General features: G+C 35.8%; 4 protein-coding genes and 1 pseudogene across 4 annotated transcripts; 3 read left to right on the forward strand and 2 right to left on the reverse strand.

Annotated features, from left to right (window-relative positions):
• Positions 1-23,764: 23,764 nt before the first annotated feature.
• Positions 23,765-26,947, reverse strand: LOC145051016 (very-long-chain 3-oxoacyl-CoA reductase 1 pseudogene; annotated as a pseudogene).
• An 87-nt stretch (positions 26,948-27,034) lies between these two features.
• Positions 27,035-28,723, forward strand: RPL4 (ribosomal protein L4). Its single transcript, XM_079003587.1, has 2 exons — positions 27,035-27,977; positions 28,463-28,723. Exons 1-2 carry the CDS (start codon positions 27,149-27,151, stop codon positions 28,504-28,506), a joined length of 873 nt encoding a protein of 290 aa, XP_078859713.1. The 5' UTR covers positions 27,035-27,148; the 3' UTR covers positions 28,507-28,723.
• Positions 28,724-31,281: 2,558 nt separating this feature from the next.
• On the forward strand, positions 31,282-33,632 carry LOC145052004 (uncharacterized). The gene is made up of 4 exons (XM_078999815.1): positions 31,282-32,251; positions 32,442-32,528; positions 32,605-33,236; positions 33,455-33,632. The coding sequence occupies exons 1-4, from the start codon at positions 31,384-31,386 to the stop codon at positions 33,479-33,481; spliced, it is 1,614 nt and encodes a 537-aa protein (XP_078855941.1). The 5' UTR covers positions 31,282-31,383; the 3' UTR covers positions 33,482-33,632.
• Positions 33,633-34,330: 698 nt separating this feature from the next.
• Positions 34,331-35,584, forward strand: JOSL (JOSEPHIN-like protein). The gene is made up of 2 exons (XM_079003588.1): positions 34,331-34,516; positions 34,914-35,584. The coding sequence occupies exons 1-2, from the start codon at positions 34,352-34,354 to the stop codon at positions 35,373-35,375; spliced, it is 627 nt and encodes a 208-aa protein (XP_078859714.1). The 5' UTR covers positions 34,331-34,351; the 3' UTR covers positions 35,376-35,584.
• Positions 35,585-37,199: 1,615 nt separating this feature from the next.
• PHT4;1 (phosphate transporter 4;1) lies at positions 37,200-40,347 on the reverse strand. Its single transcript, XM_079003589.1, has 10 exons — positions 39,856-40,347; positions 39,359-39,466; positions 39,077-39,232; positions 38,759-38,974; positions 38,469-38,678; positions 38,257-38,394; positions 38,080-38,181; positions 37,924-37,989; positions 37,744-37,828; positions 37,200-37,654 (listed from the first exon to the last, which is right to left on the reverse strand). The coding sequence occupies exons 1-10, from the start codon at positions 40,285-40,287 to the stop codon at positions 37,557-37,559; spliced, it is 1,611 nt and encodes a 536-aa protein (XP_078859715.1). The 5' UTR covers positions 40,288-40,347; the 3' UTR covers positions 37,200-37,556.
• Between the last annotated feature and the right edge of the window lie 20,546 nt (positions 40,348-60,893).

Genomic DNA, 60,893 nt, shown 5'->3' on the forward strand with positions numbered 1-60,893 from the left:
GGATCCCTTTCGATGTCGCCACTGCACCTTCACCAAAGGTATTTCCTTGCTATGCAGAAGTTTTATCTTCCTTTCCAAAATAGCCACCGGCTGCTCCACGTAGTTCAGGTGCTCGTCAACTTGGACATCATCCAATGACACTATCGCATCCTCATCCAATATGCACTTCTGTAACTGGGAAACGTGAAAAGTGTTGTGTATTTGGCTGAGCTCCTCTGGAGATCCAGTCTATAAGCAACTTTGCCAACCCTAGAAATAACTCGAAATGGTCCAATAAATCGGGGAGCCAATTTTCCCCTCTTCCTAAAGCGGATCACACCCTTCCAGGGTGAAACCTTCAGGAGCACCATATCACTGACCTGAAACTCAAACTCAGATCGGCGTCGGTCAGCATTACTTTTCTGTCGGCTCTAAGCGGTCTGTAGTCGTTGTCTGATCTGCTGAATCCTCTCAGTAGTTTACATAACTACCTCGGTCCGACCCATCACTCTGTGACCCACCTCGCACTAACAGACTGGGGTGCGACATCTCCTCCCATACAACAGCTCATAAGGCGGTGCGCCAATGCTGGAATCAAAGCTGTTATTGTATGAGAATTCAATGAGGGGTAGGTAGGAGTCCCAGCTCCCATCGAAGTCAATAACACATGCTCTCAACATGTCCTCAAGATTTTGTATGGTCCGCTCACTTTGGTCGTCTGTCTGCGGATGATAGGTTGTACTGAAATGCAGCTGTGTACCTAGTTCCTCGTGGAACTTCTGCCAGAATTGGGAGGTGAACCAAACATCACGGTCTGAGACGATAGAGACTGGAACCCCATGTCGCACGGCAATCTCGTAAACGTATAGCTCGGCCAATTTCTCGGCCGATGAGCTCTCCCGAATGGCCAGAAAGTGGGCACTCTTGGTCAGTCGATCCACGATGACCTATATGGCGTCGAAACCCCTTGTCGTCTTTGGCAGCTTGGTGATAAAATCCATCGTGATCTGCTCCCATTTCCACATGGGTACCTTAAGAGGCTGCAACTTGCCACGCGGCCTCTGGTGCTCAGCCTTGACCATCTTGCAGGTCAGGCACCTCTCTACATACCAAACGATGTCTCGCTTCATGCACGGCCACCAGTAACTCAAACACAAATCCCGACACATCTTGGTGGCCCCCAGATGAATACAAAATCAAGACTTATGGGCCTCCTCCAAAACAATCTGTTTGACCCCTCCATACATTGGAACCCAAACCCGACCATAACAGGTCAACAATCCCCTGCTATCCAGCACAAACCGGGTGTTTTCACTTTTAATCCTCTCCATTTTTCAATTCACCCGGCGCATACCCTCTGCCTGAGCTTCCCAGAATAAGCCCACGAGTAGGGTATCCACTGATATCCTCATGCATGCCACTGAAATAGAAGGTTCGGCTGCCATGCGCCTCAGAGCATCCGCGACCACGTTCGCTTTACCAGGGTTGTAAAAGATCTCACATTCGTAGTCCTTGACTACATCCAGCCACCTGCGCTGCCTCATATTCAGGTTCGGCTGATCCATAATATATCTCAAGCTCTTGTGGTCCGTGAAAATGGTGCAGCGGACCCCATAGAGGTAACGCGTCCAAATCTTGAGAGTGAATACCACTGTTCCCAACTCCAGATCATGCGTGGGGTATCTCATCTCATGCAGCTTCAGCTGCCGCGAAGCGTAGGCTATCACCCTTCCTCTCTGCATGAGGACCGCTCCTAGAACTGTGATGGATGCATCACAGTATACCACAAATTCATCCACCCCTCGGGGTGGGTCAAGACTGGGGCCTCGCATAAACGCTGTTTGAGGGTCTCAAATGCCCTCTTCTACTCAGGGCCCCACTAAAAATCCACCCCTTCCTCGTCAGACGAGTGAGGGGTACCACAATCTTGAAGAAATCCTGAATGAACCTCCGGTAGTACCCTGTCAAACCCAAAAAGCTCCTGATATCCGAGGGATTTTTTGAAATCTCCCACCGCATAACTGCCTCGATTTTGGCCGGATAGACCAAAATTTCATCCTGGTTAACGAGATGCCCCAGGAACTGGACCTCGCGTAACCAAAACTCGCACTTAGAGAACTTGGCATCAAGTCGTTCTCGCCTCAAAACCCCTAATAACTCCCGCAGATGCTCCTTGTACTGCTCCCGAGTCTTGGAATACACCAAGATATCGTCAATGAACACCATGACCGAGTGATCGAGCATCGGTCTGCAGACTCGATTCATCAGGTCCATAAATATCGTCGGCGCATTGGTGAGCCTAAATGGCATCACCACAAACTCGTAATGTCCATACCGAGTCCTGAACGCGGTCTTCTCCACATCCTCCTCCCTCACCCTGACCTGATGGTGCCCGGGCCTCAAATCAATCTTGGAGAACCACGATGCGCCTTGCAACTGATCAAATAGGTCGTCTATCCTTGGGAGTGGGTAACGGTTCTTCACCGTCAACTTGTTCAACTCCTTGTAGTCTATGCATATCCGGTGCGATCCATCCTTCTTCTTCACGAAGAGTATCGGTGCTCCCCACGGAGAACTGCTTGGACGAATGAACTGCTTGCCCAACAGTTCCTGTAGCTGTGACGACAGCTCCTGCATCTCCGGTGGTACCAACCGATACGACGCCTTGGCAACAGGGGCCGCACCAGGCACTAGGTCAATCCTAAACTCGACCTGTCTCTCTGGAGGAACTCCGGGTAACTCCTACAGAAAAACGTCAGCAAACTCCCTGACCACTAGGACCTCAGCAACTGAAAGCTGATTGCTGACCCGCGTATCCACCACATATGCTAGATAACCCGCACATCCGTATTGAATGTATTGTCGAGCCCTGGCAGCTGAACAGAACCTGGAACTCGATCTGGTGCCCTCATCATAAATCACCAGCTCTCCCCTACTTGGGGTTCGAACTACAACCCGCTGACCCTTGCAGTCGATGATGACACCGAACCGACTCAGCCAATCCATACCTACTATCACGCCGACATCCCCCATGGGGATACAAATTAGGTCAATCGGATAGGGTACCCCAAATATCTCTAATGTGCAACCTCGATAAGAAGAAGCATAAACCCCGAGTTCGTTGGTGATAGAAACTAGCAACTGGCACTCAAGCTCCCCGACCGACAAACCAAACTCTCAACTGAAAGTCTGAGAGACGAACGACCGACTCGCACCTGAGTCGAATAATACCAAAGCAGGTAAGGAGTTCTCTAAAAACGTACCTAATATAGGTATACACCTATTTAAGCATAAAACAAATATAATCAACGAGAAAATAAGGATAGAAACATACCAGCCACCACATCTGGTGTTGCTCTGGCCTCCTCGACTGTGAGCTGGAAAGCGCATCCCCAAGCCTTCGGGGGCTCTGTTCCGCCTTGCCTCCCAAACAGTGATCCTCAAAGTAGTTGGCACTGGAGCCTGCACCGGCCTGGCAGCTAACTGCGGACAGTTGGTCTTCACATGACCAACCTGATGATAGTGAAAACAAATCCTCATATCCGGGGTAGGGATGGGATGGCGACACTCTCGCACGTAGTGCCCCTCCTTGCCATATTTGTTGCATCCAGTACTCAATCGACATGCTCCAGTATGAACCTTCCCACACTTCCCATAAGTGCGGGCACGCTGCCCTCCCGACCTGGAGTCAACAGCCCTGAACCGCTTCGGCGCCGGCTGCGCCTACTCTGGGCCTGTCTCAACTCCCGTAACTGTAACTCAATCTCCAACTCACGTCGCCTCGCGGCCTCTTGAAGCTCCAACAAGGTATCATATCTCTTTGTTGCAACAAACTGTCTGATATCAGTCTTGAGCATACTCAGATAACGATTCATCCGAGCCTGCTCAGATGCAAACTCCGGGCAAAACATCACCCTCTCAGTAAACAACCTGGTGATCTCCGTCACCGACTCCAAGCCCTGATACAAATCAAAGAACTCCTGTGCTAGTCTCTCCCTCTCCACCTGTGGAACATAACGGGTACTGAACATGTATTTGAACGAATCCTAAGAAATCGCAACTCGCTACTCCTCAGTGTACGACCCGGTAACCAATATCCACCAATCCTTTGCCCCGGACCGTAACAGGTTCAGAGCACACCTCACCCTCTGATCAGCTGGGCATGAACACGTGAAGAAACATCCATCCACATCAGACAACCATCTCATAGTGACGATCGGATCCTACACCCCATCGAAAGTAGGGGGCTTCGTGTTGCCGGAGTATCGGTACTGAAATGCCCGGACACCTCCTCCCCCTGCCGCCGTTACAGCCGATGTTGCTGCAGCGGTAGCCGTCTCAGCTAGGGCTGCATAGCGCTCGTCAAAGTACTCAACCATGGCAGTCTTAATAGACCCAAACATCTCCGACAATTACGCCCGGAACAGAGTAGCAACCTCGTCATGTAGAATCTCACGAATCCTGGCATCCAACTTATTCGTCCCCATCTGACCGACGACCTCGGGCGGTACCGACCCATCCTGACCACCAGCTCCTGACCCCGATCCTGATCCCGATCCAGCCTCAAAGCGTCTAGTAACTACCATACTGGAAATATACCAAGAAAGATATCAGATAATTCGCATCATAACTGGGAACCAACCCCCAATTAACCCTAGGGATTATGACTTCCTTGAAACGCGTATGGGTCCTGTGCTTTTAGTAGTATGGGCTCATACTACCTTCCACACCTACCCATATTTGTCTCAAGTGTCATCATAATGCCCTAGTATACACATGCATGGTGTCCACTCAACCTTCACTCCTTGGGAAGGGTTAAATGTTTCATAACTGGCTTATCGGCCTCATACAACTTACCCATGAAACTTCCACCAACCCTACAACACTAGTGCATGCTAGCCATACATAACGCTGGACCCTATAGACTTTTGAATATCCGATCCAACCCCAAGCCCCCAATCAAACAAGAACAGAACATAAGGCCAAATCAAACATTCTCAGGCTATAAGATCTTAATTATGTATAACCGTGATGCATACACTAATCAACTACAGTAATGATGTCAATCTCATATAAAGGAAACCCTAGGCTAACAGGTGTCACATAATCAGGAAATCATATCATGCAATTTTCTAAAGACCTCTAGCCAAGTACTAGCATGTTGTTCTAACATATCACGTAATCAAATAACTGTATAGTATTTTGGGGTCTACTTACTGGCTCCGACTGACGTATACATCACATCCCCTTTCTTTAATTTGAAAATCATTTGAAAATCATTTTGAGAATCCTTTACTTGATTTGAGACTGGATTCACATGAATGTTCCTCCAATTCACTCAAACCAAGGCTCTGATACTAACTTGTAACAACCCAAAATTTTACTAAAAATTTAAACTTTTCAAAACCAATCCGAGTAATCAAAAATTATTCAAACATCAACATAGTTCACAAATTGTTTCAAAATGATTTCATATTAGAGTTCCCAGAAATCCAAAATCATAAGAATGTGAGGATGTGTGCGTCATGTCTTCGCCTTGCCATGGTCACCTGAAGTACCTAAAACAAAAATCAATAAATGTAAGCTCGAAGGCTTAGTGAGTTACCCCCAAAATACCAACATATACCAAACAACAAAATAATAACAAACAACATGTATAATGAGCCTTCAGCATGATTGGACTGCCTCCTTAGTGCCTACAACCTATCTGGACCGCTCCCAAGCCTTCGGCATGACTGGACCGCCTTCTCAGGGCCTATAGTCTATCCGGACCGCTCATCGGGCCTTCGGCATGACTGGACAACCTCCTCAGGGCTTACATCCTATCCGGACCGGTCCAAGTATGTTGGCCTACAGTATGAAGCAGGACTGCCTCAACCCAACCTCCAAACAAACAATTATGTGCACATACAAATAATAGCATGCATATACCAGTCAAACCGAGCTAACAGATCACAAGCATAGCAATAATCCTATAACCAGGACACCGACCTTATAGGTCACTAACATAGAGTCCTAACTAACAGGATGTAAATAATCCGCATACAATCCATAAAGGGCCGACCTTGGTGCCTTAGACCCTGTCGATATAGCGAGGATAACTCACCTCGTAAATACTGATGAAATATTGCAAGTCTCTGACTACGATCTCACCAGGAATCCCGAACTGTCACATAATAATAAATACTAGGTTAATACCCAACATTACCCCCTTCACCAAGTGTCTTTAAAATTCATTAAAACCATTCCTTTTATTGGGCCAAAGTCCCACACCAATTCCTTATCTTGAAGGTCCAAATACATAAGTCCACTATTGGCCCAATTTACTAAATTGGGCCCAATCTCCTTATTGGGCATAAACCCATGATCCACTACCACTAATTTCCCCACAACATCTTATTTAATAAGCCCAACAAAGGTCCAAACCCCTTTAGTCCATAAACAACCCAAAACCCGAAGCCTAAATGTCAATGGCCCAACAAAGGACGTACGCGGGGCATACTCCTCTATTATGCGGGGCGTACTCGACCAGATGTTGATCACCGTCGGGGTGGTTGACCCAGTACGCTGGGCATATTGGATTTACGCTGGGCGTATTCCATCTCTTGACAAAACCTTATTAAGTACTTAATGGCTTAAGCACTTATGTCCAAATCTCAGATCTAGAGGCCTAACATGCCCAGGGTCCATAAAGCCACAAACATTATGACTTTGGCCGTCAATAAAGTTCTAAACGCTTGGTCTTAATCCATTAAGTCCTTATTTCTCTTTCATGGGACACTTACAACTAATGGGGCCTTATTTTTATCACTTAAAGTCCCTTCAAGAGCCTGGAAGGATAGCTCTTTACGTCCATAACACAAAATACACCACTTTATGGCTATTGGGACAAGAGATGCTTCTAATAAAGTAAATTGATTAGATCTAAGCAGATATTCATTAAGTTTAGAACTTTATACCTTTAGGAGCTTCTAGAGCACAAACTAACTTCAGATCTATGAACTTGATCTTCTTCTCCAACACTTGGATGCAATGCTCTCCTATTGAAACACTCCAAAACATAACTTACACCCACAACGAAGAGCTAGGGTTTGGGGAGGACGAATGTAGGTTATGGAGGTTAGGATAGTCAGAGGAAATGATCCATAAGGGTGTTTATCTAGTCCCCAAACCCTAAATATTAGGGTTTGTTGTATACATTAGACACCCAACGTACATGAATGTACGCCCAGCATACTAGGGCACGCCTAGTATGCTCAGCGTACCCTTATGTACGCTCAACATACTCTTTCCTAACTTAAAGTAGCAACTTTAGTCCTTATACTTCTCATGGCCCAACTAAACCACTCCAAGGACTACAATTGGAAACTTACAAAAGATGAGGGATTCGAAATATACCTACAAAGTTCGGGATGTTACAGAAGCCTTCTGAAAGGATTGGATGGATGGCTTAATGGATTAAGAGCTAAATCCATTAAACTGAGAAAACCCGTCTTCACGACGTGATAGCTTCCTTGTCATGACATAATGTCATGATCATCTTGACGTGGTGGGAGCTTGGATCGAGATTGAATTGGCTGAGTTGAATCGTGACCGAGTTTTGGATTGGGCCGAGTGTGTTTCTGACGACGTGACCATGGGTTGGTCACGACTTGATGGTCAGTTGATGATGATGTTGACTGTTGACTTTGACCCTGACTATTGGCTTATTGACAAGGGTTGACTTTTGGTCAAAATTTCTAGATCGAGAGTATAGACTAAGGTTGAACCTAGTTTAATTCGTTAAGTGTGTTGTAGCACCATTACTGGGCATTGATTTATGGTTTATCTGGTTTCATGAGACACATAAGTCTTCTCATTATACTATGTAGGATGCTAGTTGTCTTTGTGACTCTAGCATTGGTATGTTGGGCTTGATGGGTTTTGCATGTAATAATGTGGAAAATTACTTAAACTCTTAAGAGTAAATGCAGCCTAATTTGATCTATGTCATAACTCTATTGAAGCAACAAACTATTAAACAACAAAACCTAACCCTCTTAAAATCGAAATTCACAAGGATGATTTACATAACTCTGATTTGTTATTGTAAACAAACCCTTAAATCAATCCAATAATCTCTTGAAAAACTTGCTTAATTGTGTGCAAGCCTCTAATGGTTCACACCAACAACACAAGAACCCTAAAAGATTTAGGAGAGAAGGGAGATGTATCAAATTTTCTACTGTGGCTTGTATGAAATACTCTAGCATAAAATTCCAAGTCTAAGGCCCCTTTTATAGCTGATTAGGAAACACCTAGAAACCTTGATTTGGACATACAATAATATTATTTTAAATAAGGTAATTATATGGTCCATAATTTATCATTATGAAGACTTTCATAAGGCTCCAAGAGAGCCTCCAAAACCATCCCAAGCAGGAGGGTTCTAGAACCTGTCCCATGCTCAACCTTTGAACAGTTAGAGTTATAGTCCTTCAAGTTATAGTTAATTCTAATTAACCCAAATTTAATACTACATTAATTCCGATTAATTCTATATTATTTATAACTATTTCTAATTAATATATTTACCATATAATATATTAATAAATCATTTATCTCTCTCTTAAATCAATCTGAACAATTTCTTGGTTATGAGGGCAAGCCAAAAAATACTTTACTCTTATTTATCAATAAAATACCAATTTAGTTAGGACCTTTACACATTAATCCAACATAGTTATGCCCGTTTGTATGATGGTCGAGGCTTGTTATGATTGGGGGGACCCGATAATATGTATAGAATGTGGTATTTTTGGGGAACTCATTAAGCTTTATGCTTACGATTTTGCAGTTTAACCATTTTTAGGTACTTCCAGTTCCAAAGGGAAGGGCCCAACTTGCCTGCATAACACCCCCTAATGATGTTCCGCATTAATGATTGTTATTTTACTATGGTGATTGTAATACATTTTACTATGATGGATTTTGGAACAAATATTGTATGAATTTGGTGGTTCAAAATGAAAAAAATTTATCAGTATTTTTGGGATGTTACAGTCTTTGTAAAAACTACAAAAAAACTATACATTTGGTTCAAATGTTACCCAATGACAATGTAACAGCCCATTTTTTTCAAACTATAAAATGCTATGGTTTTAAAATCTTTTGGAGTATTAATCCATTTAACAAAAACCAATCCCACAAAAAACATTTACAACCATTGGGTGTTACCATTAAGCATCATACAAACCATAACAAGTAAATAAGAATTACATCAACACAATAAATAAAGAACTTAAGAAGTTCCACACCATTCTCTATCTCTTGACTTCTAACTTTTATCTATCATCCTCTCTCCTTAACTGCAACCTGAGATACATGACATTAAAAGAGACACATAAGACAATAATGTCTCGTGAGTGACGTTGGTTTGTGACCCAAAACATTTATCACATTTTCATCAAAAACATTTCCTCTTTGCAAAACATAGTTTTAGACCATAAAACATTTTCACGCATTCTCAAGGAAAACTCTTTTCATACACAACATAAATATCATTTCATATCTTATCATTTCAATTCAAAATACATCTTTCTACATTTCTTTCTGTTTTATCAAGGGCTAATTTCGGTATTAAATCGTTGCTAATTTTTATAATTAGGGTACCCCCAAGTCTAGACGAAGGTGGAAATACAAATCAATCCACCAAGGCATCGTTAACTAGGGCATCTACTTTGCGAAGAGGTTTCACCCTAGTAGATTTCTCTAGACCTCTTACGAGGCATCATGGCCCTGGCAGCTTTCATTCTTTCTTTACTTTCAAATTCTTGTCATTACTTTCCATGTTTTACACATTTTATACTTTAGCATCATAATACTCATTTCAAAAGTAAAACATTTATATTCAAACACGTTATCAACACATTCTTTCTTTCAAAAATGTTCTTTGCTCTTAAAACATTCTTTCTTTAAAAAATGTTCTTTGCTCTTAAAACATTCTTGCTTTCAAGGTACTTTTCAAAACACTCTTTCCAAAAATATTTAACGCTTTATTTTCAAAACATTTCATATATAAAACATTGCATTTCATTATCATAAAATGATTTTTGCCATGTACTCACCTTAATCACACATAGGCTAACTAGTATTCTTCTAGTTCCTTTCCTTGGAGCTACACTCTCAAACAACACTTATATAACATGGACATTAGTCGTTAAAATGACCAAAATACCCCTCATATGTTTAATTACTAAATTTTATTGTTTTATCTTATTTCTTATGCAAAAATATAAACCGCATGTAAAACTGAGTCTGTATGCAAAATTTACAAAAAAATTACATGACATTGATCAGGGTACTCCACGGCCGTGGAATGATTTGCCTTGCCATTGCACGGTCGTGGAATGAGGCCTGAACACACACTGTTCTCGAATTTTCTCAAAATAACACCCTACTTTGCATAGTTCTTGAAGTCCCTTTTCCCATTCACTTTGTACCATTTTTTTAGGTTCTGACACATGATTAGGAGATGTTTTATCATTCTAAACACCCACTTAATTCATTAAGTGCTCATTGAAACCATTTAAGAACATATAAATCCTCAAGTTCCATAAGAAGGGTTTACTAGTCTATTGTTTACTTAAACATTCCAAAGATCACAATGTTAGTTCCCAAGTTATTGAACACTCATATAAATGTGGTTAAGCACATAAAACTATAATAAATCCTATTGTAAGTTTCTAATTACAATGGAATCCTCAATTCCATTATGACACTCTAAACGCTTATAATCACCTAATTGAAAGGGTTAAGAATTCATGTTACTCAATAACACTCTTCAATCCATAAGACTTATTCCCAAATCATCTATTACATCATTAGGCGTTGTCAAGTACTTAACATTACAGAAATATGATGTTAATTCCTTAATGTAGTTATGGAATGTCCAATTTCATTCTAATTTTCCCAATTTGCCCTTATAGCCAATAACTCCATATATCAATATAGGAATCAAACAAAATCTTAAATTTTGAATTCAAATCATTCCAAGAGTATCCATTCAAGATTATGAACTTTTTTTACTCATTAATTGACTAAAAACAAAGGATTCCATTGGTTTCATCATATTGCCCCCAAATTCATTTCAATCCAAGCTTAAACATGATTCTACCATCATGGATGAGTTTGATAATTTCAATTGGACTTATTGTTGTCAAACATCATCTAGGTCATAGAATACAAACTCATTTCATCATCAATTACAATATCCCAAATTTGGGGTTTTCTAGGGTTCATGGAGATTTTACCTAATTTATCAAATCTATCAATAGGATGATTTGATTGAGATTAGAACCATGTAAACCACTCAAGGGAGGTTAGAAAACCAAACCTTAATTAAGGAACCATACTAATTTTGACATTGAGGTTTTTCTGAAACATTGAATTAGAAATTTAAAGGTAGAAAAGAAGAGGTTATACCTAGAAAGCTTTCGATTCCTCTTTCCTTTGCATGGATGCTCAAAACTTAATGTTTATTAAACCCTAGGAGCCAAGGAGGTGAAAAATCATCATTATAGAGGGTTTTGGAGCTCAAAGTCGTTCTTCCTCCATAAGGAAAGTGTGGGCGCATTTTATTTTGCACTTTTTCACATAGAAAAAGCTTACACACACAAACACACACACACACACACACACACACACACATATATATATATATATATATATATATATATATATATATATATATAAAACGTAGTTCGTTCATATTGTTTTGTACAAAGACTTACTTAAATGTAGTTTTTTAAACATACCAAAATTAAATAATATTTTTTAAAAGGATTTTGATAGAGTTATAATAAATATTTTCCCTTTGCTGGATACAAAGCCCATAATATATCGGTTAAACAAAATTTTCCATTTTCTAATGTTGTGTAAGATTCTTCATTAAAATCATGATGATTTTCACAAATGGTTCATTTTCACTACAAAATGGTTCACTTTTCATTACAAAACCAAGGCCAGACGCTTGAACTCTTCATATTTCTTCTTCCTCCTTTGACCTCTCACATTTACCTTTGTTTTTTTCTTGAAATTATGAGGATGTTAATCGTTTTCCTCTGGTGTTCTTTCTTGTTATACATATGCTTTTCTATAGAGGGTTTTAAATACATTATATGTTGATGTTCTTTCAATAGGTTCTTGGGTTCTTCTTGGAACACTTTTTTTTTATACTAGTTGTTTTCTTCTATTCCAAGAAACAGTGCCACTTCCAAAACTATCTAATCTATAGAAGGTGGCGACAGTGGAAGAAGACGATTATGTCGGAGAACAAGCATTCTTCACTAGTTTCCTTCTTAAGCTCTCTATTTTTTCTTCAAATATTGTTATCCTTTCTCTAAAACCAGATAGACACGTGTTATTTAAGGTCTAATGTTACTAAAACACATTATCTGTCGATGTTATTTCAATTGTGATAGTTCCTTTAGGGTCTAATTGGTTAGACAATCGTTTGAAGATAAAGTTAACCCAGTTTTTTCATAGTGAATTTGTAACATCCCATTTTAAGGAGAGTAATTAAATGATAAACCCGGAACCCCGAGAAGCAATTTATATTAGTATATTAGTATATTATTATATGTTTTATAGTCCGAAATCAAATAATAATTAGTGGGGTGTAGGTTTCGGGAAGCCAAATGACGAGATTTGAATCTTCGGGGGTTAAAGTGTAAGTTTTGGACTTAATTTAAAAAAAATTTAGAACTCATGGTGTGTTTGGTAATTAATGGAATTGTTTAAACATCTGCATTAAGACTATCCCTATCACACATCAAATTTGTGATTTACATATCTAAGTATTCGATTTTTATTTTCTTCGAGTCTAACTCCTTATGGGTTTCTAAGAGTTGAGTGTTTGACATCTTAGCCTCATTACTAGCAGAAATAATTAAATCATTAACGTAAGTAGCAGCTGCATCAAAATCTGATAAAATCAAATCATATGCATTTGAAGGAATATTAAAATATTGTAAAAGAGAACGTACCTGAGAAGTCATTAGAGATTTATGGGAAGTTGTTGTCACAAAACACTTCCCAGTTATCTTTTCTTTCTCTCCTTCCTCATGCACAACAAACATTGCCCCGTGAGTAGGGTTTCGCATCTCTTCATCGTCCGAGCCTGACGACCAAATTTGGTAAGTGCCATCTTCTTCATCTGCTCCCTTGGCCACCAAAGACAAACCCTTAGCTTTTGCACGAACTTCTTCCAGCATCTCCACGTAATAAGCTTCATCTTTCACTTTGTTCTTCTTTTCATCACACTTATGACGCATGCAGTCGGATGTAATATGATTCGCCCCATTGCAATAATGGCAGTCGAATCCAGCATCATCTTTAAGCTTTTTCTCCTTCTTATCCTCTTTATCATGAACCTCCTTCTTTTCTTCCTTCTTCTCATCACCTCTAGTTTTCCCAACATCACTTCCTTTCACTTCACTATTTTTCGACCTTGCATTGAACGGCTTCTTAAAGAATTTCTTTACTTAGTTGTTATAGTAAAATGCAATAGCCTCATCATCAGAATTTACAATCAGACCCTCATCATCTGAACCTTCTTTCTCAATAGCTTCTCTCTTTGCTTCCCTTCCAATTGTTTTCGAAACTAAAGCTAGTGGACCTCCCAAACTAATCTTCGCTTCTTCAGCAATATCTTTAACTTCGGATTCATGAGTTTTTAACAGATTGTACAAGTCATTCAACGAAAAGTTATCAAAACTTTGTTAAGTCTTCACCATTAAACTCACATTTCACCATTCCTTACGAAGTCCCATAACAAAAGTGAGATTAAACTTCATTGTTGACCTGGTGATTCCATATCGACTGCACTTGTAAATTAGCTCATTCACACGATCGTAGTACAATTCAATAGATTTTCCATCTATTTGTTTGAATTCTCTTAATTCAACCACATAATTTTTCACGAAATTGATTTTTGTCTTTTCATTCCCTTGAAACTTTTCCTTCAAAGTGTTCCAAATGTCTTTTGCAGCTTTACAACTACGAACGTAATTGTAAACAATAGGAAGTAGAGCACCTATGAGTTCTCTCATGCATTTCTTCTCATTCTTCGCCAATTTTTTTAGCAATTTCTTGAACATTTTGATTATTGGAAGAGTTTCAATATTCTGAACAGCAGGTGGTGGATGAACATCATAGGTAATACACTTCCATAACTCTTCATCAATTCCATTCAAGTAATCCTCCATTCGATCAGCCCACTGATCATAATACTCAGGGATCAGCATCGGAATTTTAGTCGATGAACCAAGGAGATGAGAATAAGACATCATCGTGTTCATGTTAAAGTTCGCCATTAACGTATAGACAAAATTTTGAGAAAACTCTGAATTTAAACAAATAAAACAGAAAAAACTTTTGATAATCACCAATCGAACACTCGAATTAGCAACTAGACCGCAAAATCGACTCACAACAGTAGATCTAGAATGAACTTCTGATGCAAAAGAGCGGAAATTTGAAATCTAGAACGAGACTCAAAACTTTTGCAAAATTTCAGATAAACAGATCAAATCTATATGAATCCTACTCTGATACCAAATGTAATTGCAACGAAATCGAGATTGAATAACAAGATCAAAATAAAGTATGATTGATGAACACAAGATGTAAATATAATCTGTTTGGCTCAAATTAGCTTTCAATCAGTACAGAGAGTTTAGAAAAGGTTACACGAAATAGCAAAAGCGAAGTTCTTATCTACTCTAGTAAACTTCCCTATTTATAGGAAAGATGAAAGTAAACAAAAAATACAAGGGACTAAAACACTAGACTTTGTACTTTAAGATGCCCTTGTAACAAGTTTACAAACTAACGAAGCTATCAAAAGGATTTGACACCTCACAACTAAATTCGACCTCTACAACATCCACATCAGGAATTTGTGGGATAATCTTGTTTACCACAAAAATGTTGTTAAAGGTTATCCTTGGGTTCTTTTAGGTGATTTTAGTGTTGCTCTTAAACCTTCTAATCATCTTATGGGCTCTTCAAAACCTTTCCATGGTTTTGCTAATTTTTAAGAGTGTATTAACTTTATTTAGGTAAAGGATATCAATAGTTTGCGTCTGCAATTTACTTGGACTAAATCCCCTCATGTTACAAAAGGTTTCTTTAAGAAGCTTGATCGTGTGATGGCTAACCTAAAGTTTTTTTTTCTGAGTTTCCTTGTGCTCATGTTGTTTTTAAACCTTACAGAATTTCAAATCATAGTCTTGTGGTGCTATCTATCTTGTGTACCACTTAGTTTTCTCCAACCAAGTCGGGCTAATTTCACTATCTTGGATGTATTCACGAATAAGGAAAGCAAGAGATTAATACTTTAAGGCTTACAAAGAGAGCGTGTATTATAAGAACTCAAGAACTTTATAAGGCAATTTTTCAATGGTTTGGAGCAAATGAGCTACGCACATATTTGTAGGCAACTCACCTTCTCTTAGGAAAATTCTAGACTTCCATAATATACATGACTATTCTAGAGTGTTCTCACATTCTCTATATCTATATACAACGTTCCATAATATTCTAGACTATTCTTTGGTGTTTTAGAGAGATCTAGGACATTCTTGGATCTTCCAACTTGTTCTGAATGTTCCATATTCTTCCAAGGTCTTCCATGAGGTTCTAGAACCTTCCAGTATCTTCTAGGATATTCTAGATCCTTCCAATATCTTCTAGAGTGTTCTAGAATATTTTATTATCTTTCGGGACATTCTTTAATCTTCTGAAGTCTTCTAGTGTGTCCTAGATTTTTCCAGTCTTCCGGAGCATTCTTGATTGTTAGCATTCAATTTTGTGAACTTCATATCCCTCACAGATGAGTTTATTCCCACTTTTGAGAATGTTTGGAGGATCCAGATTCCTGGTTTTGTCATATTCCAAGTCACTACAAAAATTAAAACTCTTAAAGAAGCCATTAAGGAAATATGATTTGAAGAAAGGAAATATGAGCTACATAATAGTCTTGATTGTATCCAAAATAGACATTGATTTGGATCCTTTTAATGATGAGACGAGGGTTAGTCATAGTGAGTATCTTAATAAATTCAATATGGTGTGCAATGATGAGGAGTGGTTTCTTATCCATAAATCCAAAGTAAATTGGCTGAAAGAGGGGGATAAAAATACTATTTTTTTTTCACAAAAGTCTCAAATGTCGTCTAAATAGACATCATGTAGAAACCATTCTTGATGAGGATGGTCTGAGGGGAAAAGTGGTGCCAAACATCATTTCAAAAGTTTTTTTTGGGGGTTTTGACTTGAATTTGCAATATATTGACCCGAAATATTGATGATAATAGGGCTCTTGATAGATACTCTTCTCATTTTTTCAAGGCCTCATGGAATATTGTGGGTTAGGATATATGTAAGGCTATGAGAGAGTTCTCTGGAATGGAAAACTGTTGAATGAAATAAATTCCACTAGGATTGTTTTAGCTCCGAAAGTTGATACCCCTAGGAAGGTGAATGATTATAGACCTATTGCATGTTGTCTCAAGAATTACTTATTGGTTATAGAAACAAAAATAGTTTCTCCTAGATGTGGTATGGAGATTGACATCCAAAAAGCTTACTGTTGATTGGATTGGATTTCTCTAAAGGATGCTTTACGTGGCTTTAGATTTCATCTTTTAATGGTTAATTAGATTATGACTTGTGTGAGTACTCCTTGGTTTACAACTAATATTAACGGTGAAGATCAGGGGTCCTTTGTTGGAAAGAGGGGGTTGAGGCAAGGGGATCCTCTTTCGCCCTACCTCTTCACCATTGTGTTGGAAGTCTTCAACTTAATGCTCAAAAGGAAAATTGATGATAATTTTGATGAATTTAAGCTCACTCCTGGTTTGAGTATAAGATTGCCTAAGAGTAAAACAAAAAAAAAGAAACTTCAACATGCTTTCCCCTAGTATGAGGAGTATCATCAAGGATATTCTTCCTTTCTCGTGTGGTAACCTTCCTGTTAGGTATCCATCCTTGATTAAATCTCCTTAAGAAACACTTAAAACCTCATGTAACTCAAGTTTCCAGTTTTACCCTTGTGAACCAACCAAATGGGGTCCGCTTATGATCTTGAAGATGGTTTGAGCAAGTCAAGGTATATTCAAGCCTACAGAAATCACAATTCTGAGTTGCATCCCACATATATGCTTGAATCTAGTAATTACATGCATACTCTTGCGGAACCACCACCTCATGTGTTGTCCATAACTGACTATGGAGAAGATGGCTTAAGTTCTGAAGAGAAATTCGATACAAAAGCTTATAAACATGAGATTAAACTTTCAAAAATTCAATGAAACTTTTGATTGGTCTCTAATGGCAAAAATGATGGGGAAGAATTAAAAAAACTATTGAGGTTGCCCGGGTGCTAGTTGAAAAGCCTAGAATTACTGATTCTATGATTAATGAAGACGTTACTGGTTATGTATGAAGCTATACTACTAAAAATCATGTTTCCTACAAGTAGCATCCTGCCAGGTACAAATCGTTTAGTAAAACATATACTTGCTAATTTAGGCAAAAAAAAGATCATGTTTATCGTTTATGGAATCGATACAAGAAAAGGTGGAGAAAAGTGAATAATAAGAGGTATCGCCATATCTTAAACTCGTTAGGGAGGTTGGATGACATTGACAGAACATAATACTTTGTTATGGAATTAACATCAAGCGAGGAGACGACTAAAAGGTCTTTATTGATCAGCAAGGGGTGAACTTGAAAGTCTGGAGTAATGTGAATTTATTTTAGGGATGGATTGGCTCAAAACGTTGGGCGAGGTAGTTTACAACTGGAATAAATAAAGGATATGTGATGTGTATCAAGTAATTTCATTCGTATTCAAGGGTCGGATACAAAAGTGAGCTTATCTTCAAGTCAACTATAAGAACTACAAATTCCATATATGGTAGAATTGATTACCAAATTTTTTGTTTGGAACATGATTCATCATCTAGTGGATCTACTATATTGGTGGTCTAATTGGATTGGGTGGGCTACTACTGGGACGGATTCTACTTATGTTCGACCTACAACAAAATTGACATTTGAGATTGGGTATGGTCAAAACATCACTGGTAGCTCAACATGCATTGGACAGGGTATGGGTGCATTGATGGAAGGAAGAATGGAAAAACCATGATGAAGTATTAAGGTACCCCAAGGTAGATCACGGTTCTAAAACAGAAGGTACCTTAGGCTAGATTCTATAATAAGATTAAAGCTGAGTAAACAAACTTAACACATTCAAACCATGACTAGATCTAAGATTTTAACCAGAGTTATTTTAGTGGAAGAGAAACAAGAAACACAATAAACATTAGGCTAGATTTTATAGAAAGCAATTGATCACATACACAAAAATAGATTTCACTTAAACATTGTCAGATGATTGGCAAAACCCCCCAATGAAACACATTAGAAACAAATGGAAATTTAAAATCAAAATATTAAAAGTAGAATGCTTCTATGTAAAGAAATATTATTGTTAATGACTTAATGGTATTCAATCTGCCCATCTCTTATTATGATAAACACCATATATATATATATATATATATATATATATATATATATATATATATATACACAAGACCTGGCCCTCACTATTTATGGATATACATTGAATAAATAATATTTTATATGACAAACAAACATTCCTTTATCTAAGGGATTAATATCTCTAGATTAATATCTTCTCTGATATATCCCCGCAGTCGAATCGGGAGGGTGGCGGACGTTGAGACTGTTCTTGAAGTCGTCAAAAAGTACGAGAGGTAACCCTTTAGTGAAGATATCAGCTACTTGGTAACATGAGGGAATATGAAATACACGAACTTGACCACGAGCAACTTTCTCTCGAACAAAATGAATATCAATTTCAATATGTTTGGTTCTATGATGTTGAACCGGGTTGCACGTCAAGTAGACGACGCTTACATTGTCACAGTATACTAACGTAGCTTTGGCCAGTGGAAGATGGAGTTCCAATAAAAGATTTCGGATCCAACAAGTTTCTGAAACTACATTGGCGACTCCGCGATATTCTGCTTCTGCGCTTGAACGAGATATAGTCAGTTGTCGTTTGGATGACCATTAAATGAGATTGTCTCCCAAGTAGATTCAATATCTAGAAGTTGACTGTCGTGTATCCGGACACCCTCCCTAATCGACATCCGTATAAGCTAGAAGTGATGTGCGGGGCGACTTGGAGAGATGCAAGCCATGATGTATGGTTCCTTGGATATAACGCAAAATTCATTTCAATGATGCATTGAAGTGTGTCATGCGTGGAGTATGCATATACATACATACTTGGTGAACCGCATAACTAATATCCAGACGATTAAACGTTAAGTATTGGAGAGCACCTGCAAGTTGACGGTACTATGTACCCCCATCAGGTAGTAAAGTGCCATCGGTGGAGCTTAATTTGGACTTGGTGTCGACCGGCGTGGAAGATGGGTGGCACGAGCTCATCCCAACCTTTTCTAAAATTTCGGATGCATACCGCTGTTGTTGTTGTGATAGGATAAATGAATCCTTGTACCGCATCACTGAAATCCCAAAAAAATAGCTAAGGGGACCAAGATCTTTCATAGCAAATTCTTGAGCCAGCAACTTCATAAAGTCGTGGCATAGATGATCCGACGAGGTAACGAGCAAAATTTCGTCCACATAAAGTAGTATAAAAGCCGTTTGAGTACCTTGTTTGTACACAAAAAGAGAGTGGTCACATTTGCTATGCTTAAAACCCAATGTAGACACATAGTCAGCAAAGCGTTGATACCAACCCCGTGGCGCTTGTTTGAGGCCATATAATGATTTCTTCAACAAGCAAACATGGTTAGGATAGCGACTATCACGAAACCCGGGTGGTTGATGCATGTATATTGTTTCATTGAGATGTCCATGTAAAGAGGCATTCTTAACGTCGAGCTGATGAATTTGCCATGCATGCGATAAAGCTATGGAAAGAACCGTACATATTGTTGCCAGTTTCACCACTGGACTGAAAGTTTCACCACAATTGATGTCTACTTTTTAGGACCTGCCATCACATACCAAACGAGCTTTGTATCACTCTAAAGAACCGTCATATTTAGTTTTATGTCGATAAATCCACATAGTACGCACAACATTCATGTTATTGTTTCGCAGGACTAACTCCCACGTGTTATTGTCAATAAGGGCCCGAAACTCGTCTGACATGGCCTTATTCCAATCCGGGTTTTGAAGAGCATTGTGAAGGGTACGGGGTAAACGAGAGATGGATATTGTGCTGTGAAGGTTGAAATGTTGTTTGGGCTTAGAAATACTCGACATGCTTCGTGTGTGAACTGTACGAACAGGAGGTGGATGAGCAGACCAGGAAGGAGTGGAGGTAGGAATTATGATTGGTTCTAAATGGTCCTGGGTTGATAAAGATGGTTGGAACGGGGTGGGGGTTGCGGGCCTAGTCCTACGTGAGTAAGTTTAGAGAGGAGGGGGATGTGAGTTGGTGACAGTAGGATTGGAGTTGTTTTGGGACGGGTTGGGATCAGACCGTATGATGGGATGGGGATCCGAAGAGTTGTGGTTTGTTACGATCATAGGAGGTGTAGCTAGGGAGATTTTTGAGAAAGGGAAAATAGTTTCATCAAATACAACGTGACGGGAAAGGATGATGGTTCGGGTTTGTGGGTTGAAGCATTTGTACCCCCGATGGTTTGTTGGGTGCCCCAAAAAAATACAAGGCGTGGATCGTTTATTTAACTTATGGATGGTGGTAGAGGGAGTTAGGGGATAACATAAGCATCCAAAGGTCCTAAGATGGGAATATGTCGATTGGAGGTTGTAGAGAAGATGAGTGGGAGTGAGGTTATTAAGAAGTTTACTAGGAAGAATATTTAGAAGGTAGGTGGCATGTTGTAAAGTGTGATGCCAAAAATTCAATGGCACGGAGGAATGAGTTAGTAAGGTTCGAATAATGTTATTGATGGAACGTATTTTCCGTTCGGCTTTGTCGTTTTGGGGAGAGGTGTGTGGACATGAAAAACGGAATTAAATACCGTTTTCGGAGAAAAAATTATGAAAATGTTGATTATCGTATTCGCGGCCATTATCGCATTGTACAGTTTTAATGGTGTAATGAAATTGAGTTTTGATTAAAGAAAAGAATTGTTTGAAGGTTGGAAATACTTGAGACTTTTTGGCAAGAGGATATGTCCACAAAGGTTGAAGGAGGCGTAACTTGGGAATATGACTTGAATGTGAATGTGTAAAGATTGTTGGTACTATTGCAACGGATGATGGGAGTCCGCGTCCGTAAGTCCTTCACATCAAAACTGAACGGGTCAAATTCAACGGAAATATTATTGTCAACAGTAAACCGACGAATAGATAAAAGGTTTTTAATTACGTTAGGTGTGTGAAGAACATTTTTAAGAAGTAAAGGGGGGGGGGGATGGATATGGGAGGGTTTGATGGTCTGTACCTTGGATTGGAATAGTTGAACCATTACCTATAATTACATTCCGATAAAGACCATTATTAACATAAGACATGAAGTTACCTGAGTTATGAGTCATATGAGATGTCGCGCCAGTGTCAGCATACCAAGTTTGATCAGGTGGGTGGAGGGTCATTGTGTGGAAGCTTGCTCAAGATCCATAAGTGTGTAGCTTGCCTCTGAGGAGGTGTAGGCCTATTGACGTTGAGGTCGACTGCCAAGGATACCGGGGCCATTAGGAGGAGGCTTCTAAGCCATAAGGATGAGTCGGGTACGGGCATGGTGGGTAAGCCCACGGGGAGTAGTTAGGAAAAGCCCATGGAGGCGGTGTGGACCAAGGTTGATAGGGACTAGAACCTGACCCGTATGACGACTGATGAGAGTTGCTGTTTGATCCACGTCCTCTTCCGTTCGAGGATCGTCCACGGCCACGAACACCTCGCCCTCGACCACGCCCTCTAGAGTTGAAGTATTCTGATTGTTGTTGGTTGTAGCGACTGTTGTCACTGGTTTTTGGCTGTGTGTTTGGTGTTGATGCTGATAGGGCGGTGGCAGAGGCACCCGAAGTGGGAGATGCTGCAGTGGCAGCTGCTCGATGTGCTTTCCGGGCTTCTTCCATGATTAATTTTGAACGAACATCATAGAAATCAGGTAGGGGTGTAGTTTGTTGGATGAGCATGGCCACACCTTCATAGCCTTCATTGAGACCAGGGCTGCTTAATGTTTAAGCTATCCATTAGGGTTTTAACTGAAATCCTAGCTGCTCACAGTATAAATAAGACCCTTGGGTTTTAGAAATCGGCCACTACTTCTCCTAGAACCCTAGAGCCGATTTTGTGTGCCTCCTCCCTCTCTCATATACTACCTTCTTGCTAGTTGGTGTTTGTAAGCCATTAGAGGAGTTACATTTGTGACTCTAAGCTCAAGGAAGAAGAAAAATCATGAGTTATTCAAGAGGTAATCATCTAGATCTCATTAGTTACATTGATTTTGTAATATGTATGCTAGATCTAGGGTTTCAAATCTTGGATGAATTGCATGTACAATAGAGAAACATAGATCCAAGTATTTAGGGTTGGCATGTACACATATGAATGTTCTTGTGGCTCAAACCCATCAACAAGTTGGTATCAGAGCAATGGTTTGAGAGAATTAAACATACTTCCTAATGTTTTAGACTCAAACCACTACGGATTTTCATAACATAATTGTTTTTATACATAAACATATTTATATATTTAAAAATATGTGTATATTTCTTAAAACATATTTTTCATGTTTTAACTTTTAAACCGTATAAATACATAAAAAAACATATATAAAGAGATGACATCTATAAAACGTAAATACATTGTTTAATAAAATTTTCATATATAAATATTTTTTTTTCTATTAACACGTATAATATAGAAAAATATTTAGGGTAAAAATATAAAATAATTGTAAATTTTAGAATTTCTTATAAAAATTGTTTTATGATAACTGAAAACCTATAATAAAAAATAAAAATAATAAATAAAAATAGAAAATATATTAAAAAATTCCGAATGTAATCCACCTAAAACTAATCTTAAGGTAAAATGTTTTAATAGGGGGTAAATGACACAAAAGTCCCTAATGTTTTACTTTTTTTAGATTTTGATTTTTGACACCATGTTTTTTCTATTACAATTAAGTAACTATATTTTCAATTTTCTGCAATTTTGACCCCTTAACCGGTTTGCTTCATGTCATTTGATTGCCGTCAACACTATGTTTTCATTTTTCATTTTTTTTTTGTGATTTTAACACTAAGTTTTCGATCTTCTCCAAAATTGATACTAAGTTTTCGATGTTCTCCAATTTGCAGCATAAATGAAATAAACATATCTAATTTACACCCCCACCAGTGAAAATCTTCGTTTGTATATAGTTTTTTTATCCTATATTTGTAAATAAGATTTAAGCTATAGAACCTTAATTTGCCTCATTACATACCATTTATGTTTCACTTATTCTTTGATGCAATACTTTTACTGGCTTTTTGTCCCTCATCCCTCGTTTCTCTGACCTTTGCCTCATGTATGTAAATAACTTGTTTTTATAACTCAAAACCATGTCTGCCCTTTAGTCGTAAAAACATCCATAATGCATGTTTCCTGACTCAAAATTAAACCACATATGCATTTAATTTGATCTTAAAAGAAAATGAGAGAACCATGTATCGAATTAAAAGAAAGAGAGAGACAATTAGCGACCAACTTACGCTTTGCTGACATCATAGATTACATAGAGAGGATGTGAAGGTACAACAATGGCAGCACCCGAACAAATATTAATAATGACACCTATTTCCTTCTCAACCATTCCTTCAACCACAAGTCTTATTACCAAACTCGTACCTATCACATTCATCTAAACTTCTTCTTCAACCTCATGAAAAAACCTAGCCGCAGGATAAGTCACCCCAACATTATTCACCAAAATACCCACATCCAATTGTTCACCATAAAACCACCTTTTGCATCTCCCTAACTTCGACCACCATATTCTTTCCGGAAAAATCACAGTGAAAATCTTGATCTTGGTGGTTGGGTGCACCGATACAATCTTATCAAAACCTTCTTTAAGCATGGATAGATTTCTCCTAACCAAGATTAAGTGATGGCTCTTTTAAGCAAATTTGTAACCCCGTGTTTCCCACTAGACATTAATAAAGATGATGAAGTGGTTAGGGTTATTTGATTATTATGTGGTATTTGTATGGATATATATATATATATATATATATATATATATACACACACACATTGTGTGTTTATAGCTACGTAATAAATTAGAGATATAACTCACGTCAAAATAGATTAAAGATTAGGATGAATAATCTATGAGTGAGACGAAGTAGTCGTAATAAGGATTCTGAGGGTATAAGGAGCGCTCAAATGGACTTATAACGGATGAGTTATGACCCGTTGAAGCTTCTCGTTTAAACCGACGCAACTACAATATCATAAATAGCAAATCAGAGTTAGGACGACTATTAGCCTTAGTAATCTAAACGAAATTCATAGTATTCGTAAACTGAGAGCGTATATATAGAGAACGTACCAATCTGACTTTGTAAGAGGAAGTTAAGATTTTAAAAAGTTTCAGCATAGCAGTATACAGCTCAGAAACCAAAGTAGAAATTGGTTGATTGTTAGGAAAAGCAATCTAAACGAGGGTTGAAGATCTCATCCATATGGTTTCGTCTATATAAAGACAGTCGACAACGAATATCATATGAGGAAGTTATGAATTTTTAATGGACTTTAACAATCTAAGTCTGTTAAAAATATAGCTTTAAAAACAGATCAAAATTAGCCAACAAAGTCTAAATGAAAGTTGTAGATCTCATTGAGAGCTTTCCGGGAATATAAAGAACATCAAAAACATAGCTCGTATGAAGAATATATGATTTTCTAAAGTTTTTCGAGAAGTGCCACGCACATGTGGGTTGAACGACGCTCACCTTCTAAAAGGTAGGGCGTGTGTCATCATATTTGCGACACGTGGCAGAAAAATGGGAGGAGCGGCGTCTTAGGTGTGTGCGGCGCATACACTTGGCGCGACACGCAGTTGTGCTATAAATAGGCTTCGGCTAATCACTAGTTTCCTCACTACCTATCCTCCCCTCTCTCGAAATTCTCTCAATTCTAGCCCATTTCCCTTAATTTTAGCCTTCGGCGAAGACCTGTAATCCCTAAAGAAGTAGTAGTTAGCGAGTAGAAGCTCTGCCAGTTCAATTTCCTAACTTCTGTCAGAAAGAACATCTATAAGTTAAGCTACACACTAGTCTTTTCTGTGTAACTTATATTTATAGCCATAAGTTGTCATTATGAACCTATAAATAAGATTTATTAGTAATTTCATATCGTTATACTGATTGATCTACTTACGGGAGAGGTGTCTAGAATGGTCATGTTGGTTTGGTTGTTGGATATCAGAAAGACTATATGTCTAAATGGTCCTGCCTCACAAGTGTCCTGCCTGGCTGATCCTTACTTGATAGATCTTGATGTAGACATTGAGATTAGTGAGGATCTAGACTATTCTTAGTCTCCAATATCATTAGACTAAAACTTTGTAGTGATTATACTTTGGTCACGTTAAGGAATATCTGAGGTGTTAGACGAAACTTTGCCCAGATCACCACTCACTGATTTTATCATGTGAATGCATAGTTACTTTCATCTTACACATAGATATAAAGTATTTAAGATATTTACATGCTATATGTACCTATTATCTGTGTTCCTGATATCTATGCTAGATGAACGATTTATACATGTTTTATTCAATTTTAAATTGTATATTTATTTTATTACCTATAATTATGTTGGGTAAAGATGGGTAGATATAAGATGACATAGATGATAAGAGATGAAAGGTGATATAAATGATGAAAGATGAAAAATGATATAGATGATTATAGGACTTGACTTTAAAGATGATCCAGTTGTCTAACGGAGTATAAATAACGACCACATACTATTGTAGACAGTCCAGTGGAACGTTAGCAAATTCACAACCTATATGTGTTTTTGAACTTAGTGTTCACCAGGTTGATGATTTGATAATAATAATAAAGATTTAATTATTGTGGGTTGAAAACCATGTGTGCTCATTAGGCCCTCAAGTCTGACCCGCTCAATTTCTTAAATTACATGTAGTGGCACAAGAGCACGACCGCACAGGTGTGATGATATGATGAGAGATTTATGGATGCCTATAGGCCAGTAGTCTAGATAAACTAGTGTAAGGCTTGTATTATTTCGTTTATGCGTATGTATTGTATCAAAAATGACATCCTAGAGTTTTTAATATAAATAAAATATGTTTTTTCGGAAATGTTTTGATAATATCATTATCATGTTTTTGGGAACAAATTCCGCAATATTAATCTTTTAAGGATACTCTGATTTCAAAATAAACATTAATAAATCGGTCTTTTCTGGCCGTGAACTCGAGGATGTCACAAAATTGGAAGGCAAAGGCTTTGCTGATGTCGTCAGTTTCTCCGATGATGATATCCTATGAACCATAGTTTTTGAAATTCTTGGGGGGTCGGAAGAAAATGATGGAAACCCACTTGAGGAGAGCGGTAATGACTTTGAAAAGAGAAAGAAAACCAACTACAAAAAATATAGCAATTATGTATTTGCATATGTTTATTTCATTTATATTTTTTTTAATTTATTGTACATATATTTTATTATATTATAGGGTAAATAGAGCAATTATGTCTATGCCTATGTTTATTTAATTTATATTGCAAATTGGAAAAAATCGAAAATTTAATGTCAAAATATAAAAGATTGAAAAATTAATTTTAAAATCGTAAAAAATGAAAACATATTTGTCTTTTGTCCTATTTTTTTTTTTTTTTCGCTTATGACAAATCATAACGCCAAGAAAAAAAAATTACTTGTTATTTCGTTACTTATCCCTTCTTAAAGTTACCACAATCATCTTATGCTATATTTTTCCCGGTACACCATCAAATAAAGATTAAAGAGCAAAGCCAGCAGAAGCGGATAGGCCCGTAAATCTCTCGAGGAGAGGATAACGCACACTCATCCAGAGAGAGCTTCCTCACACACAACAATGTCGATTTCTGTAAGACTACCATCTTCAATCTCATTCCTTTCATCCTCCATTTTCTCCCTTTCTTCTAATCAAACCCCCTCCACCTCTCTTTTCATCAAACCCCCAAAACCCCATTTTCCCAAATGCACCACCGCCGTAGTCCGCTCCCAGCTAGCCACACTCCCAGTACTCTCCTTCGACGGCACCAAGGTCGGAGAAACCACCCTTAACCTCAAATCCGCCAACCCAGACACCGCCCGCGCCGTTGTCCACCGTGGTATAACCACTGACCTAAACAACAAACGTCGTGGTACCGCTTCCACTCTTACCAGAGCCGAGGTCCGAGGAGGTGGTAAAAAACCCTTCCCCCAGAAGAAACTCGGCCGCGCTCGCCGTGGGTCTCAACGTACTCCGCTTCGTCCCGGTGGAGGAGTCGTTTTCGGCCCTAAACCCCGTGATTGGTCCGTGAAGATCAACAAGAAGGAGAAACGGCTTGCGATTTCAACGGCTTTGGCGAGCGCCGCTGTGAATGGGATTGTGGTTGAAGAATTTGGGGATAAATTTCAGAAACCCAAAACTAAAGATTTCCTTGAAGCCTTGAAGAGATGGGGAATCGACCCCAAGGAGAAATCTATGTTTTTCATGACAGAGATTTCAGACAATGTTGCTCTTTCCAGTAGGAACATTGGAACTCTGAGGATGTTGACGCCCAGAACACTAAATTTGTTCGACATTCTGAATGCTGATAAATTGGTTTTCACTAAAGCTGCATTAGACTACTTGAACGATGCTTATGGATACGAGGAATATGAAGACGAAGAAGATTTCGAAGAAGTAGCTGATGAAGGTTGGTTAATTAATCCAAAACATTAGTATTATTAACTGCAATTCACATTACTCACTGAAAAATGTTCTGTTTACATTCATGATTGTGGGTCGACATATAAGAAAACCACATAGAACATGAAAACTATCATCCTAATTGTTATAATTTTAGAATTCTTGATTGGTTTAGAGTCTAAATCATCGTTCCAATCCATGGTTGTTGCTATTGGCTTTGAAAATATGTTTTGGATGCGTTAATGTGTTCAATTCAGAAGAAATTTTTACATCCTAGTTGTGGTATATAGTGAATCTTGATTTATGACCATTGATTAAGAATAGGTGATGTATATAATTCGAAGGTGTTACTAGGCTTTAGTGACCATTTTTATCATCTGATGGACTTAAATTTGGCCTAATTTAATCTGTTAAGCTTTTTATGAATTTACCAAAATTAGTTTTTTCCTTTCATTTCTCATTTTCTTATATATTTTTTCAACATGATAACAGGAACTGTGGCAGAGGAGGAAGTGTTGCCACCAAGCGATGCTTGAAGCTGATTTATCGACATTTATCCTGTAGTTGCATTAAGTTTCAGCTCTGTAAATCTTATTTTTGTAGGGAATATATAAGATTGAAGTGGATTTTGATGCAATTTGGTGTTGTATCTTTACTTGTGATTTATTATATTTGTGCACCAGGCTATAAGGTTCAAGGTGTAAGAGTAAAGTAACGACTTGTTTTAATTGAAACAACAAAGCTTTTTGGTTATTTTTTCTACCATGGTATTAATAATATGATATCGTGTCTTGGTGGATCATCCAAAAAAAAGCACTAAATACAGATTTTGCAGTAGATTGATGGTTATTTTGTGGATCTTCATATAGGAGAGTTGTTAGAATTGTCATTATCTTTGAAGTTTGAAGTGTAGGCTATCAATAACTGAATGTTGTCTTTGTAAATTTTCAAAATGTGAAATTAATATGATTATAAATATTACTTGGTCATATAACATATTTTATAGAAAGGATAAATTGCACAATGCATGTGAAATGAACGTCCTCGACCATTTAAGGTAATTTTGGGAAACATATTATTCGAAGTGGGGCATATATTTCCAACAACAAACAATTTAACATTTTTAACTCGGAAAAATTGATTTTAAAAATAAGGTTATTTATGACTTTCTAACAATTTCTTTTTCCAATTGAAAGTACCTTTAACCTTATGATCTTAATTGAAAGGAAAATGTGAGGCCTCATTTGATTTTAACATTTTTAACTAGTGGCACGTTTAGTGTCTATTTGGCATCGTGTCATGGAAATGGAGAGGGTAAGACAATGGGGTGTACAAGGCATGAAAGTCTATGTTCCTTTCTCATTTTCTCGTTGCAAGTACACCAACAATGATGTGGAAGAAGATGGTGGTGAAGTGGAGTTGCTTGATGTATCCGCCATACCCGATGACCTAAAGCACTTGTGAAGGGATTCAAACTTAGGGTAGTAAGTTTCTGTGTTGATTTGATAAACAAACCAATTTTGTTGGAACAATTATTTTATTAGTTTTAATTTATAACTAAATGACATTTTCAAAGGTTAATCATTTTCGATAGTTTTTAATTTATTTTATTTTACAAGTTTAACTAATATATATATTTATTTATCTAAAATATTATATAAAACTTATCTCGTTTCATTAGTAGTTTTTAAGCACACATTATATTTTAATACAAAATATAAAGAAAACCGAGTTTTTATTATATATAAAATAAGAAAAAGTTATTACGTTATAGTTATGGAAATAAAAGAACATTAAAAATGTTAAAATTGTTATAAAGTTTATATTTCATAATGAAATGTTTTTAAATATTTGATAGAAATATTGTAATTAATTAATAGAAAAACAATAAATATTTAAAACTAAAATATATTTAAGGGTAAAACATGTAACTATTTTTGTTAACAATCTATTTATTTCATAAGATCTACATTATGTATCTTCAACTATTTATGACAATATATAATTATACTTAAAAGAATTTTGTTATAAAATTAGGGTTATTTAAAACATTTGTTTGATATAAAAAGCTTGTTATAGAAAAATTAGTTGTCTCAAATCCTTAGTTCATTGATTTTACTGATGCAAACAATTTTTACCCAATAGGACTCTTTATTGTGATATGTGATGATTAACATTTTCGAATTATTATGATAAACAAATATTAGTTATGAAAGATGTTATAATCTAATATAGAACAATTGTATTTCTTTTGAAATAATCTGAAATTGAAGAGTTTAGGATAAAATTCAATACTTCAATTAGCAAACTCAAAATATTTAGTCGACAGTCTACACAATCTTATGTTTGTTAATTGTAGGTCTGCTATAATAATGCAATGTTTAATGAATTTGTTGATTCTATTATGAAAACTTAATCCTCAAAAAATTTAATATGATTGTTATCGATCAAATCATTTTTGATATTGAAAATGTTTATAATGAGATTGTCAAATGTTGGAGTTTTTTTAAAAACAAAAAAATTTAAAAAAAAAACTTATAAAAAATATCAAATAAAAAAATATAACTTTTTTTGATAAAAAAAATTTAGGATTAAAAAATAAAAATAAAAAATTGGTACGTCTCAACCGTCTTCTTTCCCGGGCCGGACCGTTTTTAAAAACATATCCCACGACCAGTGAGCGAGTGACCCTTCTCCCTGATCCATAATCATGGTTATCCGATCTTCGATTATGGATGTACTAAAACTATGGCATTTGCAAGGATTGAAGACGATTAGACGAAGATGGAAGAAGGAGATATCCAAGATATTACGTGTAAATTTGCGTGTTTGACAACGAGGGGGACTAAACTTCGGGACTCCTGAATTTGAGGATCCAACATAGCTCACAACCAAAGAAAACGTGCCCCACATTAGCAATCGCAAAATGAAAAATATTCCAGCAGTTTTCAATCAGACAATTCTTTCAAGAACCGATTCTAGGTAAAGTAAGAAATTCATACATGATATGCATCTCCAACATCAATGCATTTTTGTTTATTTTAGATTCCGTCAATAGGTTTTATATCAAATTTTCGATTCTGTCATTACTTCTGTTGGACGTAGGAAGAAACGAAATTTTCGATTCTTTCATCAATGCGAACAGGACGTAGGAAGAAACGAAATTTGAAAATATACATGTAATTAGTATGGGCGCGAATGAGATCCAAATTTTTGTGATCAAAACTGTCAAAAATTTGGGTGAAAATTGTGCATGCTGTGTTAAAAAATACACATTTCATTATTGTCTTATGTTTTTCGCATGCGTTTTATTATATAAGCTTTTTCCTTCAGTTTTCATCATCGTAGACTTCGTAGTATATTCCTCCCCTGTAGTTGGGTTTGCATTTCTTGTTCGTAGAGTATTTATACGTATGGAACGTCCAAAGGTTAAAAGCTTAGGAGCAAAAAGTAAAAGATGGAAGGAATTGCAATCTCGTAGGAGATTTAAGTCATTGCATCATGTTCATGTTCGCAAACAACATAACAAAAATAGTTTCATGCAGGATCCACCAAGTGTTCGACAAAATGCCAAAGAGACAAGTAACAAACATTACAACAATATGAGTGCCAAGGACAACAAAGACGTTGTTTTCCCAACAAACAATTTGGTTGATAAGAACCCTAAAGAGATGCATCATAACAGGTTCGATGAAGAGTATAGAAAATCTAGTTTTGATAATAACGACAAAGATAAAACAAAAGAAAGTTTGGATGTTGATGAAGAGAAAGAGAAACAAGATGAGCATCGAATCAAAACTGTTAGATGGTTTGATGAGGCTGAAAAGAGTCTAATGGATCTTGGAATTTCAGAGGATGAAAGAAGCAAAAGATTAGAGAGTCTAATGGAAAGAAGAAGATCAAAAAAGCTATCAAGCTTTCAAGTTAGAAGAACTGGAATAGGAAATACAAGCTGTGGTCAACTTTCTTCCCTCAATATCCCAAAAAAGAATCCATTTCTTTCAGATAATTCAGCTTCTCCTGTTTCAGCTCCATCTTACATGGTGAAAAGCAACCCTTTTGACCTTCCTTATGATCCCCATGAAGAAAAGCCGATTCTCACTGGAGATACCTTTGAAGATGAGTTCAGAGCTACTCATCATAAAGATTCAAGACATGGGCCTTCTAGATTAGGCAGTTTTGCACCTCCAAAATTCACAAATTATAAATACAAAACATCTTTTCAGACTGATTTTTCCATCAAACAGTTACCCTCTGGGAAACTTGTCACTTCCACAGTTGGTAGGTACAATTCTTCACTTCTTGTTCTATCATTCAGATTAGGGTTAAATACAAGAAATAGCAACTTACTTTCATTTATTTGTTTCATATACACAAATATATGAAAGTGCATTGCTATTTCTTGCATTTACCCTATCTGATTATTTGTCATGAAAGATCCTCAAATTGACAATATATTTCTTTTTTCAAGAAAACAAGGAAGATGACAACAAACAGGATAAACGTGATGATGTTTCAAACCCTAATCATTGCACCAATGATAACCATGCTAAAGAAGGTGAATCCTCTCTCTCAAAAAAAATAAAAAAAATAAAAGCAGAATGTTACTCATTATGATGAGTTTTGTTTTCTAGAAAACAAGGAAGCTGCCAAGAAACAACCTCAACAAGATGATTCAAAAGTAGCTGAAAAAGTGTTTGACAATCCCGATGAAGCAAACAGAATCTCAAAAAATACAAAAGAAAAGGAAATTGAACATGAAAAAATCTCCATTGATGACTCATCAACTTCATCATCATCATCATCATCTTCATGTAGTGAAGATGAAAAACGAATGATGAGACCAAACAAAGAAGCAATCTTGCATTCTTTAAGTATGTCACGAATGAGAAGCGTTTCACTTTCACTTTCACAAGGAAAGAGTTTTCATAGACATGCAGAAACATTCGACTGTGGTCCATCTTCACTGTTTGACAAGTCAAAAACCGATTGTTTCTTTTTTGGGGGAAATAAAAAAATTCATTACGCATCAATGAATTCCATTGCTTCTGATATGCAGGTTGAGGTTTCAGAAGTTGGTTCGCCTACATCCACATCTCTACTTAATGAAAACCTGGTTGACTCAGTTAACTCGTTTGATTTGGATTTAAATGATGTAAGATTGAGCGATGTAGATGATTTTAGCGACCAAAGTTCTGTAGAATCCGATTTTTCAAGAACAAATCATGATTCAAACGAGAAAACTGATAGTTATACAAAGATAGAGGTTAGTTACTTAGTTCTGGATTTGTAACACTGGACTGGATTGGACTGGACTGGACAAACTTTTTAGGATTATTTTTTTATGATAAGGATGAGGAGGTTATTTTTGTCTTTAGCACACACGAGAGATTGAGAGTGAGTCCCTGACTGTGTTTCAATCCAATGCATGTCAAACACAGTACAAGGCTGGCTAATTGTACTTATGTGTGGTACATATTATAGGAACGGTGTACGTTTGAGAAGTTATAGAAGCAACCAACCGAAGGCTAAGAACCATGTGAATCACATGGTTTAGAAAGTGATACTATTAAGAGTTTTGAAGGAAGAGATTGATGAGGAAATTTTAGGGTAAATTTGTTTTATAGCTAGATATAGGAGTGCGTTAGTTAATTTATACTTGTAATTTTGTTTATTATAATTTATAATTGTATATTTGTTTTATATTTACACATTTGTCAATGAAGTTGTGTCATTGGATGAATTGCTTAATACAAACAAAATGACTTAATGGTTGAATGATAGGTTGGGCACTTTATGTAAGTGATAGGCATAAGTGCTGATACAGACACAGGTTAAGACCTAAGCTTTTATTAAATATGATTCAAAAATTCAATTAACAACCTTACATAGAACACATAGTTGATTATAAAACGTGACTTCCTATGTAATCTAGAATATGATTTGCATTTTAGATTGCATCGAGATAGATGGCACATATTATCTTCCGTGTCAATGGTTTGTGGTTTAAAGTTTATGACCTTATTGATTAAAAAGTTTAAGGTTCGTATAAAAAAAAATTAGGATGTTACAACTTTTGTTTTCGGTGTAGTTTTTCATTAACTTAATCACTAGTTTTGGGTTTTGACCTCAAGTAAATGTCATGTACAATGTATATATCCTTTTTGATGGTTTTATTTTAGGATCTCTTAAATTGGACCAAATACGATGATTAAAATGGGTTTGTTGGATGAAGAATGCAAAACTAAAAAATACATGACTTAATTTATCCTTAGACATATAGTCAAGGGACTAGTTTTGTAAGTTACTCATCAGATTTTTGAGGATTAACGTAATCTTTAGACCTCCGTGTGCAATTAATCGGTTTTCGGTTTACTTTTCATGGTCGCGTCGTTCTTTCGATCGAAAGTTCGAAACACTAGTTGTAAAACCCTAAATTTCGAACCAGTTGCAGCAGAATTTATGGGAGACGAACAGAAGCAAATATATCATGAAAAACAGAAGTTACAATTTTGCCTCTTACACTCTCTCAACAATCTCTTCCAGGTTTTTTTTTCCTATCTGATTTCAATTCAATTTCTATAGAATTGATAAATTTTCTGTGGTTGATATGTCGTCAATTGGGCATACTTTTGATTTGTTTACAGAAGCGTAGAATCAAATCAGGTCATACTGTTTGGAATAACGAGTTTTTGAAAATTTAGTTGATTTTACTGATTAATTACCCCCATACGTTCCAAAATCAAGCGTCGATTTCTCGTAATTTTATAATTTCCAATGTATCATGAATATTAGATAAGAAATCATTAGCGACTTTCTCAAACAAAACCAGTGTGGAAAGAGTAATTTTGATCAATTATTGTGTTTCGTTTTGTACTTGGTTCCATCTCTTGGGATTCTGGGCAAATTGTTTAACAAATTCTTCCTTTTTGATGCGATTCAGGAGAAGGATGCGTTTACAAGAAAAGATTTGGATGATATAGCTGAAAAACTTGTTAAAGAAGATCCATATGAAGGAAACCGGATGCCTTTCTCAGTTATCTTCAAGCCTCATCATAATTCACTAACAGGTAATTATGACATAAACGTGTTAATTACTGCAGTTGAAAGAAAAGGGAAGAAAGTTGTTTGGCATGATAGGCGTAATAGAGCTTCTTCCATTAACCTTGATGAACCTGAAGGTAAATTAATGGGGATTGTGTTAAATGTTCCTGTAAGAAAGTATGGTGGTCTTTGGAGAAGTAGACATTGGGTTTCTTTGAGAAGGATTAATGGGATTTGGTATAACTTAGATAGTGACTTTACATCTCCTTGTTCATTTGGAAGCACCGAAGAATTAAGGGATTTCTTGGATGCTGCCATTGATGGTGGTACTGAGCTACTTCTTGTTAAGGATGATGACTAGTAGTTAGCTACAATAGATTATGGATCATTTTAGGCCCATTACAACATTTTGCTTTTTACCTTTTTGTTATTAGAACATTGTAATTTAAAAGTTTTATCCAATTGTAGCAATGAAAAGCTTGTTGTATTTGGATGATATTGTTATAATTTTGTAGATTTGCTAAAGTATAGTACTGTAATAAGATGAAATAAAAGTAAGAAAATTTTAGATGTTTCTTTGCATTTTTAAAAGCATTTGACAATTTTCCAAATTAACAATTTTGAGCGAATCTAACACATCAAAATGGTTAATTTTGAGAATTACCGGTGAAACCCAATATAACAAAATTACAGTTGAAACTTGATATGGAAAAATGCCTTAAAACTTTTATGGTTCGATTTGAAAAAAAGGGTAACCACAAAACTGTCCAAAATATAATGTTTTTTTTTTAGTCATTTTTCTATTGCAACATTGTGTTTTCAGTCTTTTTTTTTCTTTAAGGCGTTGTACTTTGAAAAACTACCAAATTACAACATTGAATTTTCAACTTTTTTTTCTTGATAGAACATTATACTGCTATGCATCGACTTCTGCCACATAATTTAAATACAGGTAATATGGGAAGCTCAGAAATTTATGAGCATCTTATTAGTGGAGAGTGGAGGGGTAATTTAGGTATTTTACTTAATTAGTGGTTTCAAGAGAGTAGTTTTCTTCCCAAATTTTAAAAGGCACTTTATCTGGCCACTATATGCACTTTTGCAATGTACATAAGAAGAAAATTTTAGGTGGTTCTCTGTAAACCTTAATTTCTGTGTCCTACTGGTAGGTCCACTTCTTTAATGCATTAGTGATTTAGTTCTCCTCCTACCACTATATATACACACACATTGGCATTGCATGCATATACTGAACTTGATCCTCTCTCTCTCTCTCTCTCTCTCTCTCTCTCTCTCTCTCACACACACACACACACACACACCAAGAGTGTAAATACACACACAAAGTTAACAGGAGAGCTAACCATGTTGAGCAAATGTAATTCAAGTAAAAAGGTTGATGGTAGAAGAACAACAAAGATTTCAGCGAGTTGTAGATTTTTATTGCCTGTGAGATACCTTAAAAACGTGGGTAATTGGATGGTGGCTGTTCTTTGTTTTGTTGCTCCTCGAAAACGAGGTTCCACTAAGATATCATCATCGGGAACTCCAAAACGACTTTCACTGTCTCCTGTGGATTCTGAAAGAGCAGAAGCCATTAAGGATTGCATTGACTTCATCAACTCTTCTTCTTCTTCTGCTTCATCAACCATGTCTAATTCTGTTTCTTGTTGAGTTGTTGTTCATTATTAATATTATATGATTCGGTCTTCAATTTGAATTTTTAACCTGATGTTTTTGTTTTTGTTTATGTTTGTGTTTGATTATGTTTTGTTGTGGGGTTAGTAGTTGGATGTTGTAATGGTTATGGATAAAATATAGTTGTGGAATTAAATGAAACAAAGAGTGATTTTGGTGGTCCGTACAAAGTAGGGTCAAGACATATTTAGCTGTCTATGCACCGGCTATATATAATCTGTGACCATTATTATTACAATTAATATTATTATTATTATTATTATTATTATTATTATTATTATTATTATATAACAAAACCAACCCACGTGACACATCATCACACATTATTATTTATTATTTATTGTAGGCTACGATGGATTAGCCAAGGTTCAATATGAGAATCAAATCAAAATAGTAGATAACATTCAAAGTATTATATTATTATCAATGGGTTAAGTGAGTCGGTGAGTGTGACCCTAGGGATAGGGGGTGTGCATTAGGAAAATAATTGGACTACATAAAAAAGGGTATTACATTTCATAAATGCCCAAATATTTGTTTGTCCCATATGTTGGTATAAAAACAAAATATACAAATTCTATCAAAACGTGTGTCTAATCTTCCTATATACACCAGTGAAATGGCTTTTTTACAAGTCGTCATAATCTTCGTGTTATTCTTTCTCACAAAACCAGTTCTGTGTGCCAAAAAAGTCATATTTGATTTGGAGCTTCTGAAACATAATATGTTTCTATGGAGCCTCAAGAAATCGTTGCACCAATTTGTGGATTTTAATTCACATCATCATCAATCATCACGGGTGATAAATCAGACAATATATAATTATAATTTATATATGCAACTTTTAGTCGATTATTTTTTCACCGGTTGAAAAAAGATTCCATATCACTGTTCCAACCAAATATAGCCCAATTGCCACCTCAAACACATCATCCCAAGAACCTGCTTACACGTGTCACAAAATGTAAAGTTTCTCTTGTACTTTCACGTTGTTATAATAAAGACAAAAAATAAATAAATAAAAAATTTACCATGTTGCAAGATGTAACCGGTTGCTGCAGTGCCAAAGACACCAGCCAAAACTCCAGCAGTATTCGATAAACCAAGCAACACCCCCTGTTAAACACCAAAATCATAAAAATTAAAAAAAAAATGTTTAATAATTGTTTTAGTCAATTTATAAGTATTTAAGAAAGGAGATAGATGCTCACGGAATATCGAGGGGCAATATCTTGATGATTTGAATATAAACCCGACTGTGAAAATGCATCAGAACCCTGTTTTTCATAATTCAAGATGTTGTTAAAGTGTTAGAATATTTTCACGAAAAATATTTATTTATTTCAAATAATTAATTAAACACAAACCTGACTACATGCCATGCATAAGACAGCCATAGCAGGAGAGTTAACATGGCTTAATTGAGATAAGAAAAATGCAGGCCCAAGAAATCCAATTGATTGCATTACCTGATTTTTTAATAAAAAAAACATAAGAAATAAAAAAACTAATAATCAAATAAAATAATAAATCTTGAATATTACCTTTCGAACTGTGGTAACAGACATTCCTCTGCTGACAAGTGTGTCAGCTATCCAGCCTCCAAGATTGGCTGAGAAAGCCATTGTAAGCCATGGCAATACACAAAATAGCCCTGATTCTGTTAGATTAAACCCTAGAACCTGTAAAAAAAAGACATTTAAGTCAATATTTCTTTGATTAAAGTTAAAACATATGAATTAAAAGAGTAATTAACCTGGTTATAATAGGTAGGCATCCATGTGAGGAGTATAAATGTCCCCCAGTTGTGACAAAAATGACAAGTGATTAAAGCCCATACAGGTGGTTTTGACAAGATTGCCCTCCAAGGAATGGTCTTAACAGGTTCCTCAATAACTCTATTGTGAAAGATAAGTTTCTTCTCTTCAGGGCGAAGTTCAGGGTCTTCAAGAGGTGAACTGTATGCCTAATAAAATTTTACAATATTTGTAAAAAAAAAAATAGAAAAAGAAATATCAGAAATGGGATGGAATTATGAAAAGATACCTTGTTTAACCATAATGCAGTCCACACTGTGCCTAGAGAACCAAAAGAGAAAAAGACAGAAGGCCATCCATATGAATGTATTAAAAATGGTGAAAAGGCAAGCCCTGTGACAGATCCAAGGTACATTCCACTGTAAACAAGAGCCAATGATCTGCTTCTTTCTGCAACAGGAACCCATTTTGATAGAAGATTGTTCATGGCTGGCATAGCCACACCCTGGAAGAAGAGAGGGAGAAAGTTGTGTATATAAGCTACAAGTTTATCTTTATAAAAAAAAGAAAGAAAGATTAATGGAGATGTTGGAAGAAGAAAAAGAACCTCGCCTATGCCCATGAAAGCACGGACTATGAGTAAGAAAGGTAATCCTAACTTTGCAGCAACTGGAGTAAGAATTGTAGCTACAGACCACCAGATGACACCGAAAGCCAATACACGTTTCCCACCTACAGTGTCTGCCCAAATGCCTCCTGCAATCTAATTCTAAGCTTAATTACCATTAATTCAAAACTGAATCACATATGAATTTGTTCTTCTGATTAATCTAGCACCAACAATGATGTGAAGAACAAGAACTGAACTAGATGAAGAAATTGGGAAAACCTGAGTGAGAAGGTAGCCCCAGAAAAAGGATGATTGTATCAAACCAACAGTTGTAGAATTCCAATGGTACTCTGACGACATTGGTAGTATAGCAATGCTCATATTCACCTGCCATGTAGAAAAATCTAACTCAGATACAATTATCATACATTCTGATTCTTCAAACATGGCAACTAGAAAGCTTTATCATCAATTGAAAATTGGGGTTACAGTTCCATCACTATTGTTTTACAATTGATTCGTGAATTTCTCCAATAGATACCAAGTCGAGTTCCAAATGTATTTAATCAATCAATTCCTATAATTCTCTACTGAAAACAGCCTCGCCTGCGAATTTTAAACATATATAATAAAAAAACCGACGTTGTCAAAACAAGGTTCTTTCAGGTGTCAATAGAGTTCAATTGAAGAGATGTCATGATCAATCAAGTCACGTTTGTTTAAGTACTCGTATAGATTCCATAAAACTTTGCAAAATAGTAGTGAGATGAGCTTACTCTATCCATGTTGCATAGAAGAAAAGCAGAAAAACATAGAATGACAATAGTCCAACGTTTCGGGAACTCTTCCCACCACGGAACTGCATTGACAACAAATTCATCTCCATCATCATCCTTCGATACAACGTCAACGCCCAATTTCTCTTTGAACTTAAACGATTCAGGCGCTGATTTTGAAATTTCATACGGTTCCGATTTTACATCCGACCTGACCTTCCAGAACTGATTTCTCCCACGTGAACCATTCAGAAGAACACGAACACTCGAACCAGAGAGGAACTGAACCCTAACTCTGAAGTGAAGTTTGAAGCTCAAATTCGAACCGGAGTTCCTGGAACCCGATGTGTCCGGCGGACGCTGGCGTTTCGGAGGAGAGTATAGAGATATCGGAAGTGCTCTTCCGTCCATGGCGATCGAGCTGCAAGCCATTGACGTTGCAGAGATTTTGTGATGGAGAGATTTTTGAATCGGTTTTTATTGGCGTTTTGGACGTTGAAGTAAATCACTTGTAAGAACTGATATTTTATGATGATTGGTTCAGATTTTGACATATGGCAATCCATAGATGCCGTAGATAGAAAGTAGACCCCACTTGAAAACAGCTTTCGTTCGTAATGGGCTTACAAAAGTGTCTAGCCCAGTCTTGATTAAAACAGAAAAACTCTTCTCCATAACTTATGTGATCGTTATATATTTATAACAGTTCATAAAATAAACTTTATTATACACTACTTTGTAAGTTATTAAATTGAGTAAATTACAAGAATGTCTCTATGGTTTAGGGTAATTTATGTGTTTGGTCCCTAACTTATTTTTTTAACTTGGAAGGTCCATACGGTTTGTTTTTGTTCGCGTTTGGTCCATATCTTACCTAAAAAGACTATTTTGCCATTGATTTTATAATATATTTAAATAAACATACCCCAACCTCAACCCCTCACATTACCTTATCTACCCCACCATTTTTTTCTATTTAAATAATAGTTTTTTAGGTAAGACAAGAACCAAGTGCGTAACAAAAACAAATAGTAGGGATCAAGTGCGTAACAAAAACAAACAGTAGGGACCAAACACATAACAAAAACAAACAGTAGGGACCAACCATGTAACAGAAACAAATAGTAGGGACCAAGCGTATTAAAAAAATAAATTAGGGACCAAACACACAAATTACCCCAAACCATAGGGACCATTTGTGTAATTTACTCTATTAAATTCCCAAAAAAAAATTAACTTTCTTAACAAACCAAAAAGATTTCTAAGAGCAATATATATATATATATATATATATATATATATATATATATATATATATATATATATATATATATATATATATATATTAAGCTGTTTTGAGACTAATAAATAGTTTGAATTAGGTAAATCTGATACTATGAGTTGTTTTATACTTTTATTAGACTTGGACAAAATTTAATAAAAAATTATCTACAACAATATTGAAGTAAGTGTTAAAGTTCCTACAAATACAATGTCCTAACAAACAATAAATATTCTAAGAAAATCATATCAAATTTATTTACTAAGAAACGAATATTGTCAAGCACAAAAGACCAAATACACATGCAATATGCCAATATCATGAAACATCCAAATTTTTAATTTCAAATACACATACAAAAAGACCGAATACACTAGAAAAGGATAATGAGCTATTTGCAATTTTAGGATTGAAAATCTTGTCTTCAAAATATCATAAACACATTCAATAACATTTCCAAGATATATGTGATATGTGAGCATGATTGAATCTTTATTCTTAAGTTAACGCACCTCATGTAAACACGAGTGTTACAACTTTTATATATATATATATATATATATATATATATATATATATATATATATATATATATATATATATATATATATATATATATATATATATAATCTTAAACTCCATACATGTCGGTGTGATTGTGTTTTCATTGATGTTCTTGTTTTTGTTAGAAGGTTAAAATGATAATTTTATTCATCCACTAAATCTGTCCAACAACCTTACCAAACAATACTGTCTTTGAACCATTTAAACCCCTTAATCATTCATGCATCTTGATTGTTCAATATTGAATCATTCAGTTTCTAAACCGTTCTTAACCATATATCGTTACTAATGTAGGGATCATTATTTGAGACATTTTAATCCAATGGGAAATTTGTTACCAGTGACGAGTCTAGAAAGTAAAACCATTTGGTTTACTATTTTAATGAAAACAAAAAAAAATCAAAAATAGGCTTTGAAACTCTTGATTTATACATATTTGTTTTTGCCAAAAGGATTAAGGTGGTTCACTTAAAATACTAATGTCATTTTAGGGAATGATGATAAGTCTTATACTCACAACAAGAAATATACACTTTAGGTAAGACACCATTAGGGATGACAAGTAGTGTTAGGGGCGACACTAGACAATACACGTTTTTGTCGTCGCTAAACATTCATGTTGTCGCTAATAAGTATGTCACTAAAGGGTTTGATCGGCGATCCTTGTGAATGCCCCTGGATCAATTTCTGCCCCTACGATTGCATCCTGAGCCAACGACTGGTTAGCTACTGTTCACAACAATAGGGATGACACCATTTGCAACGATAATGTAGCCGCTAAAGGTCATGAAAAATGGGTGTGTGGATTTCCCTCCAAATTGTCATCTCTAAAGATTCAAAAGGCGCCGCTAAAGGAGTCGTCCCTAAAGGGTTCCACCTTTTGTTCCCCACTAGGTCGTAGAACCTGATTACTCTTCCATTTATCTCTTATTTTCCAGAGACAATCGGTGAAGCGTTTTTCCGGCGACGTCATAATTTCCATCGCAGAAACCACCTGCGCACCCCACTTCTTCCGACGGAGGGATTTCTAGCTTCTCACCAACATTCTAGTTGCTCTACGGGCGACTATCAGCACCTCAGCTCGCCACTTTCTCCGGCGAACTTCTCCAACTGCGAAGGTATGTTTCCCTTTCTCATTTCCGCTGTATTTTCTCTTTCTCTTTTTGTTTCTTTTCATTTTGTCCCAATTTTGCTGATTTTGGAGGTTTTAAGGAGATTCATCCAATCTCCGGCTATTAGAACCACCACATCACTGCCACTATGTAAAAGGTAATGAGACCCCCAGACTACAACGTTTATACTGTTCCAAACACATAGCTAAATATATGATTTGGCATAGTACCGGATGATCCAAAGATGGTATGATGCTTCATCCCGTTGATGGTACTTTATGGTAAAATTTTGATATGAAGCATCCTAACTTATGATGGAACCCCAGAATTTACGCTCAGGGCTTGTTGCTGATGGTTTTAATCTGTTTGGTAACATGTGTAATCCTCGTAGCACGTGGCCCGTCATACTCACCACTTATAATCTCCCACCATGGATATGCATTAAAGAGTCCTCCTTCATGTTGACCTTGTTGATTCTCGTCAGGAAGGACTTAGATGTGTTCCTTAGGCCATTTATGGTTGAGTTGAAGCAATTGTGGAGTTTTGGCGCACGTACTAAAGACATAGCGACATGTATATTCTTCAATATGAAAGCGATGTTGTTATGGACAATAAGTGAATTTCCATCTCTTAGTAGTTTATCCGGTTGGAGCAGACAATGGTACAGAGCTTGTCCGACTTGCAATGAAGACACGCCATCATACAGAGTATCAAATAAAGTCATATATGTTGGTCATCACTGGTTCTTAGACGCTAACCATCCATGGAGAAAAATTTTGGACTATAATGGCCAACACGAGACAAGAGACCCTCCAAGATAGTTTAGTGAGGAAGAAATAAAAGCACAACACGCTCGTCTATTGTTTCGTCCACCGGGTAATAAAGTATTATCTCAACGAGTTGGTATTAAAAGAGATCGTGAGGATTTCGAGTTGAATTGGTCTAAAAGATCATATTCTTTGAACTTGAGTATTGGGCTTCTTTGGAGCTAAAACACAACTTCGATCTTATGCATATTGAAAAAAATGCGTGTTAGAGTAATTTGGGTACTTCTCTGATGAATGATAAGTCTAAAGACACATCAAATTCTCGAGCGTACTTGAAAAAACCGAACATTCAGAAAATTCAATGGTTGAAAAAGAGTGGCAACAAGTTTCTTAAACCCCATCCATCTTAGTCATTCGCGAAACCTGACCACATTCATTTTTGTAAGTTTATAAGAGATGTAAAACTGTCAGATGAGTTTGGATCTAACATCAGTAAGAAAGTGACTGAAAACAATAATAACATTATTGGGATGAAATCTCATGATTATCACATTCTTATGCAATGTTTGATACCCATTGGAGTTAAAAGGCTTTTGGCCAAAGGTACTTATACACCAATAGTATAGCTTTGTACGTTTTTAAGCAACTTTGCTCGAGAACACTATCGGTGAAGGATATAAAAGAAGTGAAAGCAGTCATTGTTAAAATATTGTGCAAATTTGAAGTGATATATCCTCCCGCGTTTTTTGACATTTTTGTTCATTTAGTTTTCATTTACCTGATGAAGCTATTTGCGGAGGCCCGATATGTATGAGATGGATGTATCCCTTTGAAAGGTATATGAAAAAACTTAAAAATTATGTCAGAAACAAGGCGAGGGCGGAAGGTTCTATAGCTGAGGGTTATGTCGCTGAAGAGACATTATCATTTTGTTTGATGTACCTTGAAGATGTCGAGACTCAATTCAATCGCCGCAAAAGAAACAAGGCTGTTGTCATAGAAGAAACAAAGTTATGGGTGTTTCAGTCTATGTTTCGACCGACTAGTGCAAAGAAAATGAAAAATCTCAGTCTAAATGAGAGAAAACATCTACAATGGTTTATGCTTGATAGTTGTGACGAAGTCAGAAAGTATATTGCGTAAGCGCTCTTATATTTTAATTCATTGTCTATTTTTAATTTCTCCCTTTTTACTAAATCTATATCTTTTTTCATCAATGTAGTGAATTCAAATGATTACATCTTGAAAGTGATGAAAAAACCGAATTCCCTAAATGGTTACTTCACAAGGTTTATGATACGAAAAAACAAAAATCTCCAGAGTTTAACAAGGAGTTATCAACTCTTTCAATTAGTGTGCATCTGAATGCCTTTACTTACACCGCTTGCATAGTAACTGATGTTAGGTTTATGGTACTAATGCATGACACCCAACGATCAACACAAAACTCGGGGGTTCTAACTGATGGAGAGAATAAGCAAAAATATTATGGTCAGCTAGAAGAGATTATCGAGCTGCATTATCCTCATAGTTATTTCATTGTACTTTTTCATTGCAAGTGGTTCGATACTGCAAGAGTTAAATCTGACAATAATTTCACTAGTATTGACCCACAACACGAATCGAGCAAGTGAAGTTCAACTCATATTTGCTATGCAGGCCAAGCAAGTGTTTTACATCCGAGAACCTTCATGAAGTGACAAAAATAACGAACAACGGTGGATTGTTGAAAATGTTAATCATAGAAGAATTTAGGATCTACCGATGAACGATATCGACCATGATCCCAATGAAAATGTCGACAATGATTCAACCGATGTCGTTCTTAGTGATACTTCTTCTAATTTCACTATTTCAATCAACTTTAGCCAATACTTTCCAAATTACCAATCGGTTGAAGATGATATTGAAGTTGGTCCGCCTACGGATATCGTCAATAATGTGTCTGACTACGAGGCTGATTATGATGAGGAGGTTTCCGAATATGATAGTGATGTGCCAACAGACACTGAAGTGTCTGAGGGAGAGAATGATTAAAAATCTATACATTTGACTAGTAAAATAAGATTTATATTTGCTGTAATCATATCATATTGTATGTATATATATATATATATATATATATTCATATTTTGTTATAATTTTTCAAGATGTCAATTTTTTGGATTGCAGTGCTCTATCTCATGGTTGCTGTGATGGGCCATGGAGGTGATGGTGGTGACGAGCCACCACATCCGTTCTATGGAGGTTTTGGTGATCACCGGATCGATTGTAATTAAGATTTATTCTAATTCATTGTATTTCATAGTGTATGTATATAAAAAATTATCTTGACTAATATTTTTTTATGCAGTACCAAAACGAAGGCATGTCAGTAAACGAAAAAAATGCATAAATTATTTGCAACTAATGAAAAATAGCCTCTGAAGATATTATTTGACAAAAATACTCACATGCCGATTGGGGAAGTATACAAATACTTCATTAAGGAGGTTGGGAGCTATATGTGGCCTGCCATCGCTTTGGATAAGGACACATGGAAAGAAGTTTTTGAAGCCGAAAAGAATGGCATGTTCTAGTATATTTCGGTAAATTATTTATAAAGTTAAATTTAATATGTTTAACTTTGATTTGTTTTTAACTTCTTTATTTTTTTTTGTATACATGGTTTGATTTTGGAGCGATTTCAAATGATCCCTTGGCTTTAGTTTATTGGGCGTCATTGAACAATTGGATATGTGTGCGGTATAGAGGCTGCAAACATCTTGAAAAAACTCGTTTTATTGATTTGAAAGAGGATGTGGAGGCAGCAAGGGCTTGAGCCTTCGATAGTATGGATCCACAACATTAGAGTGATGCTATTGACCACTTTTTAATAGATAAGCAGAAAAAACGATCCAGTGAAAACAAAGAATGCCGAAAGAAGCAAGTAGTTAAGAATCGTGGAGGGACGTGCAGTTATGGTAATGCTTTTTTTTTTAATAACGTAAGTTACAATAATGTTTATTCATTTATAATGTTTATTTAGTTATGTCACACCCCAAAACCGGAACGGCGGAAACGTTCTGGGGTGGATGACGTCATGTCAAGTATCACAACACATGCATTATAGTAATCAAAGTACAATAAAACGTTGCATTAATAGTAATAATTTTACACGGTTACTTTACAATACTTCAAAGTAATTCAAGTAATAGAATAAATACAGCGTGATACTAAGCTATCTTCATCAACAGCTCCGGGGGTGTATCTGTCTAATGCTAACCTGAGAATACAAGTTATTTGAAAAGCGAGTATCAGCATTTTTACAAATGTTGGTGAGTTCATAAGCATTTAGTGACGTTTATTCAAATAACTTTATAAAGTAGTAGTTTAAGTGTTTACTGTGTATTAGAGTGTAAATTGTTGTAAAGTCAAAACAGTGTGACTCTGAAAATGAATTACCAGCATACAGTGTAAATTGTTGGTGAAATACCGTTACCTTAAAGCCAATGAATTATAAGGTAATCCGGGATACTCGTAACCATACTGACTAGAGTACCAGACGCCCTACAAGCGTCTAAAATATGACATTTGTCACCCGTTGGCTTGGTAGGCCGGGACTGTAGCTAGCAGTCTGGGTGCGGGGTTGTCAATCCCGTATAGATCTATACACACAATGTCCGCTCTCCCTACAGGAGATTCCGGTTACCAACTAGACGACGGAGAAGGCCGTGTCCTGAAGATGCATCCCAAATAGTGGGTAGAGACTTCCAAATAGTGGGTAGTGTGTAAGTGTTGAACTAGAGGTAGAGACTTCCAAATAGTGGGTTTATAATGTAAGTGTAGACTAGAGGTAGAGACTCTTAACTGAACTGACTAGAGAATCCTATATGTCCATACTCATATACATAATATATAACTAATGAATCAAACGACCTTCGGACGGCCATCCGATCCCACCAGACCACATCTGAACGAAGAAAAGGAAATAGGGCGGACGAGCCTTCCTAAGTCTTTCAATCATTACTTATATGTACCTATATAAGCACAGACATACATCTAACTATCACTGAGTGTGTATCAAGTAGAAGTGATTCTTGTGAAGTAGGAGTGTCTGAAAAGTGAAGTAGGAGTGGTCGCAAGTGAAGTAGGAGTGTCGAACAAGTATAAGCGTATCACGAAGTAGAGACGACAATAAGTGAAGTAAGAGCGTCTATCAGGTATAAGCGACTACAAGTATAAGTGAAATAGAGACAATAACTGGTATAAGCGTATCACGAAGGAAATGCGTTATCAAGTAGGAGTTTTAAATAAGTAAAAGTGAAGCAGCAGTAACAAACAAGTAAAAGTATACATCGTGAAAGGAACTTTGATGAAAACCTTGGAAACCTTTATATTTAGGAAAATCGCATTTGGTGTCCTTGGTAAAATAAGTTTGAAAGCCTTTAAAATCTTTGGAACCTTTATAAACCAGTTTAAAAATGAATTTAGATAAAACAGTATTAGTAAGGGTTTTGAAACAATTGAAAACCATTATAGTGTCCTACTCGGTAAAACAGTGTAAAGTGTGGTAAAATCTTGTGCATGCGGGTTATCAATCACATGTGATTGATATGATAACTGGCATGTTTAACTTGTATTCCCCCCTATAAAACATGTAAAAACATTAAAAGGTTCATTCAGGGGTATGAACTCACCTGGTGTAAGTAGGTCCGACGAAGGTGCCGTTTGGGCGTTCGGTGTCACGTGAGGACTCGAAAACACTCAATGACCTATTTAAAATATGATAACATATGTTCACATACAATTAGTATATTTAATAATAATTAAACAAATATACGCACTCAAAGGAGCGTAAAACACTTTGGTTAAGTGTTTGGGTGTCCCGGGTAGCGTCTAAAGGTGTGTATGGCTTAGGAATGGAGTTTACTCTCCGAGAGTAAACCCTTTATATGATGTTTACGGCCCAGGGACTACTCACCATGAGTTTAAGACCGTAAACTCATGGTGAAGGGTTCTAGTGTGTTTAAGGCTTCTAGCTTGTTCATGGAATTATTCTAGGTCCAAATCTAATTGGTAGGTGTGGATTTAAAGTGTTTTAAGGGGCTATATGGGAGTTTACGGCCCATGAACCACCCCTATGGGAGTTCACGGCCGTGAACTCCTATCCTTTGATTTTATGGAAGTTTAAAGCCCCTAGATCACTTCTAGTAATTTATTCAAGGCTATAGGGGTGTTTGGGGTTCCAAGGATGCATTCCTTTAGAGTTTATGGTCCAAATGACCAATCTTTGAGAGTTTACGGCCGTAAGATCTATGGCTTGGCCGTGAACTCTCATACACCCACAACTCTTGGAGTTTAAGCCCTTAAATCATTCCTAGCATTTTATAAAAATAGTCTAAGGCCATTTGGGGGGCAAAAACCACATTTTTGGCTTGATTTGGGGAGTTTACAGCCTTGACACATGTCTGGGCCGTAAACTCCTTTTAATCTTCCAAATCCTTATGTTTAAATGATCTAAACCCAATAGGATAAGCCCCTAATTTATGTATGAAGTCCAAGGGTGTTTTAGGAGTGCTTTTGGGACATTTAGACAAGGTTTAGAGGTGTTTACGGCCTTGGCATATGCCTGGGCCGTAAACTCTCTTTTAAGACTCAAAATGATTGTTTTAAATGTGCAAACACTCCTAGGCTAATTCCTCTATTTATTTCCAAGCTTTTAGGGACTTTTGGGGGTCATTTTGACCTTTATTTAGGGGTTTACGGCCTAAGGAGGAGCTTAGGCCGTAAACTCCTCTTTCACAGCTTCTATGTTCGATTTCTAAGCTATAAACATGAATCAATATGTTTAGAATAAGCTAGGGTAAGCGGACTTACGATTTGGAAGCGTTTGGTTGCGGATTCGGGGCGAAAACGAGTCTAGAGAGAGGGTATAGAGAGAGAGTGTAAAAAGTATCCAATGGACTCCACTCACCTTTATATAGGGTTCCGAGTCGGGGCTCAGTGGAATTTTACCCAATACTGCCGTTAAACGGGGCTTTTGGTCGCACCCGATTTAGTGGTCGTAATAGTAAAACTTAACATTTTCCAAATAAATGGAAATGTGTGTTATGTGTTTTTATTTCCTTTTATCACGACTTAACGACATATTTAATGTAAACAAATGGAATGTTTATTAAATTGACGACCTTTAATTTAACGGAACTTTTATAAACTGGAATATTCCGTTAACGGTAACGGGGAAATGTAACGGGACAACTTGGGTTGTCACAAGTTATAACATATTTTTTAATTTTTATTCAAGTATAACATATTTTGTAATGTTAAACATAATTTGAATAAGCTTTAAGCATTTCACCGTGGGCATGTGAATAAACAAGGAGAATTTGTTGATCCGTTAGTTGAATACCAATATGTAAGCTTTTATTACTTAAAAATGAAGTAAATTGTTTTTTTTTTTGTGTGTGTTTGTTTTAAAGTATATTGACAATATTCGTGAAATACATAATGCTTTAGTTGGTGAGGTTGCTTTATAGAGTCAACACATAACCGACTCCGGTGGTGATCCAAACTCCATTGATTGGATCACAATATTTGAGAAGGTGTTAGGTGCTCGAAGAGGGCATGTGAGAGGCATTCGGCCTAAACCTCATTTTATAGTTAGTACAAGTGCTCCATCCCAATGGCATTCACAGTCACAAGCCCCACAACCAACACGTACTTATTAAACTCTTAAGGAATTAGGTAGCTTTGTTATATTGTTAAGAACTTGATGCATTCATAGTAATTTTGGTAGTTTGATACTATGCTTATTTGTTAAGTGGTTAATTTATTTGTTATGAATTTGGTAATTTGATAGTTTGGTAGTTTGTTAAATTGTTAAAGACTTAATTGATTTAGTGGTTTGAGAGTTTGTTAAATTGTTAAGGATTTAATTCATTTGGTGGTTTGATAGTTTATTAAATTGTTAATGACTTAACGTGTTTGTGACTTAATTGTTAAGTAATAATAATTTGTTTTTTTAGTTTGATATTTAACTTATATACTTAATTTGTAGGATGTGGATGTTAACACTTTTCTTCAAAACCCGGTACGACATTTGGAGATATTATCTGCTCGTTTAAGAACCAAGCAACAACGAGAAAAACAACGATGGGCAGGACGAAGACGCCTAATATTTCTTGTTTTATGTTATGGATGATGATATTTTGGATTTATTAGATAGTTTATGGATGATATATTTGATGTTTATTTTGGAATTATTAGATAGTGTTGGCGAATTGGTTGTTCGGCCATGGGCTTTTAGCTGCAGGTCAACCCAATGGTGTCTTGCAGTGCAGTCCAAGATACGTGATATATGGAAAGTTTCCTTTTCTGTGATTAGATGATTGAATAAGAATTGTAATCCAACAAGTTTTTCTGTTCTATATATGTATGCGTCTGATCTCGTATAGAAGACAGAACATTTGTTAGAGTTTTAAGAAATGAAATTTCTGTAATACAATCAAAGCATTAGTTTGGTTGAATATTGTTTTCTGTTTTCAATTGGTAACAGAGCTACTGTCAAGAAGATTTCCTGCGACAGAGAAGTTTTAACAGAAGAAGAGATTTCTTCCTGTTATCACGTGATCAACTGGTCCCTCATCAGAAACTAGTGATCGAATTTCTGGTCTGCACTGCGACATAAGAAACCAATCAGGTGTGTGGTTCGCTTCTTGACTGTTCATGTCTGGAGGCGAAGCGAATCAACCTGCGAAGGAGGCGCACTCGATCTCGTTTCAATTTCTGCAGTTGAGGTCAGTAAACTACACGATATGGCACATGTGTATGAAAGTTTTACTTGACACTCACGACGTGTGGGACGTGGTTGATCTAGGTTCAACGAATGCAAGAAAAACAACATCGTGATGGGATTGTTGTTTCAATCAATACCGGAAGATTTAATCTTGCAAATCGAAAATCTCTTGCCTGCAAAGGAAAGGTGGGATACAATCAAATCTCGGAACATGGGTGCGGATCGAGTGAAGGAAGCATATTTGCAAACACTGACTTTAAAATTCAAAAGCTTAAAGATGAAAGATACGAACACAATTGATGAATTCTCTTCAAAACTATCGGGCATTGCGACCATTTCAGCGACACTTGGAGGCAGTGGCGAATCTAGAATAGAATAGCACGTGGTTCCTAGTTAAGTGAAAGCGAAAAAACCAAAGAGTCAATGCTATATGTGACAAATCGGGTAGGGTCAAACCACTATCAAACTGATAGAAGAGCTAAAAACTAGGAAAACCGGTCTACTTGGTGCAAATGAGCCGAGCCGAGCCCGAGCCTGGTCAGGCTCGGCTCGAGCTCGTTTAAGTTATACGAGGTTCGAGCTCGAGCTCGGTTCGATTTGAGCTTCTTGTATTAAGCTCGGCTCAAGCTCATAAATAATTATACAAACTCGAATCGGGCTCGGGCTCGACTCGTTTTTTTTCTGACGTGCCTAAATAAGCTTAAGCTCGGCTCGAGCTCGTTAAGAAGCTCGTTTACTAATAACCTAAATCCCTAATCCCCAAATATGTTTTTATTTTAATATATAAAAATAATAATAAATTATTTTATATAAAGGCTCGTTTAGGCTCGAGAGCCTAATCGAGCTTAGTGACATAGGCTCGAGCTCGAGCTCGTTTAATAAACGAGCTTAATATTAAGCTCGAGCTCGACTCGGGCTCGTTTAAAATCGGTTTCGATTCGAGCTTTTAACGATCCGATCTCGAGTAGCTCGCGAGTAGTTTGACTCGTTTGCACCCCTATACTTAACCCTACAACTTGATTTTCTCAACAAAAAAAAAACAACTTTGATCGACCGAGTCTCTTTTCTTTTTAAAGAATTCATTTGCAACAACCATTTTGTACAACCAAAGGTATGAGAGTAGTTATGTTCTTTTTTAAATTTCCTAATAACCATTCATAATTTATTTTTGTAACATCAAACAACTTCAACTCTTTCTTTATTTCCAGTGTGTGATAAGTTTTGAAAGTATTAACCATTTGCTTTGAAATTTAAGTATAAGTCCTCCATTATTATTATTATTTTTTTTTATTTTGTCAAATAGTATTAGGTAGGTCCTATTTTTTTTCAAGGTAGTTCCTATTTTTTTTCAATAAAAATATTATATAAAATTAAAAAATTAGGTGGGTCCTAGGACCCACCTTCGTAATAAGTGGCTACGCCCCTGCTTGGAGGAACAATCTCGCAAGAGAAGTTGGTGAAGAAATTCCTTACGAGTCTTCTTAGTCGATTCATTCACATCGTAGCGGCACTCTTGCGAGTTTTGGATTTAAAAACTATTAATTTTGAAGATGTAGTTGGACGATTGAAGGCTTACGAAGAACGGACTAAAGAAACCGACAAAGCATCCGATTTCGGTGAAAAGCTACTTTATACCAAATGTAACATCCCAAAATATGAAGGTAAAAATTTTATTTTTAAAACAACCAAAACACTCATTTATCATTTACTAAAACACTTAAAGATATTTCATAAGAAAATAGTTATCGGAGTACAATCCCAAAATCTCAAGGTTGAGGAAAACATGGGTGTATGCGCTGCGATCAAGTCGGGTCATTCAATTTCGAACCGGAAATACCTGAAACCATAAATAAAAACTGTAAACATAAAGCTTAGTGAGTTCCCAAAATACCACATACCATATATAACATACGAGTCATACATATCATGCATATCCAACATTCAATAGGAGGTGCTATGTGTCAACCATAATCTTGTCATTATGCCACGAGTCGTATTATGGTCTTTCCTTGCTAGGCTGGGGGCCAAAACCCTAGGTCTTACAGACAAGTGGCAGGAGCCACCTCCTGGTCTTCCATGCAAGCATCACAAAGACCACTAACATACAATTTACAACTAACTGTCTATTTAACTGCCAGAAACCACAAAATTATTTTATGTTTTAAAATACGTAATACTACATATTTTATGTTTTACGAAAAAATTATAGTGTTAAACGGAGGGAAAACTAAAAGCAAGAAACCGCAAAAATATTGAAAATAACAAGTCATTTTAGTGTCTAAAAAAATTGAGAATTTATAAATGGAATAAACTATGGTTTTACTACTATTATTATTATCCATTTAAGTATAACAAGTATACACCATTAACGTAAAACTATAAAAGCTAGGTAAGATATTTAAATGGCAAAATTATAGTTTAATAACATTTTAAATGTTTATTAGGCTGTTAGGTGTGGGCAACACCCACCAACGTTTTTAGTAGAAAAAAAAAAAGAAGGAAAGGACATTACAGAATATTATGGTGTTAACGGGAAGCAACGAGCATGCCTATAACACGCAAAAACGATGAAGGGACGGTGTTTGTGCCGTCATAACGGGCAAACACGCCCCACCGGCGTTACCCGTATAGGCACATTTTAGATTTAACTTTTGTAAATGCTTTTAATATAGAAAATTAAACATGTTTCATACAACATCATTAACATATTATAAGAGTCAAATTACAAAGATAGATGAAAATTAGAATATTAACAAGGTCTAAAATTGCAAATTTCGTCTTTATCTACCTTTTCATTTCCACTCATATTTTTAAATGACTGTTAAAACATGTTTACCACATAAAACAAATCAGCATATTACCAACAAAACTAAAAGTGTTGGTAATTAATATGTTTGGTAGCCAACATGTTGTCCACCAACACCATCGGAGTTAAACCAAGGGGTAATCTATGTAAGTTGATCAACATCATCACTTTCCTTGTCCAATTCAGCCTCGTGCACTTCTTTGCTCGTCAATATAACATTTTGCCAAATTTACCAACACCTCATTTTGGTTTAAAACATGTTCCTATTCATTGACCACCTCTTTTCCGTTCTCTTTTTCATCGATGATAAACATATCTGGAATCCTACTTGTAAAACTTCCTTCAACATCACCATGTTGTTTGCATTGTGCATTATTAATTTAACTATTCCTTTTTTACTTCAATGCTTAATCTGGAATTAACTAAAGTAGTGTGTTGTTGGCGTGGAGTGTAAATAAGCAATCCATTTATGGGTGCAAATAAAACCCTTAAAACATGTTTGTGATGTTGTATGAAACATGTTTAGAACGTCTATACATCCCTTTCTTCGTTTAGAAACTTCATAGAATGTTGAAAAGCTAAAATTAATTTTAAACCAAACATAAAGATGTTTTATTGTAATAACTATTCAAAAACCTTAGCTTGTTTTTAATAGTTTTATGTAAACATTGTGTAACTTATAAGTTTATTATAGTTAAATGATTTTATTCATATAAATATGAAAAGCGATAGTTCGTTACACTCAATTGTTAAATAAAGAGAAAATTGCAAATTTAGCGAAATACACTAATTACTTTGTAGAAAATAGCCAAAAAAAATACAAAAATTGTATTTTTAGCCACTAAAATCGCATATGAGTATAATCCATCTGCGATTTCGCCATGCCATCTGCGAACGTATAAGTGGCTAAAACACAAACATGCTTTAGTCACTTGTACGTTCGCAGTTGGTTTTTTTTTTCCGCTGTATATATACCCCTTTTGAGCCTAAAATCGCAGATGGACTATGTCCATCTGCGATTTCCTCTGCCTTTGAACTGCAATTTTGTGAATTTCTTTTTCGTTATTTATTATTATTTTTTTAATTTTGACTATGAAGTTGATAGGTTTGATTACAAAACAACCTTATTATATATAAAATTTTTCAATAAATTATCATTTTTGTTGTTATTTTTTTGGAAATTTTGTTTAAAACGTCTCTAAGGAAATCGTCCATGATATCATCCAAGAAAGAGAGTGAAAAATGAAGGAAAAAAAACATTTTTATACTAGATCCTACGAAATCGCGGATGGACTTCACAAAATCACAGATGAACTTTTCCATTTGCGAACATACAATTGCCTAAAGCACATAGACACTTGTACATTCGCAGATGGAAGGGCAAAATCGCAGATGAGTTTAATCCATCTGCGATTTTAAGGGCTATTTTTGTAATTTGAGTTTTTTTTTTTTTTTTTTTTTTTTTTTTTTTTTTTTTTTTTTTTTGCTATTTTCTACAAAATAATTAATGTATTTTGGCTAAATTTATTATTTTTTCTTAAATGAACTATGTTGTATAGATTGATAATAATTTTATAATGACTTACAGTATTAAAATGTTAGTATAAATATGGCTAGCTTAATAGGTTAAGGTCTAAAATTGTTACTCTCAGATATCAACACCAAAAAATAATCTCAAAATAAAGACTAAATTGAAAAAAATAAAAAAAGGGAATCATTTTAAACCAAAATCAATAAGAAATACTAATCATTTTGACTAAATTTGTAGTTTGATAATTATTTTCATGCATTGTAACGGAAGCCTTATAAAAAAAATGGGAATAATTTGTAAGAAATGTTTGGATGAATTCATAAAAAAATACTTTATCAAAAAGTTAAAAAACTTAATTAAAAATAAGTAAGTTGGAGAAAGTTGTAAAAAAATTAAAAAAAGACAAAATTGTAAAAATGCTCTATGTGGTTGTCAAAATTATGTGGTTTTATCCAAAAATGTTTGGTGGTGCATCAGTGGTTTAATTTTAGATTTTTTTTATTGATTTTGGTCCCTATAAAATTCAAATTATTTTTATACCCTTATAATTTATATTTTCCATTTTTTTAATTGTTATAATCCTTAAATTATTTAGTAATTAAAAAATTGACCAACCGACCCCACTCCACCTTTCTTTCTTTCCTATCTCTCGCCGAAAACCCCTTTTTGCCCACATCTAAACCAAGTACCAAAAATCATTCTTAGTGCCCAAAAATCATACTTAGTTCCCAAATGGGTGCAAAGGGTGCTCAACCCCCAAATTTAAACCTGAATATCATGCCTAAAACAAACCCATGAATTAAAAGTAGAGATCATGGATTAAATCAAAACCCTAGCCCAACGGTATCTGGTGTTGCCTCCCTCCTTGAGGTCAAGGGTCCAAATCTCGTGAGGTACATAAGTAGAGATTTAGGAGTAGTTTAGGAGTAGAATAGATTTGCCATTTCCAAAAAAAAATAAAAAAATAAAACCCTGACAACATAAATCCATAAGTGCAAGAAGCAGAAATTAAAACCTGAAACCCAAACCATAACTTGCATCTTTTTTATCTCACTCACATTTAAGAGAGTAGAGAAGCGAAGGAGATGATAGCGATGAACACGTAGTGAGACATTGATGAAAATGCATGGGTGGGGGCGGTGATGAACAAACAAAGGCAATGGTGAAAGGTGTGTCACATTATTTATCACCATCTTCTTCTCATGTTCTCGTTTGTACTTGCAGATCCGAGGAAGGAAAATGAATTAAATATGTTATCATATTCTTAGTTCTCACCACCCACACACCTTTGTCATCACATCCCAACACCGTTGCAAGCATCATCTCATTACCTACAAAATCTTGATTTAAAGAGAAGGGTTTAGGTCATTTTTGGTCATTTAACTTTTGGTTTTGTGCTCATTTGGTCACTTAACTCTTTTTATGTTTTAAAAGGTCATCAAACTTTTGGTTTTGTACTCATTTAGTCACTTAACTTTTGGTTTGGTCACATTTAGTCACCTAACTTTTAAAATTGTGCTCATTTAGTAGTCACTAAACTTTTAAATTTTTTCAAAAGTTTAGTGATTAAATGAGCACAATTTTAAAAGTTAGGTGACTAAATGAGCACAAATCTAAAAGTTAAGTGACTAAATATGACCAAACCAAAAATTAAGTGACTAAATGAGCACAAAGTCAAAAGTTTAATGACCTTTTAAAACTTAAAAAGAGTTAAGTGACCAAATGAGCACAAAACCAAAAGTTAAGTGACCAAAAATGACCTAAACCCTAAAGAGAATATACAAGGAATAGGGAGAGGAGTGGAACACGCATATGGAAACCCACATATTCCTCCCACAAATACTTTAATTAAAGCTTGATCCAAGCAGCCACAAACAATTTGTTTTTAATCCTTGTTATTGATTTTTTTATATGTAGATACAGAGAGAGGAGTTGGAAGCCGTTAGTGGTGATCAAATCCATTTGGTTATGAGTTTCCCGATAACAGAGTACAAAGTTTATTGCTCTGTTTTCCCCATTGGTGCTTCTCTTTCAATACATAACTAAGAAACAATCCGAACCAACATCAAATCAGTGATTTTTAGGTCTGAGTTTTCCGAGGCAACGGGAATCAACGATTTTCTATTGATGCGTTGTCCTCGTAGTATCCATCGATATCATTAGGGTTAGAAGCGGGAGAGGATGATTGATTTTAAGAGTCACTAGAGGATGCGTTGTTGAGTTTGTCGGAGGCGTTTCGTCGTTTCCATGGCGGTGTCTATACTTCTCGTGAGATTAACATAGGAGGAAGGATGAAGGTGATGGTCGGTGAGAGGTGTCAGAGCTAGAGGAAGGAGAATGGCTAATCACTGTACGGTGGGAGGCGAGTTTCTCGCTGTAAGCATTAACAGAGGGAAATGGTGGATCGGTGGAAAGAGAGAAAGAGAGAGAGAGAGAGAGAGAGAGAGAGAGAGAGAGAGTTTTGCTTGTTTTTATTCAAAATAATAAAAAATTAAACAAAGAAATTAAAAACATTTATATTAAGGGCATATTGGTCATTTCAGCTTGGGTACAGACCAAAATCTCATAAAAATGTCAATCATGGGGACCAAAACCACACAAGTATCCGAAATTGGACAACCGATGCATCACCAAACTTTTTTTTGGATTAAAACCACATAATTTTGCCAAACACAGAGACATTTTTGCAATTTTGTCTTAAAAAAAATATAGACCAAAATCTTAAAAATAGTTTAAAAATACGCTAAAATTGTAAATAGAAAAGGTAAACCAATTTTGTAAAAACGATCAAAGTCGAGTTAAAAACATTATATAAGGGAAAATATGGAAGTGGTGTATGTTAATAGTGGAAAAAAAACATAATAGGAAGTGGTGTATGCTAATTAGGGGTGAGCGCGGTGCGGTTTGGTGCGGTTATTAGCCAAAACCTCACTATTAACCGCAAATGCGGTTAATCCATTTTCAAGACCGCATGGTACAGTTATTTTTGCGGTGCGGTTAGGCGGTTATTTTTGCGGTGCGGTTTTGTTTTTTCTGTGTTGCGATTATTAAGTGCATGAATTTGGTGCGGTTATTTTGTGTGGTTTTTAACCACAGTTTAGAGCTCAAATAGTTTTAAGAGTTCAAACATATTACTTGTAATAAAAAAAAAAACCATAACGTATAAGACAATTAACTATTTAACTTAAACCACAAACAACTAATATCTTAAAAACATAAAGTCAATAGTAATTAACAATAAATATCTTAAAATTGTCTAATTTTATCATTTTTCAAAGTTAAACATAAGAAAAAACCAACACTTTTGTCTTTTAGTATTTTATCCGTCTTTCATTCATGAAACTTGTCTTATTTTTAATATTTAGTAAACTAATAATTGTTAAAAAAATGTATATAATATATGCGGTGCGGTGCGTTTTTTTGCGGTTTTTGAAAAAACAGAAAACCTCACCATCGGTTTTTATTACGGTTGCGGTTTTTCGGTTACGGTTTTTACGGTTAATTTTAGTTGCGGTACGGTTTTTGCTTACCCTAATGCTAATTGAGAAGGATCTGAACCAACGTTGACGGTAGAATTGGAAGTAAACATACAAAGCACAAATCAATGAACTATCAATTAGATATTTTTAAAATTTGACACAGAATAATTATAAAGAGAAAATATATGGTATTAAATAATAATAAAAACACTATTCATCATATTGTAAATTGTATAGGTAACTAAGGTAAGTATATACTTAAGAGAAAATGACAAAAATAGCCATTTACACTAATGGGATTACAAAAATAGCCAAAAAAAATCAAAATTACAAAATTAGCCCACAATTTCGCAGATGGAGATGCCCCATCTGCGAAATCAGCATCTCATCTGCGAATGTACAAGCACCTAAAGCACAGCTGTGCTTTAGGTGCTTGTACATTCGCAGGTGCTTTTAATTTTTTTTTTTTAATTTTTTTTTGTATATATAGGGGTAATTTCGCAGATGGAATAGGTCCATCTGCGATTTACTCTCATTCTATCTGCGAAATTGTGGTTTTTTTTGTTTTTTTTTAGTTTGACTATGAAATGAATTGGTTTAACTACGAAATCATGTTGCTATATAAAAAGTTTTGTAGAAAAATATCATTTTTGTTGTTATTTGTTTAGGAACTTTCTCTACAATTTGCTCAAAAAATGATTGAATATTTGGTTTGTCTTGTAACCGGTGGGAGATGGCAAGTTAATGGAACCTGATTTATATAACAACCAAAATGATATTTTTCTACAAAACTTTTTATATAGCAACATGATTTCGTAGTCAAACCAATTCATTTCATAGTCAAACTAAAAAAAAATACAAAAAAAAACCACAATTTCGCAGATAGAATGAGAGTGAATCGCAGATGGACCTATTCCATCTGCGAAATTACCCCTATATATACAGAAAAAAAATTAAAAAAATAAAAATAAAAGCACCTGCGAATGTACAAGCACCTAAAGCACAGCTGTGCTTTAGGTGCTTGTATATTCGCAGATGAGATGCTCATTTCGCAGATGGGGCATCTCCATCTGCGAAATCGTAGGCTAATTTTGTAATTTCGATTTTTTTTTTGGCTATTTTTGTAATGCAATTAGTGTAAATGACTATTTTTGTCATTTTCTCTATACTTAATATTTAGAGGGTGTTTGGCTTAGCTTTTGTAAAATGACTTTTTGTAAAAGAATTTGTTATAAAAGATGTTTTTTAAAATGTGTTTAGATTAGCTTTTGAAGGGAAAAAATCAAAAGTTAAAGTGTTTTGTTTAATTTTTACATTCAAAATGACTAAAAATGACATGTTTACATATTTATTGGGGGTAGATGGAGATATAAAAGTAATTTTAATGTTTAACACTAGGGTGATGTTATGATCACTCCACCCTATTCCACCATACTCTAATATATTTTAGGTTAATCATTACTATCAACTAATCATTTTCATTAATTAAGGATTTTATTGCATTGTTTTCCGAAAAAAAATATTTTTTATTTTTATTTTCTCTAATTCTCTTTCTTTTTTATTATTATTATTATGATATATATATATATATATATATATATATATATATATATATATATATATTAACTATTAAGTTGAAATAATAAAAAAATGTAACATTTTTTTATTCTATAATATTATTTTAAAAATCCTTCACCTAACTTAAGAGATAAATTTTTTT

This window comes from Lactuca serriola, chromosome 5, assembly GCF_051521515.1.
Source record: "Lactuca serriola cultivar US96UC23 chromosome 5, Lser_US96UC23_V15, whole genome shotgun sequence".
In the NCBI taxonomy this organism is placed as follows: Eukaryota; Viridiplantae; Streptophyta; class Magnoliopsida; order Asterales; family Asteraceae; genus Lactuca; species Lactuca serriola.

Bases quoted from the DNA above. Each gene is read 5' to 3' on its own strand.
- RPL4 (XM_079003587.1), top strand. From the start codon at position 27,149: ATGTCGATTTCTGTAAGACTACCATCTTCAATCTCATTCCTTTCATCC. The intron at 27,978-28,462 runs GTTGGTTAATTA...ACATGATAACAG, and splicing joins CGAAGAAGTAGCTGATGAAG to GAACTGTGGCAGAGGAGGAA.
- JOSL (XM_079003588.1), top strand. From the start codon at position 34,352: ATGGTCGCGTCGTTCTTTCGATCGAAAGTTCGAAACACTAGTTGTAAA. The intron at 34,517-34,913 runs GTTTTTTTTTCC...GATGCGATTCAG, and splicing joins CTCTCAACAATCTCTTCCAG to GAGAAGGATGCGTTTACAAG.
- LOC145052004 (XM_078999815.1), top strand. From the start codon at position 31,384: ATGGAACGTCCAAAGGTTAAAAGCTTAGGAGCAAAAAGTAAAAGATGG. The intron at 32,252-32,441 runs GTAGGTACAATT...TCTTTTTTCAAG, and splicing joins ACTTGTCACTTCCACAGTTG to AAAACAAGGAAGATGACAAC. The intron at 32,529-32,604 runs GTGAATCCTCTC...TTTGTTTTCTAG, and splicing joins TGATAACCATGCTAAAGAAG to AAAACAAGGAAGCTGCCAAG.